General features: G+C 41.6%; 2 protein-coding genes across 2 annotated transcripts in view; both read right to left on the bottom strand.

The window, feature by feature from the left end:
- LOC122557680 (transmembrane protein 263-like) overlaps positions 1 to 10465 on the bottom strand; it is a 166184-nt gene extending 155719 nt beyond the window's left edge. Inside the window, exon 1 of the mRNA XM_043705515.2 lies at positions 10345 to 10465. Within this exon, the coding sequence (XP_043561450.1) occupies positions 10345 to 10350 (6 nt within the window). The 5' untranslated portion in view covers positions 10351 to 10465. The remainder of the gene's footprint in view (positions 1 to 10344) is intronic.
- A 5836-nt stretch (positions 10466 to 16301) lies between these two features.
- Positions 16302 to 41652, bottom strand: lmo2 (LIM domain only 2 (rhombotin-like 1)). Its single transcript, XM_087996334.1, has 3 exons — positions 41466 to 41652; positions 22660 to 22875; positions 16302 to 16775 (listed from the first exon to the last, which is right to left on the bottom strand). Exons 1-3 carry the CDS (start codon positions 41504 to 41506, stop codon positions 16559 to 16561), a joined length of 474 nt encoding a protein of 157 aa, XP_087852460.1. The 5' UTR covers positions 41507 to 41652; the 3' UTR covers positions 16302 to 16558.
- Between the last annotated feature and the right edge of the window lie 30437 nt (positions 41653 to 72089).

Genomic DNA, 72089 nt, shown 5'->3' with positions numbered 1-72089 from the left:
CCCTTATCTCACTAACCAAGCCATTGCACCTGCATCTGAAGTTCAGTTAGGATGGCCAGTAATGTCTTATCTCATTTAGTTATTTCTATGGTGTAAAGAGAGCATTGTCTGCTAATCTCTATTGAAGCAGACTATGGTTAATCAATTATGCAGCTATAGCAGAATTAGCAGTTAGTAATTTAAAAGTCATTTTATGCAGCTTTAGCAGAATTGTCAATTTGCAGCCGAGAAGCTTGTCATGTTATTTACATAGAGAAGCCATTTTATTGCTGCCTAAGTTATTAAGAGCATCTGTTAAGTGGTTGTTCCTGACAACAACTAGTTATCTCAACCTGTATTCAGGTTTCAGATCCTCATCAGCAAGCTGACACCATCAGCTGTGACCCCAAAACAACTCTCTGATCAAAAGGAATAGTGAACTCAATCAGAATCTCATCAGACCATGGCCTCGAACAAGTCCCAGAAGAGGGGATAAGGAAGACTGACAAGGAGTGGGAAGGGATGCTGTCGAAATTGCCCATTACCTCCTCAAAAGAATTGACAAATTTGTCAGGCATGACCTCCCCTTGACAACGTTGTGCTGACTCAGGTCTATTTTCTGAAAGGAAAACCCAAAATATAACGTGCATCTTTGAAAAGGTAAACTTGAATGTCAAAGCCCAACACCTGTTCATTTCCAGATTTGAAAACAGGCATTAGAACTTTTTACATACATTTTAAGACAGCATACCACAACGATCATGGTGCCAGATCTATTCTTGACAGTTACAGCACATGAATTTTGTCTTTAAAACTGTATCCTTTCCATTAGTTATAAATAGAAAACAAGATGTAGGGAATTCTAAGTTCACCCAGGCAAATCACTGCAGAAAGTGCCAAGATTTCACAACATCCAGTCTCAGTGAAGTCAGTCAGATCAGGATAGTCAATTTTAAAGATTCAGCATCAGAACCTTTCAGAAATCAGACTGAATTTCTTTGTTAATTTTTAACATAAATGTGCTATTTTCAGCTGTATGAACATGTTATAGTTAACATTTACAGAATAATTAACTTTACAGCAAGTTACTAACATCAAGAACAAACTTGTACAGTGATCAAGTGACCCAAGCAAATATTGTCTGCAACAGCTAAGCATAAGAATCGAAGACATAGAAGCAGAATTAGGCTATTTGACCCATAGAGTCACCTCCACCTTCAATTGTGCCGGAGATGTTTCTCATCCCCATTCTCCTGCCTTCTTACCGTAACACCCAATCTCCTTATTGATAAAGGATCTGCCGTAAATCCACTCAATATCTTGGCCTGCACAGCCTTCTGTGGCAAAGAGTTCCACAGATTTACCACCCTCTGGCTGAAGAAATTCCTCATCTCAGTTTTAAAGATTCATCCCATTACTCTGAAGCTGTACCCTCAGGTCCTAGTTTCTCCCACTAGTGGAAACATCTTCTCCTTATCTATTCCATCCAAGTCTCTCAGTATTCTTTAACTTTCAAACAAATCTTCCCTCATCCTGCTAAACTCTACCCCTCCTCATATGGCATGTCCCTCATCTCCAGAATCATTATTGGAAGCCTCCTCTGGATCCCCTCCAAGACCAACATATCCTTGTTTAGCTACAGGGTCCAAAACTGCTCTCAACAGTCCAAATGCAGTCTGACCAGAGCCTTGTACAGCCTCAGCAGTATAATCTTAGCTCTTGTATTCTTGCTCTGAAAATGAATGCCAACATTGCCTTTGCATTCCCAACAGCTGAGAACCCATATGTTAACCTTAACAGAATCCTAAACAAGGACTGCGAAGTCCCTTCATGCTTCAGGTTTCCAAATCCTTGCCCCATTTAGAAAATAGCCTAATCTTATATTCTTGCTACCGAAGTGCAGAATCTCACAGATTCCCATTTTGTATTCCATCTGCCACTCTTTTGCCCACTCAGCTTGTCCAAGGCCTTCTGCAGCCTCCCCATTTCCTCAACACTACTTGGCCATCCACCTATTTTTGTGTCATGTGTAAACTTTGGAGCAATGGCCCAGAGTTCCTTTGTCCAGATTGTTAATGTATAAAGATAGTTGTGATCCCAAACCCACGAACTCGAGTCACAAACTCCCAATCTGAAATAAGCCCTTTTATCCCTAATTGGCCTTCTGTCAGCCAATCCTCTACCCATGCCAAAACTTTACCTCTAACACCATGGGCTCTTCCCTTATTTTAGCAGCTTCCTATGTAGCACCTTATCAAACACCTTCCTTCAACCCAAACACACCGTATCCACTGGCTCTCCTCTGTCTAAATTGCTCATTATCTCCTCAAAAGAATTCTGACAAATTTGTCAGGCATGACCTCCCCTTGACAAGATTGTGCTGACTCAGGTCTATTTTCTGAAGACACAAATCCTTGATTATGCAGCAATAGATCACAATAGCACCATTGATATGAAACCCGTATCCCCTGAAGCACTTGCTGCCAGATGGAAACAGCAGCTTTTGCCTCATTCTAGTGAGCAACCAATACCTTTATATTAAAGTTGCAGCTGTTAAAAACCACAAGCCAGTCACTGATGCTCGAATCACTGTAGTTGTGTTGTTGCTCAGTTATCCAGCAACATCTCTTCCATGCATTAGTAGGACATCAGCATCCCTGGCTGGCCAGCATATCTTGTTCATCCCTAGTTGCTTATGGTATGAGCTGTCTGCTTGAATCCTGCAGTCCACATGTTGCAGGTTGACTCTCAATGCATTTAGAAAGGGAATTCCAGGATTTCAACCCAACAAGAAACTTGCCAAGTCAAGATGGTGAGTGCGACTTAGTAATGAACTTCTAAGAGTATTTTTGTCTGTCAGCCACACTTGCCCTTCTAGATGGAGATGGTGAAAGGTTTGGAAAGTGCTGTCTGAGGATCTTGGAATTTCTGCAGTGCATCTTGCAGATTAGGACACAGTTGTGGTGGTGCCACCAATCCTTTAAGTATTGTTCTGCATAGTGCCAAGCTTGCTGTTGGAGCCATAGCCATCAGGCATATTCCTAACCTTTGCCTTGTACATGATGGACAAGTTATGGGCAATCATGTGAGATAGATACTCTGTAGTACTCCTAGTCTCTGATGATAGTGGGGTTCCAGTGATGGTAATATGCAATGTCATGGGATGGTGGTTAGATCATTTCTTATTGGAAATAGTCAGCCTGGCATTGTGTGAATGGTACTTGGCACTTGTCAGCCCAAGCCTGGAAACTGTCCAGATTTGTTGCAGAACGAGGAGCTAATTATTGAACAAACATTCTCACTTCTGACTTTACGATAAGAGGGAAGGTCATTGATGAAGCAGATGAAAATGTACCGAGGACCATGACCCTGAAGAATTCCCATAGAGACATCCTGGTGCTGACATGACTGTCCTCCTATAACCACAACCATCTTCATATAATTTTAGATGGGACTCCAAGCAGAGAAAAAAGGTTGCCCCAATTCCCACTGATTCCAGTTTTGCTAGCACTTCTTGATGCCACACACAGTCCCATGCTGCCTTGCCATCAATGGCTGTCACTCTCACCTCACCTCTGGTATTCAGTTAGTTTGTCCAGAGAAGGCGGTGATGAGGTCAAGAGCAGCATGGCCCTGGCAGAAGCCAAACTGGGTGTCACTGAGCATATTTATTGCTAAGCAGGTGCTGCTTGATAGCACTGTTGATGACACCTTCCATCACTTTACTGACGATTGGGAGTGGACTGATAGGGTACTAACTGACTAGGTTGAATTTGTCCTGCTGTTTCTGTACACAATATTCCTGGGCCATTTCCCATATTGTCAGGTATGTACCAGGTGTTAACATAACATTGGAACAGCTTGGCTAGGGAGCAGCATGTTTTGGTGCCCAAGTGTTCAGTATTATTGCCAGAATTGTCAGGAGCCATAGCCTTTGCATCTCCAGTATTTCTTGGTAACAAGTGGAGTGAATAGAATTGGCTGAAGACTGCAATGTCTGATGCTAGGAAACCACTGTAGGAGCCCAAGATGGATCATCCACTCAAAACTTCGAGCTGAAAATTGCTGCAAGTGCTTCAGCCTTACCTTTTGCACTCATCAATCTGTCTCCTCCATCGTTGAGGTTGGGGATATTTGCTGAGCCTCCTCTTCCACTGAGTTGCAACTGGATGTTGGGCTACAGAATCATTTAGCTCTGTCATTTGCCGCTTGGTAGCTTCAGCAGATGGACACCCCATTTTTCGGCATGCATAGTACTGCTCCCTGCATGCCCTCCTGCATCCACTTATGTAGGGCTGATCTCCTGGTTTGATAGTAATGGTTGAGTGGGTGTTATGCCGGCCTATGAAAATGCAAATTGTGCTCGAGTACAATTCTGCTGCTGTTGACGGTCTACAATTTCTCATGCCCAGTTGAGTTGCTTCAGAATTGATATAACTGAGTGGCTTGCTTGGCTTTGTGTCAATAAATGTGGTGCTGGAAAAGCACAGGAGTTCAAGCAGCAGAGGAGCAGGAGAGTCAATGTTTCAGGCATAAGCCCTTCATCAGGAAAGTGAGGGGTGCCCAGAGATTAATGTGTTTGGGGGGGTGGGGGTGGGCGGTGGTGGTGGAAGGAGCTTGGAAAGTGATAGGTGGATGAAGATCGGGGATGATGGTGATAGATTGTAGCAAAGGCTGGAGTCGGTAGGTGGGAAGGTAGGATATTTCAAGAGGGCAGTACCAAGTTGGAGGGTTGGATCTGGGGTATGGTGGGGGGGGGGAGAGGAGGAGGGGAGATGAAGAAACTCGATCAATGTCGATTTCACCAGTTTGATTGGAGGGTCCCAAGACAGAAAAATGAGGTGTTCCTCCTCCAGGCGCCTGGTGACTTGGATTTGGCAGTGGAGGCGGCCCAGGACTTGCATTTCCTTGGCGGAGTGAGGGGGGTGGGGGAATTGAAGTGGCCAGCTGTAGGGTAGTCGGGTTGTTGGGTGCATGTATCCCAGAGATGTTTCCTGATCCGTTTCCCAAGTTGGCGTCCCGTCTCCCCAAAGCAGATTTTCACAGGCAGTTAAGAGTCAGTCAACCGCACTGTTGTGGTTCTAGAGTCACAAAAAAGCTAGACGAGGGGAGGACGACAGATTTCCTTCCCTGAAGGATTTGAGTGAGCCAGGTGGTTCCCCCACCCAACCCAACCCAACCATCAAAAATAATACCAGTAGGTCATCACCTTCCCCTTTAGTGATGACAGGTCACTGCTTGGAATACACCTGGAAAGATGTCAGCTCAGCTTGCCACAGGCCTCATAAGCCTGGCCTTAGTGGAAAGTTTCATATCCATTCCACATCCAATGCTTAAATAGCCTCAGGTTCAATCCATTGCCACAATAGAGATAAAAGACGGACAACAAATAGTTAACTATCATTTGAGTTTAATACAAGACCTTCATAAATTATAAATTGCTTTGAAAAAAAAACCAAACATTAACTTCAACTTGCTGTTGTGCTCTCAACCAACTTGGGCCAAACCCTTGGAATCAAACACAAGATAAAAAAAAACTTTTAAACTCTTTCACATGTGAAGAAAGCATTGGCTCTTCTTTTTTTGATTTACAATTTTCACATGGGATCAATGTCATTTTCAGAATATTCAATTTAAATAACGATGCAGACACAGGATCATGCAAGTCTACAGAATTTCAGGAAGTTTTGGGGCAGGAGAGAGAAAGAACATGGCTTGGTAACAGCAATGAGTATATGATTTACACTCTCTCCAATATTTTCAACATCTTGGAAGCCAGTTCCAGTCGGAGTAAATTGACAAGAACATCCAGTCACAGACAACAAGGATTCCATAGATATTGATTCTATTGAGAATCAAAGGCATCAGCTGAACAACCACAGATTCAGGTTCAAGTTAATACTTTTCCTCTCCCAACTAGAGGAGACAAAATCCTTTTCAAACTTCATACCTTAATTTGAGATTACCTTTTAGTTTTTTTCCTATTATAAGATAATATCTTTCTTTCTTTCACTCGAGAAAACTTGGTAACTGGGTCCCTAACTTTGACTGGTTACTACATTTTAAACTGAAGTGAGATACAGTTGCAAGCCAAAAAAACATTTAAAACCAAAAGAGTGAAGAGAAAGGAGTAGATTCACTCTCCCTCCTGAAGATAAATTTTGTAGGTTTGACCAAGCGATTGTCACCACTGGCAAATGATAGAACCGGAGTGCAAGGAAATAAATCTTCTCTTGTTGGCAGTTTAAATTCAAGTGCAGAAAACATTTTTATGTTTAAGCCGAGATGTACAGATTCTTTTTCAATAGGAGAAAGCAGGGACACAGGGAAGGGTCAGGAAAGTGGATGTGAGGAATGCCAGATCAATCTTGATACTATTGGATGGTGGAGGGGACATGAGGGGACAAACTTCCTACTCCTTGCCCTATTTCTTAAGCTCTTTTTTACTTTGTACACTTGATAAAACAGGAATAACTTGCTAAAAATTGAAGCTGTTACCCTTGGAAGAACTGGGGGTGGAATTTCATCTGAAGCCAGAAAAACAGTCATTGTAAAACATGCAGCCAAATATCTGGCAGTGGAAACTGAAGACCATGAAACAGATTAATATTTTAAAAAACCGAGATTGGAATTGGAATTCCATCAGGGAAAAAAAAGAATCCCAGCAATTGGAGAAAAAACAATTTTAAACTCTTATGCATCCATTGTGAATACAACACAAACAAGTCTCGGTTCATTTCAATTGAAAGAATGGGTCATGTTTATGAAAAGGCTGGACCAAATGTCAGGAGTTGGGTCATCATACAAGCGCATGTAGAGAAGCTTCAAGGATTGATGACCAATCCGTAGGCCTTTTAGTGGAGACATAACACCTCGAATTCTTGCACTAAAGACAGTATAGGGATTTTTGATTTGAGAATTTTAGAACAATCAGTAAAACCTGAACGATTTTAAAATCCCTCTTCCTTCCAAACGAAGAAACTAAATTACATCATACAAAATCTAAAACTCTTAAGAAATACCTGATCAAATGAAATGACACAATGACAGTGGCACGTATCTTCATGACACATAGCATGCTCTGGGATACCTTCAAACAGGCCTTCAGGTTATGTACCTGTTTACTTTTTTTGCAGTGAAACTAGTCAAAATACATTACTTTGCTGTATAACCTGTAAGGGAGCAGACAAAAATATAGGAGAGGAGAGCAAATGTGTTCGTACTCACTGGTATATGCTCCATCTTTGCCTGGTCTGAGGAGTAATATTCAGAAAAAAATCTGCTTTCAGCAATCAAACTGTCTAAGATGAGGTGTGCAGCTTCAAGATATTACTGAAGCATACTGTGATTTGCATATACATGTCTCATTGGACCAGTGAGGGAGCCATCCAGACACAATTCAGCAATACCTACGTTTCTGGGAAAATTTCCCTAAAACTGTTTTCATAGGCTTCTCAATACATGAGCTGTGAGGGGCATAAGATCTCAGCATAGTATCAACATTTTTTAATCGAAACTATTCTAATGAGAGAGCCAGTCAGGGAAAAGGAAAACAGAAAACACACGTCCCAGAAGTTTGCAACATCAACATCCATGTTCTATTGTTCTCCAATTTGTCAACTGCAACTCTTTAAAAGAGCAAGGGAAAATTTGAGTAACTGAAAGGAAGAACACGAAAGCCCACAGGAAATGACTGACCTCTCAGTTCAGTCAAAGAACCACCAAACTAAACAAATGAGCATTCTTATGACATAGCACAGAGACATCCTTGAAGAGGGGTAAATGACTGCAGTAACAATCCACCTGGCTTTTGAAATTTTGTAAGTGGAGATAAAGAATTATGTTCCTGACTATTTTATAACCTCTGCTCTGTTTGTGTGCATTTGCTTATGGTAGTTTTAAAAGGGGTAATGTTTAAATTAACTAAATTAGAAATCCTGCCCTTCTGCTATTCCAGATAAGTTTAGGAATTTAGTTCAAATAAGGTTTAGCAATTCACCTGGGTCCTCTTTTCCCCACTGACTGCAAACAGTTTAATTACAATAAATAGTAATTCTTATGAAAAACCTGGGGTGCATTTTCTTTTAGCCTGAACTGGACAGATAGAGGTTAATCAAATTTACACATTTTGTCAACTCAAGGAATGGGGATTTTCAGCACAGTATCCCCAATAAGTTGTGACATGGAACAGTTGAAGTACAGAGGATTCTTACAAATTGGAGCTTCAAGATAGTGGAGGGGGCACTGATGCAAACTGATTTGTCAACAAATACACGGCCAAAAGAAATCCCAAATTAAAACGGTAAAGCAGTAAAAATTATGAAGTCTCTTTTTCCAATTTATTACAATTACCCGACCTTGTACAGTAAAAAACATTCAGGAAAATCTCTCTGCTTAGTGTACCATCTCTGAACAAGTATGATATCTACCATGTTGTTAATGCAGCCATGTTTTCACGCTGCACTACAAAATCCTGGAGCAGCTCTGCAGTTTCAACTAAAGAAAAAGACAGGCGAGTCGTTTGGCATTCATTGTCCCCAGTGTGTAAAGAGCATAGTGCATCTTTTTGCTTCATGCCATAGATTTCCACTTCCTGTATCAATTTCATTGTCTCTGACTGAGGAGATGACTCTCAGAAGTTAAGCCATCATTGCAGGGTGTTACCATCCTTTCAGGGAGAGATCTCCTGCTGAAAGATGACTTGCCCATGCTCCATGGTGGTGCACTTCCGTGTGGACCATCTCCATTTTGATTGGTTGGCATAGTCAAAAGACAAGCCTGCCCATGTTTATCAAATACAGACTTACCATTCATTAACTTTGCTTATCATTGCAACTTTCTATTCTTTTGGTTACTCTGTCCGCGAAAAGTAGCTGACAACTTAGCCACAGCTAGAGTGTTAGGTTAACCAAATTGGTCTCATTGCAATTTAAATCAAGAAATAGCTCAAGTAAACATCAGGTAGGACTGTAGCTTAAGCAGAGAAAATGATTACTCTTTCATCAAGTGGAAGGCAGACAGGGCTCAATCCCAGTTTGGATTTTACAAGGGAATAAGAACTGAAAAATCTTATCTTCCAGCTAATGCAAGAAGATCTGTAGACATCCCTAGTGTTGTGGCAATAGAAAAATGTTGCTGGGATATCCACAAATGAGATTGTATATCCAAGTTTTACTTATGAGAATGGAAGTGAAGGATGAGAATTTTGAACTTGAAACATTCATGAAACAAAACCAAAGTAGGTCAGTAATCATCAGATGATGACATAACCATGCTTGTTGAGAACTAGGATAGACAATCAAGCACAAAACTCCCCACAGATATCAGAATTGATTTCTGAACATGGAAACCACAGCAACCCCATATTATCTTCAATGTGCATTTTGTCCTTTACTTCTGTTGCTGTAATCATACATACAGCTGAGATCTTTTTTCCGAAAAGAACATAGTCAGCCTTGTGAACAGCTGTCATTGTTTTTTGCATATCGGGTCACAGTGTCCACAGGAGAAAACTAGTAACTATATGGTGTTCCGCACATAGAAGCATCCTTGTTCTAGCCACCAGTCCATCAATGCACAAATGAATTTCCCGATGGCTCAGTGTATTTCATCAATTATATTAAACCTCCTTAAAGCCATAAAGATATCAAAATTATGCTCTACTGAATTTTAAACACAGGTAATATTGAGTTATACAGCAATGAATGAAATTATATCATTTCAACTTTTTAAAGAGATGAAATTTCAGAACCAACAAGACTTTTTAAATAGAAAGCAATGAACATTAAAGATATCAGCTGTCTGTTATATTTGATTACTTAAATCTAACTCTGCTTTTGAGAAAACCCAATGATACCTAAGGAGGAGGTTCACATGCATTCTGGCCAAGTTTACAAACTTCTATCTGACTGCAATGAAATCCGTTGAACTCTTACGACACTGGATTTAGTTCACAAAGGCAAAGATTCTCTTCGTCCTAAGCCCAAATCACAGGCACGCTAATTTTTTTTTGTGACATGACCATTTAACGTTACAGTCAAGACATAAAAGATAGCATGTGCTTGTCGAGTGCGCAGCAAGTGCAGAGAAACTTCCAGCAATTCCGTTCTTTCCGAAGCCCGGATACGATTGGGATTGTCCTGCCTATGGTCGGGGGCTCATGGACGGAAGGATCCGGGCCTACCCACAGACTCAGCCTCAGCCTCCACCGCGGCGGAGGGGAGGTGGCAGTCAGGGGACCGCGGGGTCCCTTGGAAGGGTCCGAGGATGGGAGAGAAGGAGACCGGGGTCGCAGAAGCCCCCCCTCCCCAGCTCGCTGCGAGCCTGTGAGAGTGCGAACACACGCAGCTCCCCGCTTCCTCTCACCTTCATGGTGATCGCGACGAGGAGCAGGCGGCAACCGCCGCTACCTGAAGCCGGCTCCGTCACTCGCCCGCAGCAACAAGCCCCAACATCAAAGCCAGCACCGACAGGAAGTGACGACAACAGGGAAAAACTCCACCCCAGCACCCACTCTTAACCAATCGTCATGCTGCGTTGTACCCAACCAATCAGCATATGGCATCCTCCCTGCCTAATTAGCATACTTCGCACTACTCAACCAATCATCGTGCAGTCTCCTTCACACGGATTCGGTCCCACGTTATAATCCGACAAGTTCATTTGAAATCACAAGCTTGCGAAGCGCTGCCCCTTTGTCATGTGAAGGCTTCAGGAAATCACCAGGGGTAATGTGGTGTTGTGTGACTTTTAATCACGTCTATTCCAGTCCAACACAAGCACCTCAACATCATTGCACCAAATTGATACAGACCTCTCTGCACAACCTGGCCAAACAATCAACACGCAAACCGTTTCCAAATCAATTAATATGCAGATCTCTTGATCAATCATAAATGATTAAAGACTTAACGGCAATCTAGGTTTGTTCAAAACTTAGCATAAGTTGCATGACATTTTTATATTTTACAATAAATTCTGTGCCCTGTGAACCTGCCGTATCACCTGATGAAGGGCTTTTGCCCGAAACGTCGATTTCGAAGCTCCTCGGATGCTGCCTGAACTGCTGTGCTCTTCCAGCACCACTGATCCAGAATCTGGTTTCCAGCATCTGCAGTCATTGTTTTTACCTCTGCCGTATCACCTACCTGACGGAGGAACAATGCACTGAAAGCTAGTACTTCCAAATACATCTATTGGATTATAACCTGGTGTTGTGTGATCTTTAACTTAGCCAACCCCAGTCTAACACCGGCACCTCCACATCATAATATATTTATAACTGGGCTGAAGTTCATTGCCAGTACAATTCCCTTTGCTTGATCGATGTCATCGTCTTTACCTTCCAAACCTTGTGTAACGTCCATATCAATTTAATTTCTCTGGTCTTGATTTTGAACTAGAACTGAAAAAGGACAATTTTGAAGCCAGAGACTACGGAAGGAATTGCTGCACTCTTAAAAACAAGTTCCTGAAATTCATTGTGTAGGGTGTTAACATTGTAGCTTTATTCAAGCAGTCAGGGAGGGGGAATATTTGCAAACAGCACAGCACCGGAAGTTGTGTACTGAGTGAGATTTATCTAGTAACAAATAGCTGATTAGTTTATGCAATTAGGACCAGTTATGGATGCCAAAGGTCATCAGCATCCCTGACTGGTTTCTGAATAGCAGAACAGCTTGTGGGTGTTAATGATACAGGGATTGAAGCATAGGTTGAGTGCCTCTATCTCTCCCTTCCTTTCTCTCTGTGTAGTAACAATACCTGAATCCTGTAAAAGTACAGATATTTTCCCCATCAGTTGCTGAAGGTTGTTGCTTTTAACCAATAATTAAGAGATTTTGTGGTTTGTGTGCCAATCGTCATATGCTTCCCACGAACCTGAAGAAAAGGGATTGAAGAACAGAAAGTCCGAGCAACCCAAAGGGAACTTCTCAACAATCTCTGTGGACCATATCCCCATCTTTTATTCCTTTATCCATAAAAGAAATGCTATTTTTTATTTATTTCTATCTGCATATTTATACAGAGGTTTTAGAAGGAGGATAGAGTTTAACTGGTAGACACATATATTGCTAGTTCACAACTGTTTTTGAGTTTAGAGTTTACTTATTTCTAATAAATAATGGGCTAGTAATTGTCATGAGGTCAGTCAGGTGGACTTCATAGAATATGAGTTCCCTGATTGGGGCTGTTAACCTAGTCAAATCAGAGGACTCTGGCTAACAATATAATCAAGAGTGTCAAGGGTTCTGCTCACTTTGAGAAATAGTTCTGAAGGAGCTGGACTATTGTCAAGAACTATGTATGTGTAAAAGGGTGACTTAGTGACAGGATACCAGCCTCTGTGGTGTTATTTCAAGTAGCTCTTGATCAGCACAGGAACCTGGCCAGGCTTTTGCATAAACTTGATTCCTTTACACAAGTAAATTGTGAACTTTTGCATGCTTTGATTAAATCATTAACTTTAAGGGGAGTCTGGGAGAAGTGGTGCTCAATAATTAGCACACTTTCCCAAGTCAATTGTAACTTCAAGAACCTTGTTATTCCCAAGTTTGACAGACCTGTGCAACACTGCCAGAACCTAAGAACCCCTTATAAATGCTGAAAGGTCCTTACAAATCCTAACAAACTCAAGCAGAACCTGTAAGACCCTAACAGGGCTTGGTAGACTTAACATCCTCAAACAAACACTAATATACCCCAAAAGATCCATAGTGGAATTCACAGAGCCCCCTAACAAATGCCCATAAACCTGAGCTGTCTCAGACCAATCCAAATAGACCCCACTTGGTCTATTTGGATTGGCCTGATGATTTCAAAAAGTCATTCCTGATGAAGGGCTTTTGCCCGAAACGTCGATTTTACTGCTTCTCGTATGCTGCCTGAACTGCTGTGCTCTTCCAGCACCACTAATCCAGAATCTGATTTCAAAAAGACCCCACTTGGTCCGAACAGAACCTCACAGACCTTAACAGACCCAAACAAATACTAAACAATCTTAAAATACGTGAGGAGATACTAACAAACCAGAGTGGAAGCCCATTGTTGGTTTAGTATGAAAAGTAAAATACTGCAGATGTTGGAAATCTGAAAGCAACATAGAGAATGCTGGAGGCTTGGGACCATTGGTGAAGAGAGAAACAGAGTTAATGTTTCAAATCATGATGATTCTTCTTCAGAATTTAATTTTGCTGCTTCATCAACTGGTATGTTGTTGATATGTTTTCCATCAGTTGCCTCATTTTCCTGAACACCAATTTTGTCTTTTCCTGTGGAGGAATGGATCATTTTTATTTTCTAGAATGTAGCATGTAGATCATATATTTATAATCACTCAAGACTCATAGAATCGATGTCAGTAATTATAGGTGTGAGGAAACAAGTATCTAGGATGTGAGATGACAGATTATTGAGATACATTAGAGGATATGTAACATTTCAATACTTTGGTGTCATTTGATATTCCAAAGAATGATACTGTATTTTTAAACTTGGACCTATCATGTTACTTGTCTAATTTAGTTATCTCTTTTGCTTTTAATCTGAAAACACCCTTGTTCATGCTTACTTACCAAGATAATTTCAGTTCATCAGACACTGCCGGGAATTCCGAGGAATATAGAAATCACATTCAAAATTACAGATTCTGCATTGTAATATCATATTAAATAAATTCTTCCCCAGCATTCCAATTTTTGCAGCTCTTTGATTATCTAATTTGGACATGGTTTCTAGATGAACCCTGTGTTAGTTACACACTATGGGATGCAATGGTAATGTCATTAGGTTAGTAATCCAGACAGGAAGTGAGGACTGCAGATGCTGGACATCAGAGTCAAGAGTGTGGTGCTGGAAAAGCACAGCAGGTCAGGCAGCATCTGAGGAGGAGGAGAATTGACATTTCAGGCACAAACCCTTCATCAGGAATTCCTGACCTGGGAACATTGGTTTGAATCCAGATGGTGAAATTGAATTTCAATGACAATCTGAAAGAAAAAGTGAGTCTAACAGTGACGATGTAACCATTGTTGTCAAAGTCCACCTGGTTCACTAACGTCCTTTGAGGAAAGTAATCTGTCATCCTTACCTGGTCTGGCCTCATGTGACCCACAGTGGTTGCACTTTAACTGCTCTCTGGGCAATCAAGATGAGCAATAAATACAGATCTAAACAGCAACAAGGAAAAAATCTTACTTTCTCTTTTATGATGCCACCATTTTGGTCTCTCTTCCTAAGACTTGCCCAGTCCTTAACTTCACAGTGGCCCTTTAGTCTACTCCCTTCATATAAACTCTACACCCCTCTGCCCCACAAACCCATCTCCATCACCCCATACTCAACTCCTTGTCCCCACACCCGTCCACCCTAAAATAGACTGGTATGTTCTGGTACACTGCTGTGATGACTCATATTCCTGTTCTGCCGTATTACTTAGCTGAAGAGACACAGGAGGTAATTAACAGTATCAGCCTTTCCCAGTTTCAGCAAAGATAAATCATGTCCTAATGCACTTAGATCCTGACTGTACTGCCACAGGATAATCTAAACCAAAGTAGTTAAAACTACCCACTAAATCATTCACTCTTGGTTATTGCATTAATTACAGTCGCAATGAAAACAGCATTGAAACTTGAGATTGTATTGCAGATTTTTTTAATATACAAAGTCATTTTAAGAATGCATTAATTTAAAATATGCTATCATGGGGAATTAACAACCTTCAAAAAAAGCTCTAACTTATGTTGTATCACTCCTTATTTTCTTATTAAAAGAGCAATGGAATTAAATATTCATTAAATTTGATGCCTGCTAAAAATCCTGTGCTCTTTAATGTTCCATTGAAATGCTGACAATCTTCCCTTAATAAAATGAGATAGCCAGCAGGCTAAAAACAATTTCAAAACATGCAAATGTATAAACCTTGGAAACATTCTGAACAAGAGTAGGATCATGTGGATCTTTGAAAGGACAGAGACAAGTTGGTAGAGTGGGTAGAGAGGTGGCAAATGCAGAGAAATGTGAGGGAACTAATTTTTATCAGAAGAACGTGGGAAAACATAAGAAGTAGAGGAGCAGAGGAATCTGGATTTATAGGCCATTAATCATTGACAGTAGTAGGACAGTGAGAGAGCAGTTAATAAAGTATTCAGTATCTTGGGCTTAAACAATAGGGACAATGAGTATAGAGCAAGATGGTTATTTTGAACTTGGAGAAGATACCAGTTCAGCTTGAGTCTCATGACCAAGTCTGGGTGTCACACTTAAAGAAAGATGTGAACATCGAAGGAGTGCATAAAGGCTTCATGAGAATGATTCCAGGCTTGGGGAACTTCAGTTTCATGGAGAGACAGGAGTTGTTAGGACTTTTTGACTTGGAGAAGAGAAGGCTGTGAGGAGATTTTAGAGAGACATTTGAAATTATGAAAGATCTGGACAAAGCAAACAAAGTATACAGGGAGAAGCTCTTCCCACTTGTGAGAGAATGAGGAAAGAGGAAAGATTTAAATTAACTGGCAAAACAAACAACAGCAAAATGAAAACATTTCCACGCAGTGAGTGGTTATGGAATGCACTGGCTGACAGTATGGTGAAGGGAGGCTCAAATAAGACATTTAAACGTAAATTTAAAGGTAAATTAAACTGTTATCTGAAAAGGAAGAACGTGTGAGGTTCGAGGGAGAAAGCAGAAGAATGGCACTAACTGAAATGCTCAGAGAGCTAGTGCAGACCTGATAGGCTGAATGGCCTCTTTCTGGCACTCTGCAATTTTCTGTGGTTTTAAATTGTAGTGGCTGATCTAATAATCTTGTAATCTGCTAAACAACACCTTTATGACTGTTTACTTATTAGAGTTTCCTTTTCTTCCCCCGTTTTTGTATTGACCTATTACTTGTTTGAATTAAACCAAAAACTCTTATAAAGTACATTTATGCAAAAATAGCTTTTGAACTTTTATGCTCTGAAATTGCTGACGAATGAAGAGGTGGCATCATCAGCTCAGACAATGATTGTGTCAAATGAATTGACAAATGGCTGAGTCAGAGTTCTGGAGCTTACTTCTAAACAGCACTCTGAGTGTATCTTCAATGCATGGAAATACAGTAGGTGAAAACGTCACCAACTTCTCAAGAGTATCTAGGAAGAGGCAAGAAATACTGCTCTTGTGTTCAGTGCACACATCCATGAGCAAGTAAAAATAAATACTAACTTGCAATTTGCCTTGTTGCCAAAGAAAAATACCCCCATTCTCCTTCAGCATTCTGCTTTTGTCCTCATCTGAAATTGAAGCCGACAATGAGATCTAGAGCCAAGTCAATCTGTCAGAAGTCAAACTGAGCAGTTTATTTATGAGGAGTAAGTATTCATCACAATTACTAAGATGACATTCATATCGGTCTCCTTAATGAAGCTGCAGAAGTTAATATTTCACAGTAGAGTGTGTATATAAATGAAACCTTCACAGCTTATGTTAATAAAATATCTGTACAAGTCCTTAACATTTATAGGCTCTTACAAAAGGATGAATTCACATATAGACAATACTGAGACCCATTCGTGCAGAGTATCAGGTGTAATTCTAGATCATCCCATTTTTAGTCCATTCATAAATGTCCTGTTCACAGACAATGTCTGAGTTGATGAGCAAATATCTGTCTCCGACACAGAAATGCTTTTGACAGGCAGCACATTTAAAACACTCCAGGTGGTAAACTTTGTCTTTTACTCGCATGGTCATTTCGTAGGCACGGATGCGTTTGTCACAAGCAGAACAAAGTCCATCTTGACCAAATAGTCTAGGAAAAAAGAGGAAGGAAGTTAGCTTAAAGCAGGAAGAACACAAACTAAATCTGCACTCATCAAGATTCTTTCCACTCATCAGTGCAATAGAACAATTTGAGGGCAACAGTGTTGCTAAGTGGGTAAAAGCAATATTGCTATAATAAAGGAGAGTACGAGGAGCTCCAGGGCCAAGATTTCTGCTCTTAATTGCTAAAAAGTGTACTTCCCTTTGCCAGGGGTGTCTGAGCATTTTGAATTATTTGGTGATGCAGCCTTTAATTTTACCAATGTTAATATTGTATTAGAGGAGAGTACTGATTAGTTTGCAAGGGGACTCTGATTGGTACAGGCTTTGCAATGGAGAATGCACTAGTTCATGATAATTGACAGTTAACTGCCAATATATAAATTATAAATCAGGCAGGTTGACTCATTGATCAAAGTATTGTCCTGAGAAATGAAGCAATATAACCTGCATATAAATGTTCTTTACCTCTGCAAAGAACTGGAACCTATGTATTAACATATGTGGTTTCACACTGTGAGCCTGATTGATAATCCTAAATTGAATGTCGGTGTAACTCTTCACATATTCAGAAATGTACAACTGCAGATTACATCTAATGCTAGGCATAATATTGTTAGCTTTGTTAGTGCAGGCAGGTTGAGTATGTTCAGAAAATTGCTAATTGTGAAATATTGGTGACCCCTTACATTAATATTTTTGTGAATTATCCTGATGATTCCAAGGAAAAAGCTTTAACAAAATGTCATTTTTTAAAAACAATACTCAAGTTCTACATTACCAAATGACTAAGTGATAAATTAATTATCCCATGGCTTTGCATAGATCTCAAGCTTGAAGTATCTGAGATTTTCAAATTGGGGTTGTCACCCCATGCCAGATCAGCATCAGTTCTATACACCTATTTTAAAGAACTAAGGGACCCAGAGAACAGCTTGACACTCAAATGAGTGGTGCCAGGAACTGCCTGGAAGGAAAACATGGAACCAGATGTTGGGAACACATATTTATTCCAGGGGACTGAGTGGAAAGCACAGAAGGCACTAAACTATTTAGAGGAGACCACAGGAGCTGATGGTTGCCTCGCAGCCCTGGCCAGACTGGGTTTCTGTGTCAAACACCTGAGGAATGGCTGAAAGACAGTAAAAACATTGTGGACAGTTGGAATAAAGAACAGTAGCAGTAAGCAAGTCATTCTGGACCAGGCAAGACCCCTTCAAAATATTTCAAGAAGGGAGCCTAGATCCTAACTTTTTCTTATTTTGAAGGGAGATGTGAAGTGGATATTCCAGGTGTGACGCAGCTGGTCAAACCACTCGACTTGAAGCAAAATAACAGTTATTTAAGCACAACAGTTGAAACACAAACAAAAGAAAACAGAATTTAGAATAACTTTTGGAAACTTTACGCAACTTAACGAAGGAGCTGTTCCAATTTCCATAACATCTCATAAACACACCCCTTGGCATAAAGTAAATGCAAACACAGGTTCTTACAGGCAAGAGAGATTGCAGAGATAGAAGCCAGTCAAGAATAATCTGCTGAAGCACGGAACCTTTTTCCACTGCAGCAGTTTCTGACTGCCTGCTAAAACCAAACTAGAGAGAACCTGAACTGGGGGATCTGGCCACTTCCCTGCCATTGTTAATTTAGGCTCTTTCCGTAACATTTCAGCACCTCTGTCTTTCCAACTTCTCTTAAAAAAACCAAGGACAAAATAACCTTGTTAAAGTGACAGCATCATCACAAGGTGAAAAAGCTGCATCTCTACCCTTCTTCTCCTGGGTGAATTTTTGGAATATATTGACCAATCCTAAAAGGCTAACTGGTGACCACTATTCAAAGGCTGACATCACACCAGATTTCCAAAATAATCAAAGCTTGTGAAAAAGCTTCTTGTTTTGATCTAAGGCTGTAAGAGATTTAGCGGAGGTCATAAAAATCAGTTTCTAGAAGAGACAAACTTCATCCCTATTGAACTATTGGCCAATAAGGGCTTTGTTTCCTTTTCTTCAATACCTTTTCTGCAGTGTTTGTAGTGGATTTGCATTGTGTGAATGTGTTTGGCTGGGATTAAGGGATATTGTTTTTAATACTAGACGATAGTTTGGTTTCAGACCATTTTTGTCAATTGGTTTAGGAATAGCTTTCATCAATAACGAACAAATTATTTTTCAATTTGTTAAAGAATCCTGGTCAAAGTGTCTTCTACTCTGAATCATGGTATATATGGGTATTAGTTGCCTGTTTTAGTGACTGCATGAACACAATTACATGAATGGTGTGAGTATTGGAGCAGTGAAGCTTGATTATCAGTGCATTCCTCCAATCACACATCGGCTCTTGTGCTGTGGACATGTCCCTACCTCTGAATCAGTGGCCTGGTTCAAGTTCTTATTGCTCTAGAGGCATGTAATAACCTTTCTGAGCAAGTTAATTAGAAAATATCTTCTTTTCAGACTGGAGGCCTGTGACCAGTGGAGTGCCACAAGAATCATTGCTGGGTCCACCACTTTTTGTCATTTATATAAATGATTTGGATATGAACATAGGAGGTATAGTTAGAAAGTTTGCAGATGACACCAAAATTAGAGGTGTAGTACATAGTGAAGAAGGTTATCTCAGAATACATTGGAATCTTGATCAGATGGACCAAAGGGCTGAGGAGTGGCTGGTGGAGTTTAATTTAGATAAATTAAGTGCTGCAGTTTGGAAAGGCAAATCATGGCAGATGGTGGAATTTTAATTCAATAATAATCTGGAAATAAAATTTTAATGATGACCATTAAACTACTGCCTACTGTCAGGAAAAACCCATTTGGTTCACTAATGTTCTTTAGGGAAGGAAATTTGTCTAATTTATCTTGTCTGATTTACTTGTGACTCCAAATCCATAACAATGTGGTTGACTGTTAACTGCTCTCTGGGCAATAAAGGATGGGCAATAAATGCTGGTCCAACTAGACGCACTGACATCCCGTGAATGAATGAAACAAAAATGTCAAGGAAGTCAGAAAGCACATTTCAGAAAATTCACACTTGACCAATTTTTTAGATTGCTCAGGGATGTCTATTGTGGGGAAATGAAGCACATATAGAACAGAAGTTTCCAGCATCAACATTTGGAAGGTTAAACTAACCCTAACCCTTGATGCCACATTTGACCTTGACATGAACTTTTGACTGTATATCTGTAACATCCTCAATACAAACTGACTTTCACTTCCATAACCTTGTATGGCAGGGTGAAAATGGACAGTCATGAGAATTAGAAACGGGGGTGCTAATTTGGCCCATGAGTCTGAGCCAACACTCAGTAAGGTCACAACAGACACACATAAATGGGCAAGGAGTAGAGGGACACAGATCCTTAGAAAATAGGCGACAGGTTTAGATAGAGGATCTGGATTGGCGCAGGCTTAGAGGGCTGAAGAGCCTGTTCCTGTGCTGTAATTTTCTTTGTTCTTTTCTTCTTTGTTCTTTGAAAGTGGACAGACATATTGAGAGAGTGCCAAGTAAACCAGATGGGTTTCATAAACAGAGAGATAGTGATTACAAAAGCATGTAAATTATGTTGAACGTTTATAAAGCTCTGGTTAGACCCCTACTAGAGCACTGAATCTAATACTGGTCACCACACTTTCGGTAGGATGTAAGGGTCTCAGACAGGGTCCAGAGAAGGTTTATCGAATTATTGCAGGGATGTGAAGTTTTTGTGACAGAGTTAAAATGTTAAAATTCAGTTGACCTCCATGGAGTAAACAAGATTTGTTGGTGAGTTGACAGAGGTATACAAGTTGATGGCAGGTTTGGAGAAGATAGACAAAGCACAAACAGTTCACATGGCCTGATGGTACAAGATTGGAGGGTGCAGATTTAACATCTTGGGCAAGAGATGCAGGGGAAATGTGGGGATGAGGCTTTTTTAACGTAGTAATGGCCTGGACATTACTGCTCATGAGAGTGATGAAAATAGAAACTTCAAAATGGAATAAGAGGAACACTTGAAGGAAAAAAAAACCCACAGGTGAAAGACTACAGGGATCATGTAGAGGAATGGGACTGACTGGATTGCACTGCAGACAACTAGAATGGACTTTAAGGGGCAAGTGTCCTCCTTCGGTGCCATAAATGGCTCCATGACATTGAACTGCCATTGTCCATTATTCATCTATAGATGTGTGCATCCTCCACAAACTAATTATGGTAGTAACTAGCAATTATTCTCAAATCTAATTTTCAAATGGACATTTTTCAATCATTGTTACATGGTGGAATGCTGGAGGAAAGCTTGAAATATGACAGCTGTATTACTTATCTAGTTATTAAAGATGATACAGATACAACTCTTGGTTATTATCAAATGCTCAGTGTAGGTCAGTGCAAACAGATCTATCTGAAAGAAAGCCAAGCTCTCCTCAGAAGAGAAAATTATGCAAAGTTCCTGTTCCATGGTGGAGATCAGGAACTTGCTCCCGATAGGAACCTGAGGACACTGGCTCAATTGAAAATTTCAAGACAATAATTGATAGATTTCAGGGTATTAAGGGACACAAAGCATGGTGAGGGAAATGGAGTTGTGCTACAGAGCAACCATGGTCTAACAAAATGGGAGAACAAGTGTGAGGGTTGAAAGACCTACTCCTGCTTTCATACTCCACTAATAATATCCAGAAATCTAAGCTGAAAGATTTAATATGTTACTTAACCTAGTGACGTGTTACTTCTGACTTTGTCCACCCCAGTCCAACACCGGCACTTCCACATCATGACTTTCTGATGAGAATGGGATTGCACTTGGCTTAATGTGCTTCCAATTTCCTGCAGTCAGTCAGGTTACCAACCCTAACCCTAACTCAATATCCAGAAATAACATGATGCAATCTAATCCATTTTTCTTGATTTTCTTAATCTGCACTCCTATTCTTCACAATTTTCATGCTGTTTTCATGCAGTTGTATCTGCATGATGTTGAAATGAATAGACAGCAAAGCTTTAGTCTGTGCACAGGCCTCCTGAACATACAAAAGTTCGAATGTGTCAATGGAAAAAAACCTCCAAACAGTGGAGACAAGGAACCATTGCGAGAAGCAGTCATTTTCAGAATTTCTTAATCACACTTGCACAGAAGGTCTTTGGACAAATGTTGGGTCTTTATCATAAAGAGTATTCACATAAATTTACAAAGAAATAAGATGCAGGATGTTTGAATTGTGACTGGTATTGATTCAATTCAAGGTAGGAAATAATAAACAACTTATTAGCCTGCCTCAGCTACTAATAAACAACTCACAAGTTCTGCAGTAGTATCTGGCCTTGTGTAGTCACAAATAGCACGAGATTTTTAAAAAACTGTCTCCAAATCAGGTACAGCAAAGGCTGCCAGGTCAGTTAGCTTTTTGTGAGGGTGATGTTTGGCCAGTCTTTGAGGGAGAATGCTATATTTTAATTCAATTAATTAAAAGAAAAACACAATCCACTGATGTAGAGAAATGTGAAATCTTTGTTATTTTGTATTAATCTACAAGGAGAAGTTGTTCGGTTTTTTTGTTCACTCGTTGTGAAATGATATGGTTTAGCAATTCTTCTATGACATCATCTTCATCAAGTTTTACCTTTGTTTAACTTCAAAGAGATTGAAGTAAAGTACTTGTGTGAGACATGAATGTGAAAAATTTATCACATGGAAATATTAAAGTCACATTTTTGTACGTAATCACCTGGTCTGATTCTGATAATTTACCATAACAGCACAGAGTTTAAACAGTATATACTCAAATTTTTCAAGCAATGATGAAGCACTGCTTTTACATACAGGGGATTCAGTATTAAATAAAAATTGAAATAATTTGAATTAAATAAAGCTATCTTACCTGAGGTAGTCCCTTCGGCAGAGCTTTCTGCCTAGTTTATAGTACAATCTCCTCCCCACTTCTCCCAGTCTACAGCCGCACAGGTCACAACTCAGACAGTCTTCGTGCCAATACTGATCAATAGCTTTCAGGAAATAGCGATCTCCAATATTCTGTTGACAACCCCCACACATTAACAATGAAGGAGGTATCTGCAAAACCTCATCCACCGGCTCTCTGTAACAAAGAAACTTAGGTCAGAGGCAATTTCAGTTAAAGTCTGAGCACAGTGCTAAGATGCAATCTAAACAATATTACAATTTAACATTTGAAATAGGGAGGTGAAAATCAGCAAGCAGAATTTACACTGATGATGAGGGAGTTAGGGGAGAGAAAAGAGTGCGCAAATAGGTAGAAATGCAGCACAGCGAGAGAGAGAAAAAAAAGTTCAGGCAGGCAAAGTGATTGTTGATCACCACGAAGAAGGGAAGTTCAGACAGGTGATAATGAAGGGGACTATGACTGGGTGAAAATGAGTACGGTGTGCTAGAAGCAAGCCAAGTCCTGACAGGACTAGGGGTGTGGGAGTCGATTAAGGACATGGAAGAAGGCGTTCATGCTCTGAATTCAATTTTGAGTTCTGAAGGCTCAAAGGTTTCCAAGCGTAAGGTGAGATGTTACTCAGCTTGGTTGAGCCTTGCTGGAGCACTGCAGTAGGTCCAAGACAAACTGGCAAGTGCTTGTTTCATGTTTGGAGGAAAAGGGTGCAAAGTTCCATGTGTGATTGATGCCATTGTAACTATGCTCTGGCAAGCCAATTTACTCTTTGGAGCAGAGTGACCAATTGACAGAACATTTCAGATGGACACAATACTCCATAAGGCCTGCAGGGGGAGCTCCAATACAGAAGATATCTGGCCCATCATCAACAAAAATGTTTTCCTCAAAATTACTGTTCTTGCATTGGTACTGGGACAAATTCCTGGAACTCCCTTTCTAACAAGTTACAAAGAGTAGTGTATTGGATGAAAGAAATGGCTCACCATCACTTCTCAAGGCCAACTAGGGATGGCCATTAAATGTTGGCCTTGCCAGTGATATCGTATGCCACGTATGAACAGAGAGGAAAAAAGGGCTATCCACGAATGCATTTGGTATGAGAATTTCATTTAGATTTTGATCCCCCAACCCTACAACCAGCATAGACTTCAATAGGCCAAAGTGGTCTCTCCCTCCCAATAACCTTCCACCTCTCGGAATCCTCCATCCTGGTCACCTCCCCTCTCTTTCCCAGCTCAATTTCTATCAAAGTCTCCACCTAAACTCCCCTTTGCATTCCATGACCCAGCCAAGAGTCACTCCAAGTGATACAACAGCTGCAAAGTTCCATTCTCATCACCCTGGGATGCCCAGCAAATGCATGAAGCTTGCCAGGTGCGCATAAGCAAAACCATGGCCCATATCAAGAGGGCCCTGGACAGACCTCTTCCATGAGAAATAAAACTGTGCCCAGTGTACATATGCAGGTAAATGGAAAACAATATGTGGGCTGGTGGGGTTAGAAGGTTGGTGAGCAAGTTGCGGATGATACGAAAGTCGGTGGAGTTGTTGACAGTGAGGAAGGATGTGTCAGGTTACAGCGGGATATAGATAAGTTGCAGAGCTGGGCAGAACAGTGGCAAATGGAGTTCAATGTAGGTAAGTGTGAGGTGATTCACTTTGGTAAGAGTAACAAAAAGACGGGGTACTGGGCTAATGGTCGGATACTTGGTAGTGTGGATGAGCAGAGGGATCTTGGTGTCCATGTACACAGATCTCTGAAAGTTGCCACCCAGGTATATAGTGCGATGAAGAAGGCATATGGCATACTGGCTTTTATCGGTAGAGGAATTGAGTTCCGGAGTCCTGAAGTCATATTGCAGTTGTATAAGACTCTAGTGCGGCCACATCTGGAGTATCGTGTGCAGTTTTGGTCGCCATACTATAGGAAGGATGTGGAGGGACTGGAACGGGTGCAGAGGAGGTTTACCAGGATGTTGCCTGGTATGGTAGGAAGATCGTATGAGGAAAGGCTGAGGCACTTGGGGCTGTTTTCATTGGAGAAAAGAAGGTTGAGGGGTGACTTGATAGAGGTGTACAAGTTGATTAGGGGTTTAGATAGGGTTGACTATGAGAACCTTTTTCCACGTATGGAGTCAGCTATTACGAGGGAGCATAGCTTTAAATTAAGGGGTGATAGGTATAGGACAGATGTTAGGGGTAGATTCTTTACTCAGCGAGTCATGAGTTCATGGAATGCCCTGCCAGTAGCAGTGGTGGACTCTCCCTCTTTATGGGCATTTAAATGGGCATTGGATAGGCATATGGAGGATAGTGGGCTAGTGTAGGTTAGGTGGGCTTGGATCAGCACAACATCGAGGGCCAAAGGGCCTGTACTGCGCTGTATTTTTCTATGTTCTAAGTTAATGTGGGCTACGGTCCTTTAAAATCCTCCATGCTGCCAACAACGGGAATGCACTCCTACTGATGTCAGTGGCCTTGTGGAGTTTTAATTGGCTGGAGGTGCAATTTCTACCTCCAATGTTGCTCTCCCTAATTCCGTGGGAATGGTGTTAGCTCAAGCTTCACATGTCTGCAGTTCCAGGAGGCAACCGCCCATTTTAATGGCCATTTTGGTAACCCCGCTGCACAGAACCCAGAGAGCACAGTGCAAACCCATCACAGCAGCTCTCTTCACAGTGTATTTCTTTTGGAAAGCTATAATATCTGTATCAGAGCTGGGCTACCGTTTGGATATGGTCCCAAGACACTTCGAGGATGGGTTCATTTAGATAGCTTTAAGGCAGGGAGAAGGGTGCAGATACTTCGTTTGGAGGGGGTTTCGGATGCCATTTGATGGGACTTCAGGTATCCTTGCGGGCTGTCAGATACTCTTTCAGATTGTTAAGAAAGGATTTATGTTAATAAATGCATTAACTCCTTGGAACTGTTAATCCTGTCAAAGACCTGTCCAATACATAAAGGCCTATCAAAACATGTCAGACCTATCAAGGTTGACCAGGACGCCTTTTTTAAGATTGAGAGTGTTTTTCTCAATAGAGTGCACAATGCAACTTTTAGTTGAATCTTTTAATAGAACTTTATTTTTCTCCTGTGTGTTTGTAGATGTAAGATCTAATGGGATGGTAATTTTTTAAAAATTCATTTGTGGGATGTGGGCCTTGCCAGCTGGTCAGCATTTATTACCCATCCCGAGCCACGCTTGAAATGAGTGGCTTGCTAAGCCATTTCAGAGGGCAATTGAGAGTCAACCACATTGCTGTAGCTCTGGATTTATATGTAGCTCAGACCAGGTGAGGATTACAGATTTCCTTTCCTCAATGACATTAGTGAACCAGATGGATTTTTCCGACAATTGACAATGGTTTAATGGTCATCATTAGATCTTTTATTCCAGATTCTTAAAAATTAAATACAAATTCCACCACTTGCTGTGGCAGGAATCAAACCCAGGTCCCCATAACTTTAGTTAAGTTTCTGGATTAGTAGATCAGCAGTAATATCTCGAGGCCATCGCCTTCCCATTAAGGTGAAGTTGCATAAGGACTACAAGGGGTCCGAGATACAGATGGACCGGCATTGAGGAGCACATAGTGATTACGAAGAGCTGACAGGTATGTGTCCAGAGAGTTAGGTCGTATGGCATGTCATGAATGAGGCATGTGGAATTTTTATATTTTACATTTGTATTTTTTTTGGACACAGTGCTGGACATCCACAGCAGGCTTCCCTCACGTGTGTAGCCTGTCTCGGCAACATTCATCTTCCTCAGCTATTTTCTGGCCATCCAGCCCAACTTTTAATCCAGCTCCCCCCAACTACGAGGTTTGAACGTGGGGAGTACAGGCGGGTGGGCTTTTTTAGAGGGAATGCTGCTGATGCACCCACCCAACTCGGGAGAAAAGAATCTTTCAAATACAATTTTAAACCAGTGTTCAGGAAATTGTAATGTATTCCATGATATTAGATTCATAAAAGTTTACAGCACAGAAGGAGGCCATTTGGTCCATCATATCTGCATCAGCTCCTGCCAGTCCCCTTCTCCAGCCGTAACTTCGTAGCCCACATGGCAGATGGAGATTAATTTAGATATATGGGAGGTGCTGCATTTTGGAAAAGCATATCAGGGCCTGACATATACACTTAATGGTAAGGTCCTGGGGACTGTTCCTGAACAAAGAGACCTTGAAGTGCAGGTTGATAGTTCCCTGAAAGTGGAATCCCAGATAGACAGGATAGTGAAGGCAGTGTTTGATATGCTTGCTTTTATTGGTCAGGGCGTTGAATATAGGAGTTGTTAGGTCATGTTGCAGCTGTATAGGATATTGGTTAGGCTACTTTTGGAATACTGCATTCAGTTCTGGTCTGCTTGCCACAGGAATTTTGCAATGAAACTTACAGAGTCATAAAGATGTACAGCATGGAAACAGACCCTTCGGTCCAACCCGTCCATGCCGACCAGATATCCCAACCCAATCTAGTCCCACCTGCCAGCACCCGGCCCATATCCCTCCAAACCCTTCCTATTTATATACCCATCCAAATGCCTCTTAAATGTTGCAATTGTACCAGCCTCCACCACTTCCTCTGGCAGCTCATTCCATACACGTACCACCCTCTGCGTGAAAAAGTTGTCCCGTAGGTCTCTTTTATATCTTTCCCCTCTCATGCTAAACCTATGCCCTCTAGTTCTGGAGTCCCCAACCTCAGGGAAAAGACTTTGCCTATTTACCCTATCCATACCCCTCATAATTTTGTAAACCTCGATAAGGTCACCCCTCAGCCTCTGACGCTCCAGGGGAAACAGCCCCAGCCTGTTCAGCCTCTCCAAAGCGATTAGAAAAGGTTTACAAGCATGTTGTCAGGATTGGAGGGTTTGAGCTATAGGGAGAGGCTAATTCGGCTAGGGCTGTTTTCCTGGAATGTCGGAGACTCTAGGGTGACCTTAAAGAGGTTTATAAAATCATGAGTGCCATGGATAGAGTAAATTAACAAGGTCTTTTTCCCAGGAGTCCAAAACTAGAGAGCATAGGTGTACGGTGAGACAGGAAACATTCAAAAGGGACCCACGGGACAACTTTTTCACGCAGAGAATGGTGCTTGTATGGAATGAGTTGCCAGAGGAAGTGGTGGAGGCTGATATTTAATGTTTAAATATTAAAATACAATATTTAAAAGGCATCTGGATGGGTATATGAATAGGAAGGATTTGGAGGGATATGGGCCAAATGCTGGCAAATGGGACTCGATTTATTTTGGATATCTGGTCAGCATGAATAAGTTGGATCGAAGGATCTGTTTTTGTGCTGCACATCACTATGACTCTATGTTGGGGAATTTAGAACTAGGGGGTCATCCAGTTAAACCGAGATGAAGCAAATCCTTTATATAATAGAAGATTGTGAGCTTTGGAGATGAGGAGAAATTTCTTCAAACAGCGATGAGCCTATGGAATTCTCTGCCACAGAAAGCAGTTGAAGCCAAAACACTGAATGCTTTGAAGAAGGATATAGATATAGTTCTTAGGGCTAAAGGGAACAAAGCTCAGTGGACAAAAGCAGGAACAAGGTACTGAGGAGGATGCATTGAAAGATTTATTGGCACTTGTATTTAACAAATAAATACAGAGAAAAGTATAATATGTTGCCACGCTCCAGCCATGGTCATTTGCATGGACGACTCCTGTTCCTTTTTTTTTATGTTCCCTTGTTTCTATAAGCAGATATGACATGAGATCAATTATTTTCTCATTGACTTTCTTGACACTTTTTGTGTCAACTATGGGTTGTGGCATCAGTTAAAATTAATGACAAAATTTAAGCGTAAAAATGCTACTTTGATTTCTGTCAATGTTAAATTGACTGAGCATTTGTGCAAACATCAGCAGTTACATTTGTAAAGAAGGCAACATAATGTATTGGTTATCACACAAATTTCGTCGACGGAGTTCTACATAGATGCGGTTACTTAACATTTACTGCTTCCTTAAGTAAGTTCATGTGGATAGAGAGGATATTGGAACAGTCACAGTATCACCATTTGTCTAGTGCATGCATGACTTCAGTTCTGTTGAATCTGAAAATTGGACGCATCCTTACAAAAACCAATATTCAATCACGAGAGAAACACTTTCAGAACTACTTTACATATTCCACTGATGAATATTTTCGCAGAAGAAATTATAAATAGTACTTGTTTTAATTATTGGCTGTTATTTGGAGTGAATAGTGGACTAGCCTCACAGCCTGAAGCACTTTTGAATATTTACTAGTCTGCATAGATATGGATCGATACAAAGGCAAAGTTGATTGTGGTATAAATAGGGGGAAATGGATCATTCAAATGCAGTGGGTGTGCGGTCAGGTCTCTGACTTCAGATTAACTGCACATGTATAAATACCACCTAAGTTGCTGTGAAATCCAATGAAGGCAAGTCAGACTCAGGAGACGGTGAAGCCAGGATTAGAGTGGTGCTGGGAAAGCATAACCAGTCAGGCAGCATCCGAGGAGCAAGAAAATTGGACAAAAGCCCTTCATCAGGAATGAAGGCAGGGAGCTGTGGAGGTGGAGAGATAAATGGGAGAGGGGGGGTGTGGGGCTGTAGGGAAGGTAGCTGAGAGTACAATAGGTGGATGGAGGTGGGTGTGAAGGTGATAGGTCGGATGGGAGGGTGGAGCGGATAGGTGAGAAGGAGGATTGACAGGTGGGACAGGTCATGAGGATGGTGCTGAGTGGAAGGTTGGAACTGGGCTAAAGTGGGGGAGGGGAAATGAGGAAACTGGTGAAGTCCACATTGTTGCGATGGGGTTGAAGGATCCCGAGGCGGACGATGAGGCGTTCTTCCTCCAGGTGTCAGGTGGTGAGAGAGTGGTGGTGAAGGAGGCCCAGGACCTGCATGTCCTCGGCAGAGTGGGAGGGGAAGTTGAAATGTAGGGCCACGGGGGCGGTGGGTTGATAGGTGCGGGCTTCCCGGAGATGTTCTCTGAAGTGCTCTGTGAGAAGGCGTCCGGTCTCCCCAATGTAGAGGAGACCACATCAGGAGCAACGGATTCAATAAATGATATGTGTGGAAATGCAGGTGAAACTTTGATAGATGTGGAAGGCTCCTTTGGGGCCTTGGTCGGAGGTGAGGGGAGAGATGTGGGTGCAGGTTTTGCAATTCCTGCGGTGGCAAGGGAAGGTGCTGGGAGGGGAGGATGGATTGTTAGGGGGTGTGGATCTGGCGAGGTAGTCAAGGAGGGACCAGTTTTTGCGGAAAGCGGATAGGGGTGGGGAGGGAAATATTTCCCTGCTCGTGGGGCCCGTTTGGAGGTGGTGTAAATGTTGGCGGATGATGTGGTTTATGCAGAGGTTGGTGGGATGGTAGGTGAGGACCGGGGGGGCTTTGTCCTTTTACAGTTGGAGGAGTGGGATTTGAGGCCGGAGGTACGGGATGTAGTTGAGATGCATTGGAGGACATCATCAACCACGTGGGAGGGGAAATTGCGTTCTTTAAAGAAGGAGGCTATCTGGTGTGTTCTGTGGTGGAACTGGTCCTCCTGGGAGTAGATGCGGTGGAGGCAGAGGAATTGGAAATATGCGATAGCATTTTTGCAGGAGGTAGGGTGGGAAGAGCTGTAATCCAGGTAGCTGTGGAGTCGGTGGGTTTGTAAAAAATGTCAGTGTTGAGTCAGTCATCGTTGATGGAGATGGAGAGGTCCAGGAAGGGGAGGGAGGTGTCAGAGATGGTCCAGGTGAAGTTAAGGTTGGGGCGGAATGCGTTGATGAAGTTGATGAACTGTTCAACCTCTTCGTGGGAGCACGAGGTGGCGCCAATGCAGTCATCAATGTAACGAAGGAAGAGGTGGGAATGGTGCCGGTGTAACTCCGGAAGATGGACTGTTCTACATAGCCGACAAAGAGACAGGCATAGCTGAGGCTCACGCATGTGCCCATGGCTACCCCTTTCGTCTGGAGGAAGTGGGAGGATTCAAAGGGGAAATTGTTAAGGGTGAGGATCAGTTCAGCCAAATGAATGAGAGTGTCAGTGGAAGGGTACTGTTGGGGATGTTGGGAGAGAAAGAAACAGAGGGCTTAGAGGCCCTGGTCATGGCGGATGGAGGTGTAGAGAGGGACTGGATGTCCATGGTGAAGATGAGGCGTTGAGCATTAGGGAAATGGAGTCTTGGAGGAGGTGGAGGGCTTGGGTGGTCTCTCAAACGTATATGCAGAGTTCCTGGACCAGAGGGCAACAGGACAGTATTGAGGTAGGTGGAGATGAATTCGGTGGGGCAGGAGCAGGCTTAGACGATGGGTCGGACGGGGTAGTCAGGCTTGTGGATCTTGGGTAGGAGGTAGAATCGGGTGGTGCGGGGTTCCCGGACTATGAGGTTGGAAGCTGTGGGTGGGAGATCTCCTGAGGTGATGAGGTTCTGTATGGTCTGGGAGATGATGGTTTGGTGATGGGGCGTGGGATCATGGTCGAGGGGGCGGTAAGAGGAGGTGTCTTTGAGTTAGCGTCTGGCTTCAGCGGTGTAGAGGTCAGTGTGCCAAACTACCACTGCACCTCCTTTGTCCGCTGGTTTGATGGTGAGGTTGGGGTTTGAGCAGAGGGAGTGGAGGGCTGCGTATTGTAAAGGTGAGAGGTTGGAGTGGAAGAGGGGGTGGACAGGTTGAAGCGATCAAAGTTGGAAATAAAGAGGTTGAGGGCAGGTAATAGGCCAGCACAGGGTGTCCAGCTGGATGGGGTTTGTTGGAGGCAGGCGAAAGGGTCCTCGGAAGGTTCACTCCACCTCCACCCACCTATTGCACTCTCAGCTACCTTCCTCCCAGCCCCACCTCCCTCCCATTTATCTCTCCACTCCCAAGGCTCCCAATCTCATTCCTGATGAACGGCTTTTGCCTGAAACATCGATTTTCCTGCTCCTCAGATGCTGCCTGACCTGCTGTGCTTTTCCAGCACCAGTCTAATCTTGACTCTAATCTCCAGCATCTGTAGTGCTCACTTCTGCCTAGAAATTGAAACCAGCTAATCAATCTGGTTTCGGAATGTAACATGCCTCTGCTCCCTCCACAAGTGAGTTTATAGAGAATAGCACTTGGAGGAGGATAGGCCTTAAGAGTGCACTCTATGCAGGGGACATCATCAAGAGTGACTTGGCTGCACCATTACTGACCTGGTCCTAAAGGGTCTGCAGCAGCTGGTGAGGGAACTAACATGAGGGAAAAACATACTTACCCGAGTCATTGAGTCATAGAGATGTACAGCACAGAAACAACACATCCAACACATCCATGCCGACCTGTTATCCCAACCTGATCTGGTCCCATTTGCCAGCACTTGGACCATATCTCTTCAAACCCTTCCTATTCACATATCCATCCAGATGCCTTTTAAATGTTGCAATTGTACCAGCCTTCACCACTTCCTCTGGCAGCTCATTCCATACACACACCATCCTCTGTGTGAAAAAGTTGCCCCTTAGGTCCCTTTTATATCTTTCCCCTCTCACCTTAAACCTATGCCCTCTAGTTCTGGACTCCTCCACCCCAGCATCTATTTATCCTATCCATGCCCCTCATGATTTTATAAACCTCTATGAGATCACCCCCAGCCTCCAACACTCCAGAGAAAATAGCCCGAGCCTATTCACCCTCTCCCTATAGCTCAAATCCTCCAACCCTGGAAACATCCTCGGAAACCTTTTCTGAATCTTTTCAAGTTTCACAACATTCTTCTGATAGGAAGGAGACCAGAATTGCAAACAATATTCCAAAAGTGGCCTAAACAACGTCCTGTACAGCCGCAACATGACCTCCCAGCTCCTATACTCAATACTCTGACCAATAAAGGAAAGCATACCAAACGCCTTCTTCACTATCCTATCTACCTGCAACTCTACTTTCAAGGAGCTATGAATCTGCACTGCAAGGTCTCTTTGTTCAGCAACACTCCCTAGGACCTTACCATGAAGTGTTTAAGTCTGGCTAAGATTTGTTTTCTCAAAATGCAGCACCTCGCATTTATCTAAATTAAACTCCACCTGCCACTCCTCAGCCCATTTGCCCATCTGATCAAGATCCTGCTGTAATCTGAAGCAACGTTCATATCGTTGTCTGCATACTGCAGATGCAACTGTCCGTGATTGTAATAGCAAGAGTAACCACTGCCCAGTCCTTACAGAGAGAATCCTATTCACATCAAGGATACCCTCCACTGTGTTGTGCAATGCAATCACTGTGCTGGGTGGACAGGCTTTGAGCAGATCTAACAAGTGCAATCTGGTCATCCATGATAAGCCTGCATGATAATTTATTTTTCTTCTGCATGGACCTCCAAAGTCCATGGGCGCTAGTTACTTGTGGAATCATTAGTCAATGCTGCAATATGTGTTGGCACGCCAACCACCTTACCTGGAACGTCAGACCTGTGCAGCTTAAAGGGAACATCCAACACTACCTGGCCAGACATATTCCCCCACTCAACTATTACCATCAAGCCAAGGGATTAACCCTGAAGAGTGCAGAGGGCATGCCAGGAGTAGCACCAGGCATACCTAAAAAAAAAGGCGAAAAGCTAATGAAATTACAAAACAGGACTACCCATGTGCAAACAGCATCAGCAAGTGAAAGACAGAGTTCAGCAATTAACAGCCAACAGATCGGATGTAAGTCCTGCAGTCCAGCCATATCCAGTTGTGAACAATGTTTGACAATTGAACAACTCTCTGGAGGATGAAGTTTCACAAATATTCCCTTCCTCAATGATGGGGGAGCCCAGCATGTCAGTGCAAAAGATAAGGCTGAAACATTCGCAACAAACTTCAGCCTGACGTGCCAAATGGATGATTCACCCTGGCTTTTTCTGGAGGTTCCCAGTATCACAGATGCAAGTCTTCAGCCAATTCTATTCCGTCTGTATGATATCAAGAAAATGAGTGAAGGCAATGGGTAATACAAAGACCACGGCCCCTGACAACATTCCAGAAACAGTACTGAAGATTTGTGCTCCAGAGCCTGCCATGTCTCATACCAAGGAGGAGAAAGTCAGGACTGCAGATGCTGGAGCTCAGTCAAAAAGCGCGGTGCTGTAAAAGTAGAGTGATCAGGCAGCATCCGAAGAGCAGAGAGTTGATATTTCGAGCATAAGCTCTTCATAAGGAATGAAGAGCTTCCAGATGAAGATCTTATGTCAAAACATCGAGGCTCCTGTTCCTCAGATGCTGCCTGACCAGCTGTGCTTTTCCAGCACCACATGTCTCACACCAAGCTGTTCCAATACAATTACAACACTGGCATCTACCCAACAATGTGGAAAATTGTGTAGGTGTGTCCTGCACACAAAAAGAAGGATAAATCCAATCCAGCCAACTATCATTCCTTTAGTCTGCTCTCAATCATTAAAAATAATGATCAAAGTGGTCATCAACAGTGCTGTCAAGCAGCACGTGTTAAGCAATAATCTGCTTGGTGATGTTGAATTTGTGTTCCACCAGGGCCATTCGGCTTCTGAATTTATTTGAGCCTCTGTTCAAAAGTGGTCAAAAGAGCTGAACTCCAGAGAGGAGGTGAAAATGCCTGAACTTAGCATTAGGTCTGCCTTTGACCAAGTATAGCATCAAGAAGCCCTCGCATGACTGAAGTCAATGGGATCAAGGGACCTCTCCCTGCTAGTTGGTGTCATATGTGGCACATGGGAAGATGGTTTTGGAGGTCAGTCATCCCAGCTCCAGGACATCTCTGTAGAAGTTCCTCAGGTTGGTGTCCTGGACCCAACCATCTTCGGCCGCTTCCTAAAAAGACCTGCCTCCATAATAAAGTCAGAAGTGAAGATTATCACATTGACTGCACAATGTTCAGCACCATTCACAACTCCTCAAATACTGAAGCAGTCCATTTCCAAATGCAGCAAAACCTGGACAATATCCTGACATGGTCTGCCATGTGCTAAGTGACATTCGTGCCACATGACTGCTAGGTAATCTCGAACAAGAGAGAATCTAACTATTGCCCTTTGACATTCTATGGCATTACCATCAGTGAACCCCTCATCATCAACATCTTGGAGATTACCATTGACCATAAGTTAATTGGTCTATCTGTATAAAATGGATCGAGTACACAATGGCTTCAAGAGCAGGGCAAAGGATAGGAATACTGTGGTGATTAATTCACCTCCTGACTGCTCAAAGCCTGTCCATCATCTACAAGGTACAAGTCAGGAGTGTGATGGAATACTCCCCATTTGCCTCAATGAGTGCAGCTCCAACAACACTCAAGAAGCTTGACACTATCCAGGACAAAGCAGCCCACTCTATTGGCGCCACATCCAGAAGCATCCACTCCCTCCACCACCAACACTTACTACAGCAGTGTGTATCATCGAAAAGATACACTGCAGAAATTCACCAAAGCTCGTTAGACATTACCTTCCGACTGATGAACATCAGTCTAGAGGGGTAAAGGTAACAGGTACGTATAAATACGATCACCTATAAGCTACCTTCCCTCTCGGTTCTCCATTTTCTGAGGTCTGTGCACAACAGCAGCAGCAAGATAAACACGAAGTGAATGTGTCTGTACATCAATCGGTGTGCGCAGATCTTCCAAGGGAACATTGCCTGAAAGTGTCCCTGCAAGTCACTCGCCATCACCATTCCTTCATGTCAAAATTCTGGAACTTCCTCCCCCACAGCATCATGGTGTAACTACACCAAACACTGCGGTTCAAGAAGGCAGACTTCTTAAGGAAAACAAGGGAAGAACAAAGCCAGAATAAAATAAATCATACTCCCGAATTCCACTTCTCCATCTTTGTTGCCCTCCTTTGATAGTCATACCTAAGAAGATAGCTCACTCTTAAAAGTTTGCCCATTGTTCTTTTATCCTCAGTATTTTGGGGGAAATAGTTCAAATCTCATTATATTTGTGTGAGGAAGTACTTTTTGATGTGACTCTTCAATAAGATTATTTTCCATTATTCTTAAAATACCTAAAAGAGAAAACCATTTCTCTGCATGTAATCTGTCAAATTCTGTTTTCAAAAATTACATCAGAACTAGATTGTCTCTTCAATATTTCATGCTCAAGGGAACACACACCAAGTCCTGATAATTTGACCATCTAAACCTCATATCTTAAGTAGAGTAACTCATCCCTCATATCAAGTTCCTGATGCTACACTGTATACTCTTGATGGCTTTAATAAGCTTTCTCTAATGGGGACCTAAAAGCTGCTGTCAGTGTTCTAGTGGTGGTCAAATTACTGTCTTGTAGAAACCCATCACTCCTTTAATCTTGTATCTTAAATCTGTTTGAGTGCATCTTGTTCTAAGATGGAGATAGAGTAACAAAATTCATGCTTGATTTATTCATTTTTTAATTGTGATCTTTGTTCCACATTTATAAGGATTAATCAAATTATGACAGATATATCATCAAAGTACTTGAATCTCATTTCCATGTTGCAGTTTTGCTCTTGTACACATATTTTCCATGGTTTTTCAAATAACAGGGAAAGTAGGTGTGGTACTCACTCTGAATCCAGCTCACAAGGACCACACCCTGCAGTTAACACTAATTTCCTCGCTTGCATCAGTGTAGAGAATTAAAGTCTAAAAATGTGTGACAAATATCTGAAAATTCCATTGCTTCCAAACACATCAAACACAGAGAGATAAAATTTGAACTAAAGTACCTCAGGAAATTAATACATTCCTCACCAACTTAATCAGCATTTTGCAAAAATCACAAACCTTGTAATTCTGAAGTGCTGCCAATTTATTACCATATATCAACTGCCAGCAAAATTTTCATAAACAGATTTGATTGAAAAGAAAATGGCTTGCTACGGCTTGATTTATGAAACATCAGCTTAATGGCAGTGTACATGCCTCTAGTATCAGAAGGATGCGTTTTCAGACTCCATTCCAGAGACAAAGTCTGAACTACAAAAGAGCATGGAAAATAGGAGCAGAAGGAGGCTATTACGTCTTTTGAATCTGCTCCATCATTCAATGACATCATGGCCAATCATTGACTGCATGACCATTTTCCTGCACTATCCAACAGTCATAGAGTCAGAGTTATGCAGCATAGAAACAGGCCCTTCAATCCAACTCATCGTCGCTGACCAGACATTTCAATCTGGCCTAGTCCCATTTCCCTGCATCTGGCCCATATCCCTCTCAACCCTTCCCATTCATGTACACATCCAGATGCCTTTTAAATGTTGTAATTGTACCCATGTCCACCACTTTCTCTGGCAGTTTGCTCTATACACACACCATTCTCTGTGTAAAAAGATTATCCCTTAGGTCTGTTTTAAATCATTCCTCTCTCACCTTCAGCCTATGCCCTCTCGTGATGGACTCCCCATCCGAGGAAAAAGACCTTGGTTATTTACCCTATCCATGTCCCTCATGATTTTATAATTCTCAGTAAGATCACCTCTCAGCCTCCAGTACTCCAGGAAAAAAATCCCCAGCCTACTCAGCCTTTCTCTAAACCTCAAACTCTCTAGCCCTGGCAACATTCTTATAAATCTTTTCCAAACCCTCTCAGGTTTAACAACATCCTTTCTACAAAATTGTTTGCAGTATTCTAAAAGTGGACTCACCAACGTCCTGTACAGCCACAACATGACCTCCCAGCTGCTATACTCAATGTTCTATCCAATGAAGGGAAGTGTGCCAAACACTTTCTTTCCCACTCTGTCTACATGTGACTTCACTTGCAAGGAACTATGCATTTGTGGGTCTCTTTGTTCAGCAACACTCCCCAGGGCCCTACCATTAACTGTATAGTCCTGCCTGGATTGTCTTACCAAAATGCAATACCTCACATTTATCTAAATTAAACTCCAACTGCCACTTCTTGGTGCATTGGCCCATCAGATCAAGGTCCCATTAGGCTCTGAGATCATCTTTTTTCACTGTCTACCACACCACCTATTTTCCTTGACATTCCTGACACATAGAAATCAGTCAATCTCAGTTGTGAATAGATCCAATAAGTGAACCTCCATGACCCTCTGAAGTACAGAGTTCCAAAGAATCACCAACTTCCTGAGTAAAGAAATTCTTCCTCTTCTGAGTCCTAAATGGCCTTTCCCAGCTTCTGAGTCGTTGTCCCCTGATTCTACACACCTCACAATTTGGGGAAACATCCTTCCTGCATCTACCTGGTGAGCCAGGTAAGACTTTTGTATGCTTGAACGAGATCACTTTATATTCCACTAAACTCTGGAGAATAATTGACAGAACAAACCCTCCATTCCAAGAATTTGTTTGGTGAGACTTTATTGTACTCCCTCAATGGCAAATATGTCTTTCCATAGGTAAGGACACCAATACTTGAGGTGTGGTCTTACCAACATAAGTGTCTCTACATATGTGCAGTAGGAACCCTGGATCCTGCACTCAAATTCTCTATACCATTTGCCTTCTTAATTGCTTGCTCTCAGTGCAATGTTAACTTTAAGTGACTCAAATCTCATTAGGAGAGCTGGTGTGGATATAATGGACCAAATGGCTCCTTCTGCACCGTAATGTTTTAGTAATTCTGTGAACAAGTCTCGTTTTCTGGTTCAGTACTTCCAAACCTCTCAACATTTAACATTCTGTATTTCTCTTTTGCTACCAAAGAGGATAATATCATTTTTCTCTACATTGTGTCCCATCTGCCAATTTTTTTTTCCCACTCACCGAGCTTCTCCAAATCTCATTGAAGTGTTTTTACATCCTCCTCACAACTCACACAGTCTGTGTCGCTGCAAACTTGGAAATATAGCATTTATTATATTTGATCATAGGAATTTATTATGAATAATTGGGGCCCAAGCACTGATCTTCACAGTACCCAACAAGTCAAAGCCTGCTGACTGGATTACCACCATCCTCTGAGTGAAAAAAAAGTCCTCATATCCTCACTAAATCTCCTGCCCCTTACCTTAATTCTATGCCCTGATCATTGATCCCTCCATCAAAAGAAAAAGTTCTTTCCTGTCGACCCTATGCCCCTTATAAATTTATACATCTCAGTTTCCTCTGCTCCAGCGAAACAACCTTAATATATCCAATCTCTCTTCATAACTAAAACTCTCCAGCACAGGCAACATCCTGGTAAATCTCCCCTGTATCACCTCCAGTACACCCATCGCTCCTAAAATGTGGATTCTGGAACTGTACACAATACTCTAGCTGTGGCCTAGCCAGTGTTTTATTCAGTTCCAGTATCACGTCCCGCTGTTAAACTCTTTGCCTCATCTAATAATGGCATTTATCCCACATCCCATCTTATCTATTCTACCTACCTGTCCCACTACCTAAAAGGACCACATGCACACCAAGGTCCCCCTGATCATCAGTGCTTCCCAAACCATCATACATTCCTTTGTCTTGTTTGTCCTGCCCAACTGCATTGCCTCACACTTATCTCGATTGAATTCCATTTGCCACTGATTAGCCCATCTAACCAGCCCACCTTTATCCTCCTATTTACCACCACCAATTTTTTAATGATCTGCAAAGTTACTGATCAAACTCACTGATGACATTCAATTAGCTTTTCCAGTGACTTGCTGTACAAGTCATTCTGTTATAACACTCTTTTCATCATCGCAAATTTGCTGTAACGCTATTGACGAATTGAGGACGCAATTCTACAGCATAATGTTTTAAAACATGTGGCATCAATTAACCTGAACAAAACGTTAATCAATGAGAATCATGGAAAACCCCCACTGGGTGGAGTCACATCTGGAACAAAGGAGCTCAATCATTGTTGAAGGTTAATCATCTCAGGCCAAGGGCATTACTGCAGGAATTCCTTAGGGTAGCATCCCATAGGGGATGGGCAGACAAGTGGAACAAGTTGAAATATTCTTAAACAGAGCCAGCACAGGCTTCAAACAATCTCCTTCTGTAACAATTCTACGCATTTACAAAGAATTTTTCTGCCTTGGTTTGTAAGATCATTACAAGGTAATTCTTGTTCATAGGCTTTCAAAAAAAAACATTTGTTTCACTTCAAGCTGCATGAGTAAACCCATTCATTTGCATAGCACTTTTCATAGCCTCAAAAAATCTTATAGTTAACAGTCAGGTCATAAAACCACAATCCACTCAGACATGATCTTACTCAATGGTGAAGCAGACTCCAGGCATTAAATCCTGGTCCACTTACTTATGTTGTTATAGTAGAAAGTGCAGGAGCAAAGTCCCAACAATGAGGTAAATGACCAAATAACTGATATTGGCTGAAGGGACAATATTAGCCAGAACTCTCTAACATTTCCACAAATCAGAGAACAGAATATTGTCACATCCAGCTGACCAGGGCAATGGACTTTGTTTTAATTTTATCTGAGAAACAGCACCTTTGATGATATAATGCTCCTATTTCAGGGTCGGGTAGCTCAGCTGGTTTACCATGTCGAGTCACACCACGAGCATGGATTTAATTCCTGAACTGGATATGGTTACCATGAAGGACTCTCCTTCTCCAATCTCTCCCCTCGCCTGGGGTTAAAATACCACCAGTCGTCTCTCTCTCTCTCTCGAATGAGACAGCACCCTATGGTCTGGTAAGACGACAGTGACTTTTCCCTTAACTAACTCCCTTCAGCACTGTCCTAAAGTGCCAGCCTGGATTTTGAGCTCAGCTGCTGTGGTGGGGTTTGAAGCTTCAATTTTTAAATTCCAAAGCAAGAGTGTTACCAATGAGCCAGTCTTTTAAAAATATTTCTACTCACGGCGGTGTCTTGAAAATTTCAGTGTAATAGTCGATCTCCCAGAGGGGTTCATAATAGAAAGATGAGTGTGATACGGGCATTACTATAAGTGATGTACTGTTATTGTAAGATAGTACAATGTTGGTTTAAAGCTACACAATCTTATTGAATAAACAGACGATGGTTAGAAAGCATTCTTCAAGTGGAAGCTCAGCTTAGAAGCACACAAAATATTTAGCCCTGTTCACATACTGACATTGAAAATATATCACAGATGCTGCGGATTCAAAAGTGCTGTTGTGTCCACTTTTTCCAATATATCTCAGCAAGATGCCTGATCATGGTAATGCCGGAATAAATGCGTTGTTTAAAACTGAAGAAAAATGGCTCTCGGGTTAATTCACTTGCAGCTGCCTGAAGGGGAAGTTCAACTTAAAATATGAAGAGGTCACGAGAATTCTCCAAAGGGACAGTGACTTCAAAATATTAATATTTAGGCTGACAACGGATAACTAGCAGATCAGATACACTTGTGAACTGACCGGGTCCACCGTGAAGAATATCGCTCGCCCGTCACTGGGATTTTACATGTATTGCGTATCAGGGACTGAATCAATCAGTCCCACAACACCGCCCTGCTAAAAGTTGCTCAGATCAAAGACATGAGTAACATGTCTAATAAATCAAAACTGAAATAATGTATGGTACATGACTATCGCGAATGGATTGTCTGTGGCGCGTCAATGTAAAGTTTATGAAATAATTCAATGAAAATAAATACATTCCGCAAGATGTTACCATCTTCGAAATGTCAAGTGGTTAAGATCTGCGATTTTGTCTCTGTGTTAGGCCATTATGTTGTGTAATAGAAATGAAGAATATAGAGGTGGTTTGAAATCTCACAATCAGATACTGGCTGCCCCGTTTGACTGTCTGCACAGACCCATGTTTGAGGAAATTGTTCAATCCTTGGTCGGTTCGACTGAATCGAGTGCAATCTCTACACCTTTCCAGCGGTTTGCAATGCAAATGAAAACGAGCCGGCCGTTTAACTCACTCTGCATTTTCCAGCGATTTCCTCTCGATTGGTGCTGACATTGGTTCGAGGAGCGGGGATGGAGCAAGGTCGCTAACTCTCCGTCTCTCTGTGCGTCTCTGCAAGGCCCCGAAGCTGCTGCTTGCTTTTTTTTATATACTGCGCTGAGCCCTGATCACACGTTTCCTTTTCCTCATCACGACTCGGACAATACGCGGAAATTCGTGTTCAAGCCGCAGCTTTGAAGCGTTGTCAAGGGACCGCTTCCTACAAAACAACACTCATCACTTTTAAAGAGGAATGAGCCTGCTTTAGTTAAAGGCACAGGGCACACGGCTGTGAGAAACAATTGCAACATAATAATGACTGAATATTTAATCTGTTTTCCTGCACCCATCTTTTCCTTAAAATATCCGTAATTTGACGACATGCGATACATACACATTCAGCTAAACCATTATAACACATGTTTATGACAAAGATCACTTTTAATCAGTGGTGCATCATGAAGTTCATTAAATTTGACTGCTAAAATTTAAAACATTTTTTTTATAAAAATTCACACCAAAATATTAAACTGAGCATGAGAAGCTCATTGGTCTGGGGTTTTGGTGAGTAATTCATGAAGCATGATCATGCCAATATTATTGCTTTGGGTTCACAGTATAAATTGCTTTCTGTTCTCAGTTTGGATTATAGTCCAGTCCCATTACTACTTGGAAGAAGTGCTAACAGTGACAAAATATACTCTGGGTGGAAGACTTCTAATCCAGTTGAAGGAAGAGTGCAAGACTCAATGGGGGAACCCAGCACATCAATGCAAAAGACACGGCAGAAGCATTTGCAACAGTCTGCAATCAAAGGTTGATCCATCTCAGCCACCTCATGAGGGCCCTATTATTACAGATGCCAATCCTCAGCCAATTCAATTCACTCCACATGATACCAAAGAATACTGAAGGCATTGTATGCGACAAAAGTTGTTGACCCTACCTACATTCTGGTAATAGTACTAATGACTTATGGTCCAAAACTAGCCAAGCTGTACAATGACAACAGTGATATCTACCTAGCAATTTGGAAAAATGGCGAGGTGTGTCCTGTTCACAAAAAGCAGGACAAATCCAACTCGGCCAATCATTCATTCTACCCTCAATCGACAGCAAAGTGATGGAAAGTGTAATTGAGAGTGAAGCAGCACTTATGTAGCAATTTTCACTCATGCTTAATGGCACTTATTCATTTGCTCAGTTTGGGTTCTGCCAGTGTCTCTCAGCTCCAGGTCTCATTACAATCTTGGTCCAAACACCAAAGGATTGCTGAACTCAAGGTGAAGTAACAGTGACTGCCACTGGATAAAGGCTGAATGTGATTGAATTTGGCATCAAGGAGCTACAGAAAAAATGGTCAATGGGAGTCAGGAGTAAAATTCTTGACTGCTGACTTCAGCACAAAGGAAGATTGTTCAGGTTGCTGAGGGTCAATCATCTCTGTGTCAGGAGGTCACTGCAGAAGTTCACCAGGGTAAGGTCTTTGGCCAAATCATCTTCAGTTGTTTCAGCAGTGACCTTGTCTCTATTTTAAAGTCAGAAATGGGGCTGTCCCTGAAGATTCCAGAATGTTCACTAGCATTTATGTCTTTTTGTATCCTAAAGCAGTCTGTATCCATATGCAGCAAGACCTGGGCAGCATTCAAGCTCAGATTGATCAGTGCTGAAAATGTGTTGCTGGAAAAGCGCAGCAGGTCAGGCAGCATCCAAGGAACAGGAGAATCGACGTTTCAGGCATAAGCCCTTCTTCAGGATTCCTTTTTCAGCTCTGATCTCCAGCATCTGCAGCCCTCACTTTCTCTCTCAGATTGATCAGTACCGAGTAACATTCATGTCACACAAGTGTCAAACAATAGCCATTTCCAACTGAAGAGATTGCAGAACTCTGAAGCCTGGAGGGATCTGAGTGTTCTGGTACATGAATCACAAAGTTTGTATACATGCACAGCAAGTGCTTAGAAAGGCAAATGAATTGATTGCAATGATTGCAATATGAATGGAAAATATAAAAGTAGGGATTTTTTGCTGCAGTACTTTGGTGAGACCCCCATCTAGACCAGTGTGTACAGACTGATCCTTATTTAAGGATAAGCATAATTGCATCAGAAACTGTTCAGAGAAAGTTCACTTGACTGAATCCTCCGAATGGAATGCATTATGGGAACAGTTGGGCAGGCTGGGTCGGTATGTATCCATTGGAAGTTAGAAGAATAAGAGATGATCTTCCAAAAACATGTATGATCCTGAGAGGACTTGACAAGGTGGGTGCTGAATGGATCTCTCCTTCCTTGGGAGAACTAGGGAGCATAGTTTAAAAACATAGTTTAAGGAGTAGCTGAGAGGATTTTTTTTCTCCCTCAGAGGGTAATGTGTCTGTGGAATAAGCTTCTCCTCAGTGTGGTGGAGGCAGAGGCAGAAAGATTTTTGACAGACATGGGATTCAAAGGGAATTGAGGCCATAAACAAATCAACCAATGATCTGAATGAATTGTGGGGAGGGGGTGGGAGGTTTAACAGGCTGCATGGCTCCCTGTTGTTCCTAAATTGAATGTTTGTGTTTGTATATCCCTTCAATCAACCTTGTCAGAGTGGGGGGAGTTGGGGTTAGCCATTGATCAAAGATGGAATTAGACTAGCCATATGAATACCATAGCTACGTGAGTAAGTCAGAGGCTGAGAATTCTGAGACGAATTCATCCCTTGTCTCCCCATTACCCGTCCATCATGTACAAGGCACAAGTCAGAAGTGTGACCAAATTGCCTAGATGAGGGCAGCTCCAACAAAAACACTCAAGAATCTCAACACCATCCTGGACACAGAAGTCTGATGGGCACTCCACCCAGCAACTTCAACATTAACACCAACACAGAGTCACAGAGCTGTACAGCAGGGAAACAGACCCACAAGCCCAACTCATCCACGCTGACCAGATATCCTAAACTGATCTATTCACATTTGCCAGCATTTCGCCCATTTCCCTCAAAACCCTTTGTATTATGTACCCACCCAGATGTCTTTTAAATGTTGTAATTGTATCCATCTCCACCACCTCCTCCGGCAATTCTTTCCATACATGTACTGCCCTCTGCGTGAAAAGGTGTTCCTCAGGTCCCTTTTAAATCTTTACCCTCTTAGCTTAAACCTATGCCTTCTAGTTTTGGACTCCCACACTAAGGGAAAAAAGACCTTGGGTATCCACCCTATCCATGCCTCTTATCATTTTATAAACCTCTATCAGGTCATCCCTCAGTCTCTGACACTCCAAGGAAAATAGCCCCAGCCTAGTTGACACCCAAGTTGATAGAGTTGTTAAGAAGGCATATGGTGTGTTCGCTTTCATTAGCATGGGATTGAGTTTAAGAGATGAGAGGTTATGCTGCAGCTTTGTAAAGCCCTTGTTAGACCACATTTGGAATATTGCATTTAGTTCTGGTCACCTCATTACAGGAAGGATGTGAAAGCTTTAGAGAGGGTGCAAAGCAGATTTACCAGGATGGTGCCTGGACTGGAGGGAATGCCTTATGAAGAAAGGTTGAGCGACGTAGGGCTTTTCTCATTGCAGCGAAGAAGGATGAGAGGTGACTTGATAGAGGTGTACAAGATGATGAGAGGCACAGATAGAGTGGATAGCCAGAGACTTTTTCCCAGGATGAAAATGGCTATCATGAGGGGGCATAATTTTCAGGTGATTGGAGAAAGGTTTAAGGAAGATGTCAGAGGTAGGTTCTTTACACAGACAGTGGTAGGTGTGTGGAATGCATTGCCAGAAGTGGTAGTAGAGTCAGATACATGGTGGACATTTAAGCAACCCTTGGATAGGCACATGGATGATAGTAAAATATAGAGTATGTCGGTTTGTTTGATTTTAGAGTAGGATAAAATGTCGGCACATCAAGGAGCGAAGGGCTTTTGCTCGAAACGTCAATTTTCCTGCTCCTCGGATGCTGCCTGACCTGCTGTGCTTTTCTAGCACCACTCTAATCTAGACTCAAGTTTCCAGCATCTGCAGTCCTCACTTTTGCACATTAAGGGGCGAAGGGCCTGTTCTGTTCTATGCTTTATTCAGCCTCTCCCTAAAACTCAAACCCTCAATCCCTTGTAAATCTTTTCTGAACTCTTTCAAGTTAAACAACACCTTTTCTAAAGCATAGAGACCGGAAATGAACACAGTATTCTAAAAGTGGCCTTGCCAGTGTCCTCCATAGCCACAACATGACCTCCCAATTCCATAATCAATGCACCAATGAAGGCAAGCATACCAATTGTCTTCTTCACCACACTGCCAACCGGACTCCAGGCAAAATGCACCTGCACCCCTCGGTCCCTTTGTTTGACTACACTCTCAAGGGCCCTATTATTAACTGTGTAAGTCCTGTCCCGGTTTGCCATACCAAAATGCAACACCTGACATTTAGTTAAAATAAACTCCATCTGACACTCCTTGGTCCATTAGCCCTTTTATCAAGGTCCTGTTGTACACCACCAATGCACATTGGCAGCGGTGTGTAGCATTTACATGATGCATTGCAGTAAACTACTAATCTTCCTTTGACAGCATGTTCTAAACGAAGGACCACTATCACCTCAAGGTACAAGAGCAGTAGGTGAATGGGAGCATTACCATCCTCAATTTGCCTTCTAAATCATGTATTAAGAGAAAGTGAGGACTACAGATGCTGGACAAAACATCCACTCTCCTGGTCCTTGGATGCTGCCTGTGCTTTTCCAGCACCACACTTTTTGAAGTCATGAATTAACTTGATTAAGAACTGTTTTGTCATCCTTTCACTATTGTAGCATCAAGATCCCAGAACTCTAGTCCCAGCAACACTCTAGGTGTATTTCCATAAAGCAGACCACAGTGGTTCAAGAGAAAAACTCACCACCATCTTCTCAAGCACATTAGGCATGGGCAATAAATACAGGTTTGATCTGAAGCCTGATTATGTTCCATTTACAACTAAGTATGATATCGACACGGTTATGTAATGATATACATCTGCAGTGCACAGCAAAGTGGAGTGTCAGAGGGCTCTGATGTGACAGATCACAGGTGAGGCTCCCCAATTTGTAACAGTTTCAGACAAGGTACCCCAAATTGTAAAATTCCTCAGTGAGGAGGAATGAACCAGCTCCTCTGGGTTGGTCATCCATTCCCAGCTGGTTTCAACGATGTTAACTATTTAAAAAATTCCTTTCCTTCCTCCCAGATCTACACAAACTTACGTTTTTTTTAAAAAAAGCTTAATTTAACCAGCCTTTGATGAACAAAAAGAGTGAGTTTATTAATTACTACATCTGAAAAGAAATAGCAACATAACACACATACACGGAGAGTAGAAATAAAAGGTGAGCCCGAAAAGGTAGAACTAAAAAAAGCATAAATAGTCTTTGAATTGCTTATGAAGAGCACATAAGATGATTGCCGCCTTTACTGGATGACATCGTAGTGCTGACATTGGTAGCTTTGCAGTCAATTTCAAGATTCTTGCTTTTGCAGGTTGGCAGAAATTATGTTGTTCAGATTCTTTTCCAGCATTGAAAATTGACAGTTCTTTCCCTTTGTTACCTGCAGTACACGGGTGTTGAAAATGACTGTTCTCAAAACTGTGACCCTCACAGTTATCTTGTCCACACACTTCGCCATCTGGCCAAAAACAGACACAGGCTGGTGTTGCAGTCAGTTCTTTTGTATACTTCATTTGTATATTTCTGGAGGGGAAAACAGATGTATTAAAAGAAGTGGCTTTCTGCTGAAAGAATATGGCAGTCTTCCCCATTGTTATCTCTTCCCAGAAAATCTCTCCCTGTTTTCAGTTCCCTGACACTTTACAGGTGCAATATTCGATGGGCTTAACACAAGACTTTGTTTGACAGCCACTCTATTTACATCTACATTTTCTTTGCCTAAAAAATGGTTTTCAGAATTAAAAGTAAAAAAACTATCTATTAATACTTTGGAGCTCTGATCCATCATCCTAATAGTGTTAGTTAATGAATCAAAGAATCACAGAATTGTTATAGTGGAGAGTAAGGCTATTCAGTCTGTCTTAAATACAGCAGCTTTCTGAATTAGCATTTCACTTAATGCCATTTTCTTCGCCTTTCTCAGTAACCCAGCACATTTCTTCCTTTTCAGGTAACAGCTTCATTCCCTTTACTTCAATGAATCATTTACCTGTTAAGTAATGTTGGATCCATGCTGATTTTATTTTGTACTTTACTGTAGGATTCATAAAACCTGAAAGCTTTTGCTTTGATCATTTTCTAACGTTACTTGATCTCTCTGGAGATCACAACATAACCAATACAAAAGCAGCAACTTCCTTTCTTATTAACCTTCAGTTGGAATGAAAAACATTAAAAAAGGTGCAGGGTGACTCGATCAAGAATTTTTCAGCACTGCATGATCGGTCTGTTTTTATCGTCATTGGTAATCAACAGGACAAAATGTAGTTTAATTTCAGCTTTTTCGTAACTGTTTTAATGAGAGTACTAGTGGAACTCTTTTAATGAGATGATCCTACTTGCCTTTTTGGATGAAACAATTAATGTTTTAACAGAACCACAAGTTGACGTTTTTTTTAGGTTTTTTTTGGTTGGCTACCTGACAATAAAAGAGCCCAAATTATGAAAAGCACATTTCTGACAGAAATAGAAATCAACGTTCTTTTATTCTTTTTTGGTCTTTGGCTAGGTGCTAATCTTGAATTACAAAGTTGCGTAGGACAATTTGAGAGTTAACCAAACTGGTGAGATACTGAACACACTAAATGGTTTGTGTTTGCATTCTGCCAAATGACTGATATAAATATCTATGTCATTCAATACTGGAACATAGGAGGAGGTGGTGAGTTTCTTTCCAGTTGAAGTGAAACTTGCAAAACCTAACCTTGAAATATAAATAATCCAGTTGTAACAGCTGCCAGCTGTGGCTCAGCTCTGGTTGTGAGATAGAAAGTCATGGAACTTTGCCCCACTCCAGAAACTGACACTTCAGTCCTGGGCAGCCAGTACTCCAAGTTGGTTTAGACATAAATTTCTGAGACAGATATAAAGCATCTGAGCTATATTTCAAGAGAAATGTTGATGTCCTGATGTCCTGACTTACATAGCTCCCCTGTCCAGCATTCATAAAGTTAGAAACAATAGGAACAAAAATACAATTATTTAGCCTATTCAGCCTGTCTTGCTATTCAAAAAGATCACAGCTGATTTGATTGGAGCCTTGACCTAATTTTCGTCCCTGTTCCTATAACTTGCTCATCAATCAAAGACCTGTCAATTTCCATCTTGAATATAATTCAATAACTGAGCCTCCACTGCTCTCTTTGGAAGAGAATTCCGAAGATGCACGAGATTCTGAGAAGAAATTTCTCCATCTTAAATGGAAGAATTTTTTTTGTTTTATAAACTGTGTTCCATAGTTCAACCTTAAGTATCATTCACTAAACTTATCAAAATCCCTTTGCACCCTCTTTGCATCCTCATTACAATTTGCTTTCCAACTTATCTCCGTATCAGTCACAAATTTGGTGACATAGCTATTGACGTAGACTGTAAATACTTGAGGGCCAACATTGATTCCTGCAGTACTCCATTATTTGCACTTTGCCAAAACGAAAATGACCCATTTCTCCTGTCTCAGTGGGGAGGATTTATTAGTTCCTCCTGCCACCCAAGGACACCGCAGCAAGACTGGAGTTTGGCTGTCAGTTCTCAGCAATGTAATTGGCAGCAGTGGCCAGGGCCAGGTCTACAATTCATGCCAAGATTCTACATCTTATAGTGCAAGACTAGGTTGGTATGACTTGGGGGAATATCTCACCACAACAAATGGAGGGTGTTGAGGAAAGGGGATAGGGGTCTGGATGGCGAGGCCAGTGGGGAGAAAATATCTTCACAGGCCCTTAACTGGGGTGGGATCTGGTGTGGAAAGGGACCCTTTGAAGGAGATGGTTCCAGCTAGGAGCTCAAGCGGGGTTACATTCTGGGTTTCTGTGCTGTACTACTACACCACTCACCCCCACCCCCACATCCTCCAGCACCGACACCACCATCCTCCCTGCCCCATCCTCACACTGAACGTGTCTGGGAAACAGCACTTGCACAGCCACTTTAAGACATGAGCTTTGGCAAGGGAGTGCTAATCTTGGCCTAATCTACCCCATGTATCATTGTAGACAGGTTTGGGTGGGTGGGAGGTCAGCAACAACATAGCGTGGAGATTTTAAGGGCTATCCTTGCCAATGGTAGACTGTAAAATTCTGCTCTCTATGCCATGTACATTAGCCATTCTAACCATGCTAGTACATTACCCCTAACACAAAAGCTCTTATCTTACGCTATAATCTTTTACATGGTATCTTATTGAATGCCTTTGGAAATCATCCACTGGTTCCCATTTATCCACCTTTCTCATTACATTATCAAAACTGGCTAATAAATTGGTCAAACACAGTCTCCATAATGTTTCAAAAAAATATATTTTGACTCTGCTGGATTGTGTTATGATTTTCAAAATGGCCTATAACTATTTCCTTTACAGCATGTTCCAACATTTTAGATGACAGATTAAGAGAATTAATCCTATGGTTTCCTGCTTTTTGTGTCCCTCCATTTTAGAATGGGAATATTACATTTGCGCTTTCCAATTGACAGGGTCATTTCCAAAATCTGGGAAGTTTTGGAAGATTACAAGCAATGGTGTCTCCTCAGCCATTTCATTAAAGGCCAACAGAATGCAGGCCTTCCAATCCAGAGAACCTGTCAGCCTTTATTTCCACGAGTTTTCCTCATTCTTATTTTCTAGTGATCATGATTAGAGACATAGTCATAGAAATGTGCAGCACGGAAATAGACCCTTCAGTCCAACTTGTCCATGCCAACCAGATATCCTAACCTAATCTAGTCCCATTTGCCAGTACTTGGCCCATATTCCTTTAAACTCTTCCTATTCATACACCCATCCATATGCTTTTTAAATGCTGTAATTGTACCAGCCTACACCATTTCCTCTGGCAGCTCATTCCACATACACACCGCCTTCTGTGTGAAAATGTTGCCCCTTAGGTCCCTTTATATCTTTCCCCTCTCAGCCTAAACCTACGCCCTCTAGTTCTGGACTCCCCACCCTGGGGAGAAGGCCTTGTCAATTTATCCTATCCATGCCTCTTAAGATTTTATAAATCTTTATATGGTCACCCCTCAGCCTCCGACACTCCAGGGAAGACAGCTCCAGCTTATTCAGCCACTCCCTGTAGCTCAAATTCTCCAACACTGGCAACATCCTTGTGAATCTTTTCTGAATTCTTTCAAATTTCACAGCATCCTTCCGATAGGAAGGAGACCAGAACTGCACGCAGTATTCCAAAAGTGGCCTAATCAATGTCCTGTACAGCTGCAACATGATCTCTCAACCCGTATACTCAAAGCTCTGACCAATAAAGGAAACCATACCAAATGCCTTCTTCACTATCCTATCTACCTGTGACTCCACTTTCAAGGAACTATGAACCTACACTCTAAGGTCTCTTTGTTCAGCAACAGTCCCCAGAACCTTACCATTAAGTGTATAAATCTTGCTGTGATTTGCTTTTCCAAAATGCAACACCTCACATTCAGCGAAATTAAACTCCATCTGCCACTCCTCAGCCCATTGGCCTGTCTGATCAAGATCCCATTGTACCCTGAGATAACCTTCTTTGCTGTTGACTACACCTCCAATTTTGGTGTCATCTGCAAACTTACTAACTATACCTCCTATACTCACATCCAAATCATTTATATAAATGACAAAAAGCAGTGGACCCAGCACTGATCATTGTGGCACATCACTAGTCACAGGGCTCCAGTCTGAAAAGCAACCCTACAACACCATCCCTGTCTTCTACCTTCGAGCCAGTTCTGTATCTAAATGGCTAGCTCACCCTGTATTCCATGAGATCTAACCTTGCTAACCAGTCTCCCATGAGGAACTTTATCGAACGCCTTACTGAAGTCCATATAGATTATGTCTACCGGTCTGCCCTCATCAATACTCTTTGAGTTTTTTGAAAAAGTAACAATCAAGTTTGTGAGACATGATTTCCCATGCACAAAGCCATGCTGACTATCCCTAATCAGTCCTTGCCTTTCCAAATCCATGTAAATTCTGTCACTCAGGATTCCCTCCAACAATTTCCCACCACCGAAGCCAGGCTCACCAGTCTATAGTATATTAAATTCATCCCTCCCTTTTCCCCGGCTTTTCTATGATTCTTGAGATGCTTTTAGTGTTTTCTACAGTGAAGACAGATGCCAAATATGTGTTCATTGTTTCTGGCTTTTTTTTTTGTTTCCCTTTATTAAATATCCAGTCACACCATCTGATACTTGTTTCAGCCTATGAAAGATTCTATTGTCTGTTTTTATGTTTCTTGTTCATTTTCTCTCACACTTCAATTTGTTCTTCTGTGTTTTTCATCAACTTTTCCAGTTTTGGTGTGCTATTGACTAAAGGAACAACACGTGATATGGACCAACTGCAATATGTATAATTGAGCAATAAGCATGCCAGCAGCAGATTGCATAATGGATATCCTCATTTAATTTTTCCCAGTTTAGTCACAGAGTCATAGAGATGTACAGCACAGAAACAGACCCTTCGGTCCAACTCATCCATGTCAACCAGATAGCTTACTGGGTCCACATTGGTGGAACGTCTTCCATTCTGCAACCTGTAGTATATGCCCATGTTCACCATGTCCTGAAGTTTGCATAGGAAGCCCTCACCCACCAAGCCTCAGGCCACCTGCCAGCGATGCTGCCCACAAACAGCAGCACCATAACTGGCCACCAGACAGCATCTCCTCAAAGTCTGTAGCTCCAATCCCTGCCAACCGCCATCTCCTCTGGCACATGCCTGGGCATGCCAGAGCCAATTGCCCCTGCTTGCTGCAGAGCTGTGCCTTGCCTTAACACCTGGCTGCCAGGCACCAGCTATGACCAAGCTTGGCAGCACTATCCTCTGCCTCCCCACCAAGTGGACAGCTGGAATGTCACTCTTGCTGATGGAACAATGCAGGGAGCTACCAAACTCCATCTAGCCCAGGGCATCTCTGGCCAATCCACCCTCCAAGATGAGGGGATGAAGCCACAATCAGGAGGAGCAGGCCCACCAAGCATAGACTTAACTGGGGACTGAATGCAATAGTAGCAGTAAAATGACTGTAGAACATACCCCCTCCCCAAGAAGATGCCACCAGGCTCTGGCCACCTGCAGCCAAGAACAAGCAATGCCCTCAGTAGGGGACCTGGAGCTGATGCACAAAGACCTCCTGACCCTGGGCCATGCCCTGACAGTCTCCATTCTCAGAGGATCCACTAAAAGAGGTACTGCACATAGCAAGTAATATTTCCTTTCATATTTTAAAGTTTATTTTGTTTTAGTAGTTATTTTATTTACCAATGGAGGAATTTAGCTATTAAAGTAAATTATATTTTGACTCACAGGGAACTGATATAATGTTTTAATGTTTTTATTATGTTAAAGAGGGCTGAAGGAACATAACACTGGTTTTAACAAATACTTCACTAAGACCACTTCATTTGAAGTTACGATTTTCAGAAATTTAGCTGCAATTTTAAGTGATGAATTTTTATATATAGTTCTACATAGTTATCTGTAACAGCAAGCTTTGGTCTAACTTGTTGAAAAAACATATTTGAGCTTTTCGCATAAACTGAATGCATGCTATTCAATCTGTGGTACTCTCTGATAACACAACAAAACACAACGTGCTATTGAAGCGCTCGTGATTTTTCTTAAAATTGAAGGTGATTATACATACCTGAATATCATCAGAAAGGGCTCTAGACAAGAATAAAACAGTGCAGAAGTTATGTCTGCACTGGAACCCCAGAAACAAGTCACTACAGGAACAGTGTGTTCTAGATTTGTAAATAAGTTTGAGCCACAGCTGAAAGAAGTCAGGACAGAGTTTTAAAACAACAACCAACTCGACACCAATAGTATTTGCAAAAGACAGGGAACATGAGAAAGATGATTACCAGGTTCCCTTGGATGAATTGAAAAGTCACAAACATCTTATCTAAATTCAACCATTTTAAACAAAAGACAGAGTTTTCTTTTATTTAGCTGCTGCAGAACCAGATAAAAATGAATGATTTGGAGATGCCGGTGTTGGACTGGGGTGTACAAAATTAAAAATCACACAACACCAGGTTATAGTCCAACAGGTTTAATTGGAAGCACTAGCTTTCGGAGCGCTGCACTCCTTCACAACCACCTGATGAAGCAGCAGTGCTCCAAAAGCAAGTGCTTCCAATTAAACCTGTTGGATGAGAACCTGGTGTTGTGTGATTTTTAACAGTGAAAGTGAAGATAGCCTTTGAAAATAAGGGGTTGGACAGAGTCAATACTTCAGGCATGTCTGACGAGGATGACAGCGATCCTAATAAACAATGCTGCTAAATAGTTTTAAAGTAAACATGGAATTCACCATCTGGAGCCAATGAGTTATAGGCAACAGCCACAAAAATCAATTGATTGGTTTGTCAGTCCTGAGTCGGGCAATGGTTGATTTTTCATTAGGTGAGCTGTTTGAATGAACAATGAAGCTAGTTATAGCTTCAGCTCCATTGATGCTTTCCAACATGACCTTTTAGAGATAAAATAAGGTCATAACATCAATACATTGATTAAAGATAACCAAAAAAGTAGAGTCATTGCAGTCAGTCAACGACATCTGTAAGTGTGGAGGTGTGGTTAACACTATTGATGCAGTAGCCAGGATACAGAAAGCAAGCAAACTGTAAGCAAATGTACTGAGTTGCTCTTACTATGAAGATATTCTGCATGCAAGATCTTTGCAAGTCACATAATGCAGAAGGATAATAGGCTTGTCTATACAAGAAAATTGTTTCCAAAGATGGAACCAGAAGCTGAAAAGAACAGAAGCAGAAAATAGCTGATATAGCATGCTTGTAGCAACAACAGCAAGTGCAGTATAAGCCTGCCTAAGTCGAAGTGTGTACATAAATTTAACAGGAAGACTTGGATGGAAGACAAAAAGGCTGTTCACATTGCAAATGTGATGCACTGTGTGGACAAAGTCAAATTGTTAGAAGCTTTTGCCATGATTAACATAAAATGTCTGAAGAAATTTGGCAAGCATGCACTCGAGATGAAAAATGACAGAACTCTAAAGGATATATATCTGAATTGTTGGAAGTCAATTGTACACAGCAAAATTTACCAATCATTTGCATTGATTCATTGATGATAAAATGCTGCTTGTGGCAATTCCGCATGGCAACCATCAGCATTCTATCCAGTGGACATGACTGGACCAGAAGTTGCAGGATGACAGGCATGCACAGATCTCAGTATGACTATCATTCCCAAGATCATCAAGATGTCAATTCCAGCATGAGAGTCCTCAAGGCAGTCCAGGCTGAGAAAAATTTTACCCAGGAAGATTTGATGATAACAAAGGTGCAATTCCGTGAATTGACTTTCCCACAAAGTGCAGTAGGTACATACAACAAAAGCAGACGAATGAGCTGTATGAAATGGAATGCAAATCAAAACGCCAGCTGGTGCAGTTCTATTATGAGTGCACGAACAACTAGTGGCACAATCAGGGTATGTTTGGACTCAGGATGATGAAATCTTTCTCCTAAGAGATGCCTTCCCACAACTACAAGATTAGAAGAACTGAATTCACAAGAATGAAACTCTTTTCCAAGCTGCAAAGCCAAGGGAAAATGAAAATGGTGCAAAATGACATGAAAATGCAGAACAACCAAATCTGGGTGAAAGATAGAAGGTCAGAGTTAGATATCCCACATAGAGGTATCTAAAATGTGCAGTGAGTCTCATTCCTACACTGTCACAACACTGAATAAAACAACATTAAGGAGAATCAGAAGGCAACTCAGGGAACTAAATTATCCCAATTGTGTGTGAAACATACACAAAAATAAGTTTTGATAATGAAGGTAAGCAACATCATCAGGACAACAATCGACTTGACTAACAATAGGCAAAATTCCAAAACAACCACAAGTTGAGAACAACCAAGTGTGAAGCCCAAAGCTCTGGAAGGTTACACCATCATAGAATCTGAAAAGATTATCCAACTACCCTTACTTTAGACTGAGTTTAAACTCTTTTACTTTTGTATAACTGCCTACATGTAGGTATTTTCACACTTAGTGAATGTAGTTATTTTGTGAAAAGAAGGTATGCTCAATGAGTGCTTTCAGAGTCGTGCTGCTTTAAGTGTTTCCTACTGAATAAGCCAAGGATCAGAATGCAATTTACATGTATTGGTCAGCAAGAAGCATGCTCAAAGGAGTTGCAGACATCATTATCTGTAACTCCAAGTTGTGGTCTAAACTGTTAAGAATCCAACCAACTCAATCCGTGTCATTTACCAATAACATTAAGAAAACACAAAATATGTCGAGTTGGCTAATCTTAAGATGAGAAGACCATATGATCTAAGCTAAAAGGGTGGTGTGATTATTCAAATTTTCCTCAAATATACATAAATTAGAGATTACAGTAACCAACAAGGTGTTTCCATTGGTTCTAATAAATAAGCATCCAACATAGTTAATTTGTTATTTGGCAAGTGCACACAAATATTAGTCTATTTGTCTACCTCTCCATAGTCGAGTTACTAGTTCTGTTGTCATATGGTATTTTAGAGGATGTTTAGGATGCACAGCTTTATGAAAGAGATGTGGCTACAGTCTGAGGCCTATTCAAAATAATCTTTTATTTACATTGTACGACCATATAGGTTCTGGAGAAGCACAAGATCTAAGCTCTTACTATTTCTACACAGATTCATACAATCATGACATAGTCATTAACGTTGCTTCTTTTGTTGAGAGTGTGTTGCTGGAAAAGCACAGCAGGTCAGGCAGCATCCGAGGAGCAGGAAAATCAACATTTTGTGCCAGAGCCCTTCATCAAGAAGGCTCTGGCCCGAAATGTTGATTCTCCTGCTCCTCGAATGCTGCCTGACCTGCTGTGCTTTTCCAGCCTCACACTCTCAACTCTGATCTCCAGCATCTGCAGACGTCACTGTTTCATAGCTTCCTTTGTACCTACTCAAGGATTAGACTCATATTCTATACTATTGTGTTCATACCAGTTGGGGCAAAACCAAAGAACAGCTCTGTGAGAACTGGTAAGACAGGCAAGGATTCAGACGTTCAACAGAGAGAATTATGATGGTTGAAGAGTCATACTTGGTGAAGCAAAGTGGTAGAGGAAGCTTGAGGATGTGGTGCATTTAGATTAACAGAAGGCATTTGACATGGTGCCACATGGTACACAAAATAAGAGCTTATGGTGGGGCTCCCACTGTAGGAGGTAACACATGAGCATTAGCTATGATTATATTGAATAACAGACAAGCCTTGAAGGCTTTATTGCCTTACTCCTGTTCCTAATTCATATGCTCCTAAGTGCTGCTGGGGGCAATCGAGGTAATAGAAATTGAATCAAATAATTCAAATTAGATGATGACCAACCACACCAACAGCTTCCATTTTATGCGATAAATAGTTCCAAGGTGCTTCTGAGGACCATTATCAAACAAACGTTGGTTCTGAGCCACCTCAAGAAACATTAGGACACTTGACAAAAATCTAAAGACTGATTTTAAAAACTATCAGAAAGGAGGAGAGAAAGTTTGAGTGGCAAACAGGCACAGATAAAGAGACAATTGAACAGCCAATTTATGGCCATTTTGTAGTCAATAGATGTGAAGCTGGAAGGGCACCACAGGTCAGACAGCATTCGAGGAGCAGGAAAGTCAATGTTTCGGGCCGAAATCCTTCATTGGGACTGGGAGGGAAACCCAGAAGTAAATAGAGGGAAGGGGAATGGGCTGGGGAAAGGGTAAGTGGGATGGTGATAGGTGGATGCAGGTAGGGGGTTATTGCGTACGGTCGGTGGGAAGGGTGGAGCAGATAGGTGAGTAAGAAGATGGACAGGTAAGGTTAGGTCAGGGAGGTGAGGTGGGGGGGATGGAGCTGAACATGGATTAAGGCTGAGGGTGGAGGGAATTTGAAGCTGGTGAAGTCAATAATGAGGCCATTGGGCTGTATGGCCATTTTGTAGTTTACTAGAGAATTAACTGATCTTCCTGTATTGCTGGATAAAGAAATTCCATGCCAAATATCCTTGCTTTATTTAAAATAAATATTTTTCTCATGCTAGAGCTGTTCAATGATTTCTGTTTTCTGGATTCTAATAGAAGTTATTAGCCCTTAGTCCAAATTATGAATGACAGCTTAATAGTCAGAAAATGTCTTTATTCTAGATGAAGGGTGCAACCTAAATAATTCCAATATCCTGGACAGTCAGTTTTGAAATAGAAACTTTGCTCAGAATTAGTTGCATAATATCATTTTTGATGAGATAAAATAACAAAAGACGTTGTTGAATTCATAACATTACAACTTCAGTTTGTAGATGCAGCAAAAAGGGAATAGAACCCATTTGTGACCCAAAAGAATAGCAATTGTCAATTGCCACTGCTGGTCAGATATTTTTAGAGCTGTTTATTAAAGATTAGATTAGATTACGTTACAGTGTGGAAACAGGCCCTTCGGCCCAACAAGTCCACACCGACCCGCCAAAGCGCAACTCACCCATTCCCCTACATTTACCCCTTACCTAACACTATGGGCAATTTAGCATGGCCAATTCACCTGACCTGCACATCTTTGGACTGTGGGAGGAAACCGGAGCACCCGGAGGAAATCCACGCAAACACGGGGAGAACGTGCAAACTCCACACAGTCAGTCGCCTGAGTCGGGAATTGAACCCGGGTCTCTGGCGCTGTGAGGCAGCAGTGCTAACCATTGTGCCACCGTGCCGCCCACTTTAAAAACTTTTTTATCGTTAAATGGATTTCTACTGCTTACTCAATTGATGTTTTTTCTGTCTCTGAGGATGTTACTGCTTGACTGATAGTTTCTAGCACAGTGACTGATGATTAATGAGTTGCTGACAAGAGAAATCCTGCCACCAATGGAACAAATGTGTCACTATCTGACTGCTCCCCACCCCCGGTTTATACACAAAAGCAAACAGAAAGTTTCAGTCAATTTCGCTTTCACATGCTCAATTAGTTTACAGTGCAACTTGAAATTATCTGGAAAAAAAACCTATCTGTACATGTTGATTTTCCAATGATGATATCATCCACTTATAAACACCACAACGTTTGCTGTCTGAAGTACCACTTTAAGAGTGAGGTATGGGGGTGGGGGGGAGAATGCTGATATCTGTACAGGAGCTGTGGGTTTACAGGAGTGTTGAGAATAAATTGATATGGTGCAGATGGGGGCAGGGGGATGTTTTCAAGATAATAACCTAACTGTGAATTGATGATTAGTTTCGTGGTTTGGCGTGAGAATGTTTTCTTTCTTAGCATAAAATACCCCATTAACAAACCCTTCCAAACAAATTGCACTTTTTTTACAATGTTTTCATAAATTGTCCATGAATATAAATTGAACCATACTGATGTTTTTGACAAAACTCTCCAAGATATAATTGCAGCCTTCCTTTTCATGAGATAATGGTTTCCATGGTAGTGGTCAATTCTATGTCAAGCACCATCTAATTAAAAATCACACAACACCAGGTTATAGTCCAACAGGTTTACACAGTATTTGGAAGCACTAGCTTTTGAAGTGCTGCTCCTTCTCCAGTGGTCGTGAAGCAAGACGATAAGACACAGAATATATAACAAAAGATTACAGTGTCATGCAAGTGAAATGATATATTTAACAAACCTGGCTTGTTGTTAAATCTTTCAGCTTTTAGAATGGGTTACAGGTTTCGGTTCTTTAATATGTAAATCCCAGAACTTCTTTACAGTCATATTCTCAAGATAACTTAAGGTTTTATAAAAAAAAGGTGACATCTCAGCTCAGACAATGCATTAAAGGTGTGAAGTTAGAGTCTTTATCCAATCTTCAGCCAGACTGGTTCTACTTTCAAAGTGGAATTTACAAAATATCACACGGATTGACTGCCTATAGGGTGTGTATTTTTTGAGCAAAATAGAATGTATCTGCAAATATAATTCTGCAAATGCACATTCACCCCACAGACTTATATGTTTGTGTGCGTGCAGGGGAAGAGAGAGTGAGTGTGTGCATGTGACTGTGAGTCCATATGAGAGAGTGTGTATTTGAGTGTACATAAGTTTGTAAAGCGTGTTGTGAGTGTGGTGGGGCATAAGCCTGTGAGCGGATGCTTGCATGGGTGTGAGTGTGGGGGGTGTATGTGTGTGTGTGTGTATGAGAGAGCGTGTGCATGAGAGAAGGTCTGCGTGAGTGTGAGTATGTAAGAGTGTATGTGTGTGAGAGAGTGTATAGTGCAGTGAGGTCACTCCCTGTAGTTTGAAATGAACCCAAAGTCCCGGTTGAGGCCATCCTCATGGGCACCGAACTTGGCTATCAGCCTCTGCTCAGCCACTTTGTGTTGCTGCCTGTCCCAAAGTCGGCTCTGGAGAATGGTCACCCGAAAATCCAAGGCCAAATGTCCCTTAATGCTAAAGTGTGCCCCGACTGGGAGGAAGCATTCCTGTCCGGTGATTGTTGCGCAGTGTCCATTCATCTATTGTCATAGTGTCTGCTTGGTCTCGCCAATGTACCATGCCTCTGGCAAACCTTGCATGCAGCGTATGAGATAGACAATGTAGGCTCTGCTACATGAGTACTGCCATGGACATGGTGGGCGGTGTCCACACGTGTACCACTATCACATGGTACATTGGCAAGACCAAGCTGACGCTACAACAACGGATGAATGGACATTGCACAACAATCACCAGGTGGGGTGTTCCCACCTCGTCGGAGAACATTTCAGCAGTCAGCGGCATTCGGCATCAGACCTTCAGGTTACCATCCTCCAAGGTGGAATTCGGAACAGGCAACAACGCAAAGTGGCCGAGCAGAGGCTGATAGCCAAGTTCGGTACCCATGAGGATGGCTTCATCCAGGATCTTGGGTTCATGTCACACTACAGATGACTCCACTGCACGAAACACACACACACACATACTCTTACATACTCATACACACACACAGACACACGGTCTCTCTCATACATACACACATACACCCACGCACGCACCCTCTCACAGACTTATACTCACTCACTCACTCACACACACAGTTTACCAAGCTTACGCACACACAAACACACACTCTCTCACGTGCACTCACAGTCAAATGCACACACTCACTTGCACACACTCACTCTCTCTCTATCTCTCTCCTGTGCATGCGCGCACACATATAAGTCCATGGGGTGAATGTGTATATGCAGAATTATATTTGCAGACATTCTATTTTGCTCAAAAATGGTATAATCTGTAGGCAGCCAATGCAGACAGTCAATCCATATAATATTTTGCAAATTCCACTTTGGAAATAGAATCAGTTTGACTAAATATTGGATACAGACAGATTCTGTACTTACACCTTTAATGCATTGTCTGATCTGATATGTCACTTTTTATTATGAAATCTTAAGTTATCTTGAGAAGGTGACTTAAAAGAAGTTCTGGGATTTACATATTAATGAACCAAAACCTGCAACCCGTTCTAAAACATGAAAAACTTAACAACAATCTAGGTTTGTTAAATATATCATTTTACTTGCATAACACTGTAATCTTTTGCCATAAATTCGGTGTCTTATGGTCCTGCTTCACAACCACCTGAAGAAGGAGTGGTGCTCCGAGAGCTAGTGTTTCCAAATAAACCCGTTGGACTGTAACCTGGTGTTGTGTGATTTTTAACTTTGTCCATCTCTGTCCAACACCGGCTGCTCCACATCAAAGCACCATCTAGTGTCACATGTCCCACTCTGTTATGACAGTTTTGGTCATGTGTAAAGCAGTGGGCTGAGAAGGAGTATAATTTGCTCACTTCAATTTTCTCTTGACCTTTTTTTTGGCTTTTTCTTTCTGTTTGCCACTCCAAACAGTCAAATCACAGGGGTTACCATCAACAGAGAATGTCTCCCTGTTGTCAGTGTCAACATTTACTATCTTTACATCTCACTTGCGGGGGTCCTTTCACTGAAATATTGAAGCGATGGAGGTTATGATGAAGTGACTAGTTCACCACACAGAAGATCTTTTTCATCCACCCAATGAATGTGGAGGAGCCAGCACTGACATCATTGGCTGTGTACATGTGTGCACATCCCATGACATTTGAGTTGGTGACATTGTCCTTTCAAGAGATGCTAAGAATCTATCTCAGACAGCAAAGGTGGGAATTGTTCATCCTTTTTATCTGCCTAGTATATGCTGTCCAGGTCACGCCACTGAGGACTCAGGTTTATTCAACTCACTATTTGGTATTCTCTGTTAGGTTGCTCCACAATGACTTACTCAGCTTCAATAGAACAAAGATTGAAAACAAAAAATGCTAGAGATCACAGCGGGTCAGGCAGCAACCATGGAGAGAGAGCAAACTAATGTTGCAGGTCTAGATGACTCTTCACTTGAAAATGAGCTTGATTTCTGTCAATGGATGCTGTCCGACCCACGGTGATCTCCAGCATTTTTCATTTTAAGTACAGTTTCCAGCATCTGTAGTAACTTGCTTCTTTGATAAAACAACTGCAGCTTTTGCAACACAATTTCTAATATCATCATTAATGGAGAAATTACTAGTGATTGCAAATCATAGATATGTGAAGCTATCAATCACCAGTGGCATGTTAGGAATGTTGAGTGGTTGCAGTGACAATGATATTAGTCTTCCTAATGCTAACGGTCAAACCAAACTCTTCACAACTAGAAGACAATTTGTCCATTTGCTGATGTAGGTGTTCCTCAGTATGGGTTATTAGTGCATCATTGTCAGTGTATTGATGAGGACTAAGTGCATTTTATCTGTATCTCATAAATGTCACTGAGACATTACAAGGAGATCAAATGTTTCAGAGGTATGTGACTTTTCAGAAGTATAGGTAGAAAGGTAAGGGTGGTGGGGAGGCTTTGTTAGTATGATATGGAAGAAGTATGAAAGGAAGAAATGGTATTGGATTGGATGATGTCAAATTGATGTGGATAGGGGAAGAAATAACAATGGGAAGAGGATATTGTTGGGAGTAATATTTTGGCCCTCTAATAGAAGTTCCTCAAGAGGACAAAGAGCAAATCAGGAGATAATCAGGAGAACATTTCTGCTTGCTTTCTGTGTGTTGAGAGTGCAGTATTGGAGATGGTATCTCTATTTTGCATCTACACTCTGTTTGGGAACACAGAGAGCAGTTGCCCAACTGAGTTGAAGAACTGTTGTTTTGTTCAGGTCAGTAGAAAGGCTGATATTAACATGATGATGGTATTTCTATTTAGAAAGCAAATGTCTGCAGGATTGCATCCTCACCTTCGTGCACAGCAAATGGTGATCTGTATCATTCTCAGTGCTATGTGTATACCATACTAGCAAGTGAAGCAAGGGTGATGTGAGAGAAAGCTTGTTCACACAGTGAGCAGTTGGGGTATGGAATGCACTGCATGGAAATGTGGTGGAGGCAGGTTCAATTGTGGCATTCAAGAGGGCATTGGATGATTATTTGCATAGAAATGGTGCTCACAAATATGGGGAAAGGGAGGAGATTGGCACAAGGCAGTGATGTTTGTTTGAAGAGCCAGTGCAAGCCTGATGGGCCAAGTGGCCACTTTCAGTGGCTGATATTGCTGATCAAAGAGTCATCACCGGTGGTGATCAGCTCCAGCTGGTACCATTATCCTAGTCTTGGATTCTTCAGGATCTTGTGGCATGATTTGATCTGAAAGGGATGATTTTAGATTAGATTACTTACAGTGTGGAAACAGGCCCTTCGGCCCAACAAGTCCACACCGACCCGCCGAAGCGTAACCCACCCATACCCCTACATTTACCCCTTTACCTAACACTACAGGCAATTTAGCGTGGCCAATTCACCTGACGTGCACATCTTTGGACTGTGGGAGGAAACCGGAGCACCCGGAGGAAACCCACGCAGACACGGGGAGAACGTGCAAACTCCACACAGTCAGTCGCCTGAGTCGGGAATTGAACCCAGGTCTCTGGCGCTGTGAGGCAGCAGTGCTAACCACTGTGCCACCGTGCTGTTCTCATTTTGCTTTCACAAAGCATGATATCAGAGTCAAGAAGGCCATTCATCACGGTTCCTGCTCACTCTTGCATTGAAATCCTCCATGAGATAATAATGTTCTGACTGAGGAATTCTGCTGCTATCAGTGTCAAACTCCTCAAAACACTGGTACTTTATCTCTGGAGTGGAACACGGCAGAGCAGCACAGATGCGTCTTGGGTTAGATGGTCCAGTTTGAGTTGACGTGTAGATGCAGAGAATACATTCTGAACCATTTGTGGCATGTTCTATTATTGTGAGGAGTCATTGCCTTCCAACAAAGTTGACATCTTGCTTACATGTTTCCCCAAAACTCTTCTAGTGCCAAATAAACGTGTAATGTTTTCCTTTCAGTGATCCGCTCTCAGGAAACGTGGACTATTACAGAGAAACTATGTCAATATTTACTTGTTTGCCTGTGCAATGGATTCTGTCCACTTTATGCTCCAAGTAACGATTGAAGTAGATGGACAATGTGGATCAGCACATTACTATCTGGGGTTGCCTGACTTGAGATGGGTGGTGATTGATTTGTGGGAGTCAATGTTTTCTTTCATCATCAGAGACAGTCCATAGCTCCCGTTCTCTACACCAGTACAGTTACACTTAATCACTGTATCAGTTAAGATCAGAAGAACAGAGGTAGACCATTCAGCCTTTCAAGCCTGCTCTGCTATTTCATATAATCTTGGCTGATTGAACAATTCAGTGCCTTTTATCCACATAATTCCTATAAGCGTTATGCCATTAATAATCCGGAAACTATTGACCTCTATTTTCAACATACTCAAAGACTAAGCGTCCACAGCACTGTGGGGTAAAGAATTCCAAAGATTCACAACTCTGTGAGCAAATAAACAAATTCTCCTCATGTTGCTCCTAAATGGCCTACCTCTTATTTTTAAATTGTGGCCCCTGGTTTTGAGACTTCCCCAACAAATCTTAGCAACACTTACCCTGTCTGTGAGTTTTGAGAACATTTGTAGCGCAGGTTCAGGTTCTGGATGCAAGTTTGCTGGCTGAGCTGGAAGGTTTGTTTTCAGATATTTTATCACCATACTAGGTAACATCATCAGTGAGCCTCCGGTGAAACACTGGTGTTAGTGACCTGCTTTCTGTGAATGTGTTCAGGTTTCCTTGGGTTGGTGATGCCATTTCCTGTGGTGATGTCATTTCCAGTTCTTTTTCTCAGAGGTGGTAAATGGAGTCCAAGTCGATGTGTTTATTGATAGAGTTCCGGTTGGAATGCCATGTTTCTAGGAAATCTTGTGTGTGCCTCTGTTTGTCTTGTCCTAGGATGGATGTGCTGTCCCAGTCGAAATGGTGTCCTTCCTCATCTGTATGTAAGGATACTAGTGAGAGTGGGTCATGTCTTTTTGTGGCTAATTGACGTTCATGTATCCTGGTGGCTAGTTTCCTGCCTGTTTGTCCAATGTAGTGTTTGTTAAAGTTCTTGCAAGGTATTTTGTAAATTACAATAATTTTGCTTGTTGTCTGTCTAGGGTCTTTCAAGTTCATTAGCTACTGTTTTAGTGTGTTGGTGGGTTTGTGGGCTACCAGGATGCCAAGAGGTCTGAGTAGTCTGGCAGTCATTTCCAAGGTGTCTTTGATGTAGGGGAGAGTGGCTCAGGTTTCTGGGTGCATTTTCTCTGCTTGTTTGGGCTTGTTGCTCAGAAATCGGCGGTCTGTGTTCATTGGGTACCCATTCTTTTTGAATACGCTGTATAGGTGATTTTCTTCTGGTGTAGTTTCTCTTTGCTGTAGTGTGTGGTGGCTTATTGAAATAATGCTTTGATGCAGCTCCGTTTGTGGGTGTTGGGATGATTGCTTCTGTTGTTTTCCTGTAGACACTGGTTTGAAGTTCCTCATTGGCTGTTCACTCTCCTGTGACATCTAGGAATGGCAGTTTGTTGTTTTCCTCCTCTTTAGTGAATTTTATGCCCGTCAGGGTATTATTTGTGATCTTGAAGGTTTCCTCTAATTTGTTTCATTTAATAATGACAAAGTTGTCATCCATGTAGTGACCCAAAGTTTGGATTGGATGGTTGGCAGAGCTGTTTGTTTGAGTCTCTGCATTACTGCCTCTGCTAAGAACTCTGATATCGGAGATCCCACAGGTGTTCTGTTGGTTTGTCTGTAGGTTTTGTTGTTGAAGGTGAAGTGGGTGGTAAGGCATAAGTCCAATAGCTTGACAATATTGTCCTTGCTGATGAAGTTGGTGGTGTTTGATATATGTGTCTTTGGTTCTTCTAATAGTGTAGTCAGTGTTTCCTTGGCCAGGTTGATGTTGATGGATGTGAACAGGGCTGTTACATCAAAGGAGACCATTATTTTATCCTCTTCCATCTCGGTGTCTTTGATGGTGTTCAGGAATTCTTGGGTGGAGTGGATGGAGTGGTGTGAGTCTTCTACTAAATGTGCAGCTCCTTGGCTAATCTGTACATTGGTGTTACAGGTAACGAGACTATGAGTCTGAGGGGAGTTTCTTGTTCATGAATTTTGGGTATTCTGTAGAAGCATGATGTGTTGGATCCATTTTTTGGAATTTGGTCTTATTTAATTCTCCAGGTTTCTGAAGGTTTTTGAGTAGAGCTGTCATTTGATTCTCTAGTTGTGGGGTCGGGTCTATTGCCAATTGTTGGTAAGTGTTGGTATCTACAAACAGTGCGTTCACTTTTTCAATGAAGTCTGTTCGATTTAAAATGACTGTCAAACATGCTTTGTCTGCAGGTTGGATCACAATGTTTTTATCTTTTCTCAGTACTTCTTGTGCTTTTCTTTCTTGTGTATTGAGTGTGTTTCTTTCCATTTTTGTGCTTAATGTTGGTGGCGACTGTCTGTCTAATCGTTAGACTATCTGTCTAACTTACACTTACCTCGTTAGACTATCTGTCTAACATACCTCTCTAACTATTTTGTAGGTTTCAGTTAGATCACCTTGCACTCTTCCAAACTCTGGAGAATGCTAATCACTCAACATAGGACAATTCCACCATCCCAATAACACGTTTCATGAACCTTTGTTGTACTCGCTCTGTGGCAACAATATCCTTCCTTTGTATTTTCAGCCAAGAATTCAATTGCCTTATTGTTTGAAAATTTATGACGAGCTTTCATTCTTACTGAAATCAATGGAACTGGTCAACTGAATTACTTGCTTACGTTTCAACGGAATTAACCATTGTTCTAACCTTATTTGTTAAACTTTAAATGGATCATTGTGTATGTGAAAAGCAACTTAATTTGACTTTTGAAATCTTGCTGAGTATATTGTATAGCCAGTAAATATGAAGCAGCCAGTTTTCCAGGTTTGATCTTACATGAACCAAGAGATGGAACAAACTGGAGGGTGTGTCAGCTGAGATAGTGATAAACACACTATACTAAAGTAATTTCTAAGTAAAACTATTTGCCAATCATCCTGACTTAGACCTGGCCCAATAGATATTGAATACAGTCATGGAGAGTTTACAGACTCCAAAGGGAAACTCTGAAAGTGGCCATACACGATCCAATGTGACTGTCATACTACCTAAAAGTGTGCATTTTACTGTTAGCCGTGGGATCTTCACAAGATGAAGTTGTTTTGACACAAATTGTTTCATTGCATATGACCAGGAGGACAATGGACAACAAATATTGCAGTAATTGAAGTCAGAGGAGAACAGTCAGGTGCTGTACCTGGCATCAAATTGAATATGGTACACTTAGTTGGACACTAGCTAACACAGTAATCATCATGTTTCACTGAGTCTATGCATTGTATCCCATCCCTGCACCATATGTTGCATCAGTTTCACATGCACATGAGGATGGGTGGCTATGACTCAGAATGAAAGGAGGTTTACTACTCTCACAAACACATAGGGCTGATTTTTTTTGGCAAAGTCCAAGTTGCATCAAATTGCTCGAAGGGATTGTCGCAACAAGGCCTCTAGTGGGATGTAATTGTCACTTGCCATTTATTGGCTTGGATGTTGTACAGGTCTTGCTGCATATGAAAAAGATTGATTTAACGTTTAAAAGGTTGCGAATGGTGTTGAAAATTGGGCAGTCACATGCAACCATCTCCACTTCTGACGTCAGCATCAAGAGAAGGTTATTATTGAAACAGCCGAAGAGAGTTGGGCTCAGTATTGCCCTGAAGACCTCCTGTTGTGGATCTTTTGGACTAAGATGATTGACTTCCAAAACCACAATCATTTTCCAATTATTCAGCATTTCCTTATAAAAACTTTGACTGAGGAGTGGGGCATTGCAGCTCTGACCTAAATGGTGGGCAAAAGCAATGTTACCTGCTTTAAATTCCTTGTGCTAATGTGTAACTAGATAGGCCAGCATCTGTTTGCATGAAATGCTTACTTGATGAGACCTTGATGGCTTATTTTTTGGGAGCCAAATGTGCTTGTTCATGGTCATAATGAGTATTATTATGCTGGAATAAGAACTTTAGCCTCAGCTGAAACCATTATTAATAACAACACTTAAGTAGTGTTTTTATAACACACTGAGTGTAGAAAAACATCTCAAGAAACATTACAGAAGTATGATGATCCATTTAAAACATATGAGGTCAGATGAATAAAAGTTTGAGAAAAGAGATCGGAATTAAGAAACGTCTTAAAGGAGGAAAGTAAGATTTGGAGGCAAAGAGCTTCAGGAAGGAAATTCCAGATTGTGGATCAAGGAATTTTAAGGAATGACCAATAATAGAGGAGAAATTGTGATTGTAAATGAAAATTGTGATTGCTGGAGCAAAGCCATTAATCAAGTTGCTCTACTTTGATTGGACAGATGAGAATGGAATGAAGTGAATGATACTGCATAATACTCCACAGGTGAGCTGCATGATATTCAATCTCCTATCCTGTCAATCATATAGAGTGAAAGGTTTTGGAAGAAGATTATGTGGTTTATTTTTCTATGTCATGGTTGAAGATAAGGATAATGCACCAAAGTCACAGTCAGGAATCAAGTAATTTGTTACATTAGTTGGGAATGTTTTGATATTGTAACCTGACTGGTGAGATTCAAACATGGGCTGATAGGGAAGATGGGCACGGAGTTAGGAGATTACAACACCTGAGCAAGGTAAGGGTAATTGGAGGTAAAATGGAAGTGAAGAAGATGATTTGGTTGTGGGTGGTTTTTTAAAAAAAGATCACAACTGTTTGAACGAGAAGAAGACCATGATGGAGGAGTAGGACAGATTGACGTAGCATGGAGGCCAAGAAAGCAGGTGATCAGAAATTTATTCTTTACAGAGTCAAGAGAACAGGAAGTATGCCTTATGGATGAGCTCAGAGAGGTTATATGGGAAAATAAAAGAGAAACTAGCCCGAGGTTCAGGATCCGAGGCCATGTTTGAACACTGGTGAGTGTTTTTCTTCATTCACGCTTGGACATGAGTATCACTGAGTGACCAGCATTTAGTGCCCGTCTCTAGCTGCCCTGGAGAAGGTGCCTTCTTGAACTGTTACAGTCAATGTGCTGTAGGAAGACCCACAATGTTGAGAAAGAGGTAATTCCAGGGTTTTGACTCAGCAGCAGTGAAGGAACAGCAGTGAAAGAAAGGTTTGGGATGCTGGGGAAGTAAAAGGAACAACAGCAAAACAGAGGCAAATTAATCTTCGAGTACGATATTTTTGACTTGCTGAATATTCAAGAGTATTTACAGCTTCCAATTTAAGAAATATCTTGCTGTGGCATCCTCTTACCATGAGGCACATAGAGAACAAGATCATATGACATTGCATCGCTTCCTGGAATGATGTTTGCTTTGTCTCACTGACCTATCACACAATCAGGCTTAATACCACTTAATCAGACATCTCCCCATAATCTCTGATTTCACCAGTGATATTACAATGAGGATATTGGTGCAGCTCAATTAAAATGTGGTTAATGAGTGTGCATTAACAAATGGAGGACAGAGAATTCTGTGTGTTGGTATTTCATTAAATCCTTCAATTGGACGTTGTTGCCAGTTTTCTAGTACAGTATGCTACAGGTCATTGCATTTATGGCCTGCAAGTGCAAGTCATTTTGGCTTCTTTTCCTCTGTCTGTTTGTGTTATTTATCAAGTGATGAGCAATATGGCGCCCATGGATCAGCCCACACTATTTTAGATAAAAGGAGAAAATGTACTAGCAATATTTGAAAGGATAAAGAGGTTTGTACATAACTGTTCAAAAATATTTAGTTGACCACACCAGAGAACAATTTTTATCATAGGTTTGGCAAAGACAAACTAAAGGAACATTGAATGGCAGAAAGAATAAATAGTGGTCAGGAGTTCAAATTTACTAACTACTTTTATAATGAGGTTGTTCATTTTGTAGCCTATTTATCGACTTTGAAAAAATTGACTCGAACCTAAAAGTGCTGTTCACTCTTTTAAATATGACAATGAGATCTTCAAAACTGTTTGTGGTATCATAAAGTTAAGTGCTCTTCTTAGGAAAAGGGTCACTTAAGAGGATTAAATTAAAATCTTTTACCAAGATAATTAAATGCACAATTGAGCAAGAGTCAAAAGGTTATACATTCACACTGTGCTGAATGTGAAGGGAGCAAATCACCAAAACAATTCAAGCTGTTTCCAACAGAAAAATATAATGACAGGAAATATGCTTAGTTTGGCTTCTGAGTTCAATATTAACCTTAATGTGAACACCAAGAAGTAAGCACAGAAAATGCAGAAATACGACCTGCAGAAAAGGCAGCAAAATATTTCACCTTGGGCATTTTTCAACTGCCAGCTGTCTGCACATTGCCCAAAATATAGGTGGCCAGGAATTGAAAATTGGCCTGGAGTGATCTTGAGTACATGCTTCTGTTCACCAATTAATGCCAGGTTCACTTGATGTGATTCTGAGGGGAACTTGTAATTGGGCAAGCAGTCTGTCCTTCAAAAGGAAGACTTCCACTGCTCATCTTCAAGAAAGCACCATGGAAACCTTTCACAATACTGAGAGGGCAGACAAGGCCTCAGTGTAGCCTTGCCTTTGTAGGATGGTACCGCCAACAGTACAGCACTCTCTCAGCGCCACTAGACTTACTTGTTCAAGTCACATTTGAACCCATAACATTCAAACTAAGTCAAGTGACTTCCACTGAACCACACATTCCACTGATTTGTACTATTAACTGTCCTTAAAGAGATACGTAAAATAGCCATTAAAGTTTTAGTTTGTGTGGTGGACCAAGGAGGGTGCAGTTCCACTTTTGCTGGATTCTACAAAACATCTTTGATCCAGTACTGGCCATAGGGATTAATTTTACTCTCCCTCCCCAGGCTTAACTCACTGGCTGACTCAGCATGTGCAGATATAGCAAGGTGAAACAGGGCACTCAACTCAGCAGCACATGGGACAGATGCCTGGGGCTGACCAGCAGAAACTGAGCAGCTCCACTGACTTTGTAAACATTTTTGGGTGCATCTACTTGAAAATACTTCCCTTCAGAACTGGAAATGAATTACCCCGTTTTAACAGTGAACAAAATTCAGGGAAAAGTGGAAAATACCAGAACCAAATTTGTAATGTCAGTTTCAAAATACAAAGAAACAACTAATGTGTTTGCAATTTGGAAAACTTACCTCATAACCAGAAAGTAATCTAAGAGTTCATTCCAATCAACCATGATAAATTTATGTTGCTTATTTTAGGATACTCAGTGGAAGGGGAGAAAGACTGATGCTACATCAGTTCTAAAGTGTTACAAAACCTTCATTTACCATTTTTCCTTCTCCCCCAACAGGGATGTTATCAATTTCATTATGAACACACTTGGATCCTGTCCTGCTGTGGCTGTTAGAATGCAATCTGTTTATCTGAACTCCAACCAATTAGCTCCTGAAGGTTCCACGAACTGTAACAAAGGAGCCAAGCTGTTCCCGCTGATAAAACATATGCAGGTTTTGATAGTGTGTTATTTTAGGTGGGGAGTTGTGAACAATGAGGAGAGCTTTTTACACCTTCATTGAGTTAGTCTTGTTAATAGTGATCCTATTTCAGGGTAAAATTGTTCGAAAATGCTATCCATATCACCACCTTATTGAGTGTGGATCAGAGTAGTGCTGGAAAAGCACAGCAGGTCAGGCAGCATCCGAGGAGCAGGAAAATCGACGTTTTGGGCAAAAACCCTTCATCAGGAATAGCTTATTGAGTGTTCCCATCCTGTCTTAGAGCGTTTCAGAGAACACCTCTGGGACACCCGGACCAACCAACCCAACTACCCTGTAGCTCAACATTTCAATTCCCCCTCCCACTCCACCAAGGATATGCAGGTCTTTGGACTCCTCCATCGTCAGACCACAACAAAACGACGGTTGGAGGAAGAACGCCTCATCTTCCGGCTAGGAACCCTCCAACCACTAGGGATGAA

The sequence above is a fragment of the Chiloscyllium plagiosum genome, unplaced genomic scaffold (genome assembly GCF_037043375.1).
Source record: "Chiloscyllium plagiosum isolate Xiang-an unplaced genomic scaffold, Cpla_swu_hap1 HiC_scaffold_18, whole genome shotgun sequence".
NCBI classification, from domain to species: domain Eukaryota; kingdom Metazoa; phylum Chordata; class Chondrichthyes; order Orectolobiformes; family Hemiscylliidae; genus Chiloscyllium; species Chiloscyllium plagiosum.
Note: the sequence above shows the minus strand (reverse complement) of the source record. Positions and strands in the feature narration are given on the sequence as shown.

Excerpts from the sequence above, each read along its gene's own strand:
- lmo2 (XM_087996334.1), bottom strand. The coding sequence starts at position 41,506 with ATGTCAGCACCAATCGAGAGGAAATCGCTGGAAAATGCAGA. Across the intron at positions 22,876-41,465 it reads AAATCGCTGGAAAATGCAGA|AGAGCCGGTGGATGAGGTTT; the intron begins GTGAGTTAAACG and ends TCTTTGTTACAG. Across the intron at positions 16,776-22,659 it reads TGCCGAAGGGACTACCTCAG|ACTATTTGGTCAAGATGGAC; the intron begins GTAAGATAGCTT and ends CTTTTTTCCTAG.